The sequence below is a fragment of the Phaenicophaeus curvirostris genome, chromosome 6, assembly GCF_032191515.1.
Source record: "Phaenicophaeus curvirostris isolate KB17595 chromosome 6, BPBGC_Pcur_1.0, whole genome shotgun sequence".
NCBI classification, from domain to species: domain Eukaryota; kingdom Metazoa; phylum Chordata; class Aves; order Cuculiformes; family Cuculidae; genus Phaenicophaeus; species Phaenicophaeus curvirostris.
In genome coordinates this window covers 41903025-41960249 of record NC_091397.1, presented here as the reverse complement: position 1 = coordinate 41960249, position 57225 = coordinate 41903025, and the positions used below count along the sequence as shown (strand labels likewise).

The 57225-nt window shown below is 39.5% G+C and overlaps 1 protein-coding gene across 1 annotated transcript; it reads right to left on the bottom strand.

Moving 5' to 3' along the window:
• Nucleotides 1–7313: 7313 nt before the first annotated feature.
• Nucleotides 7314–50032, bottom strand: SUSD5 (sushi domain containing 5). The gene is made up of 5 exons (XM_069859945.1): nucleotides 49755–50032; nucleotides 41428–41605; nucleotides 28576–28694; nucleotides 19602–19790; nucleotides 7314–9313 (listed from the first exon to the last, which is right to left on the bottom strand). Exons 1-5 carry the CDS (start codon nucleotides 49846–49848, stop codon nucleotides 8031–8033), a joined length of 1863 nt encoding a protein of 620 aa, XP_069716046.1. The 5' UTR covers nucleotides 49849–50032; the 3' UTR covers nucleotides 7314–8030.
• Between the last annotated feature and the right edge of the window lie 7193 nt (nucleotides 50033–57225).

Here is a 57225-nt window from a genome sequence, read left to right as displayed (position 1 = left end):
ACAAGACTAGTGAAGAGCAGAAATCACATTGACTTCAGAGGAAGAGGTAAGATTTCAGTCATTGCTTCCTTCTTTCATTTTTAAGGATCAAGTCCTGCAAGTGGTTTAATGTCTCTTACGTAAAAGAGAGACAAAAGTGCCTTTATGACTCAACCCTAATTCAGCTGAATGGAAGTGAATTGCAAAGCCAAACTCTGCTTTAGGTTTTCAAAAAGCCAAAACACAATCTACACTCTCTTGCCAAGTTGTTGCTCCTATAACCTAGGTGTGCTGTAGAAGTAGCGTTTACAGCACTGAGTGTTTGCAGGGAACAAGAAGGGGAGTACACAGGATCAGGTTTAAGTGTCTTCTGACCAGTGACAGCAGTGGGCAGATCACTATTCTCAAAGTGAAAATTTTATCAAGTGGCTTTTAACTTTAGGAGAATTACCCAGGTCCACTTTTGGTAACAAGACCAGAATCTGGCTTGCTTTATACCTTGAACATACAGAAAGTATATCAGGTTTCATTGTGCTTTTTGCTCTGCACAGTATTAGCACTTCACTTTTTGTAAATTTATGAAAGAAATCAGCTTGGCTTTTAAAACTTAGAAATAATTGATTGTAAACTATCACTTACTTTCCTGCGAAACACATGCATTATAATACCCGGCTGGGCTAGCTTCTCCAGTTTGTCCATAGCTTTCTTTTGCTGGAGGGCGTGTATGCTCTAGGGAGAGGTTACTGCTCTGGAGGACTCTTGTCCTTCTGCTTTCCAACCTGTACGGGACAACTGCGGATGTTCTCCGGAACTGCACTATGGATGTTAAGATCAAATGCCTAAATAATTTCATCTAGCTTTTGAATACAGAAGTGCTGCGGTTATAATTCAAGGTGGATGTGTTGCTGTCATTTTATGACATTTTCAATTAACTTTTTTCTTATCGCTGTTTAACAAACTGACTTAGGAGCTCTGCCAAGCACTGACTGTTATCTGACTGTTTGTTTCTGTGGTGCTCAAGCTCTTGGGTGCTGCATGTAGGTGCTGCAATGCAAAACCTTAGAAGACTTCTAAGAGGGCTGCCTATAATTCAGATTCCTGGGCCTGAGGTTTTCCTTAACTATACTTCTTGTGTGGAAGTAACGAGATGTGTGCCACCTCCCCTGGGAAGCAGCGGTGGCACCAAGCCTAACAATATTCAAGCAGCATTTGGACTAGGCCCCCAGATGCATGGTGTGAGTGTTGGGGTTGTTCTCTGCAGGGAGAGGAGTCGGACTCAATGATCCTTACGGGTCCCTTCCAACTCAGGACATTCTATTATTCTATAGCTTCTAGTCAGATTTTGCCTGTTGGTGAAGCAAGTATGTAGGTATGAAATGATAGAAAATCAGTCCCAGGGTTTCTCTGGTTTGCTGTCTAGAATTAGTTCTTTCCAGTTAAGGAAGTCCTGTCCCCTCTTCAGTGCTGAGTGATGGAGATTGCAATGATCTTTCTTTAAAGAACAAAATGTGTGGTAAAATGTTGTAATATTTTCATTCCACCAGTGAAACCCTGAGCACTGGAGTTAACCTCTTTTCATGATTCATTTGACTTCAATGAGTTACACTGGGGATACATTTAGCACCTACAAACCCTAATTTTTCCCCTTCATCAGACAGTTATTCAACCATTGCAAGTCTCTCGGGTATTATCAATTTTCTGGTAAGCTTGTGATTCTGCCTTTAAAGCTTCCTTAGCTGATCTCTTTTCAAGTTCAGTCATTTCCTCAGCTAAAATCTCCTGCCATTGTGCCTCCTCAGATGGAGTTTTCATGATTTACTAAGGCATCCATTAGCCAGTGATTTATTTCTCTTAAGCCCACATTAAGTAAGTCTGATGTTCTTTACCATTCCATTTAACTTGAGGAGGCAACCGATACTTTTGTGGCCTCCTGAAATGGCACTGTGATCCCTTTTTCATTTTGTTCAAGTGTCTGTGGATTTTTTCTGGCTTTCTTAATTTCCACTACATATGGTTCCAAGCCAGTTCAATCTTAAGTACAAGTACTTCTCAAACCCTTGTTCTTTTCTAGTGAGGAATAGCTCCTTTTCCAGTTCTTCAGTATTTATTGTGGCTTTTTTCAGCATTCTCAGGTTCTTTTAAGTGATTTTTCTTTTGCTGCTGCTGTTGTTAAATGCCAGCGTTTACATGTGACTGCAATAAATTAGTGTCTTTTCTTCCACTGTTCTGATCCTGCCAGCTCTTCTTGAGAGGCTGCAGGAATATGGTTCTTACCTACCTTCTCACACCCTAAATTCTTGCAGTTGTGAGTTACCTGCCTCAAATGTTAGCAGCTTCTGCCTAACTGGATGGGATATTCGGGTTTCATCTAAATTTCATTTTTTGACAAGGCTTACAGTATGATGCTGATACTCACGAAAACATTGTTTTGTTGAAGGCACCATGTTCATGTTCCTTACTTGAACGCAGCATCAGTACTATGTGTCTGCTGAGATGAAATTCATACCAGCATCAGTGGTAATATTGCTTGTTGCAGAGCCATACAATGACATTTCTTAATAATCACTCACGTTTCTAGTAGCAAAGCAGGCGATTTGGGTAGCTGTTGTTGGCCACTCATCCTCCGTCACTGTCTACAAGCAAGTCTGCGATAATTCTGAGCATGTTGTTTAGTCACCACTTACAGGTAAATGGCAGGTGAAGTCCATCTTCTGGCAGATGGCTGTGATGGGGATCTACAAGCAATACAAGTCCTGTGCTTGATTGCTTGTTGGGTGGGGTTCTGCATGATGAGGAACTGCTTGAAAGCTGAAGATTAAACTGAGTCACAAATGTGGGTACACTGAAGTGGAAATTTGGTTATGGGAAAAACACATCTGCTGGCTGTCAGGTCAGTCTTTCTTATGTAAGAACCAAAGCTTGGGCAAGGGAAGAGTTTCACAGGTTGAAAATCAGTGTATCTGACAGGCTGTGTTAAGTATGTAGTCTTTTTCAAATTAATACCTGCTCTTTCTGATAGTAATTCTTCATGCTTCTTGCTAATTTATCCTCACAGATATCAACATTCATTTAAAAAAAAAAAGTAAGAAAGGCAATAGTTATTTATCTCCTCAACGTTTGATTCGATTCCTATAAAACAGCACCACAGGCTCCATATTTCTGGGTCTCAGCGATTCCAACAGCCAGTAAAGTCAACTATGAAAAACAAATACTTCTAGAATGATCAGTTCTGGCAAGTTCAACAGGAATTCAAATGTCCTGCTGGGCCCTTTGATTCACCATAGCAATTCTGCAAGCAGACTTTCATTACTTCTGTTGACAAGGTATGAGCCAAAAGCAAATTCAAATTGCTCCATTTTTCAGAGCTTTCCTGCTTTGGAATGCTAAAGTGTAAACCCAAAAGTTAGTCAGATGCTGTTCTCAATTCACCTGGAAAGCCTGTCCAACCAAGGAGGTGCCATTTCTTCCTACTTGCCAGAGTAAGTCTGAGGCAGAATTAAAGGTGGTTGTGTCCTGCTTTACAAAGCTTTTCTCAATACGCCACTGCAACTGATGCCTGCTATGTATCTCGACATCCTTTACAGTGAATTGTTGGTCTATATTGATAATGAAGGCAGACATAGAAGATCTTTCAATTTCTAGAGAGCCGTCATGAAAAGTGGTTTAAGTTGCATGCAAATTTTACAGCTTTGAAAACGAAGTTGTGATTAGACAAAGATTAGTTGGATTATAAAAGTACAAGTGTTTATTATGGCTGGTACTGAGAATAAACAGTTGCCTGCATATGCCATCTACTATGGAAATATGTTTTTAAGTTCTAATGTGAGCTGTAAACCAAAGCTACTTCAGTTAAAAAAAAAATCAATACTTAAACTGTGGGGTGAAGTAGTCAGTGCCAGAGAAAACATTCCCATTTAATAATGTTTGAACATAGAGCTGTGATGCAGTTTGTAGCAAGGCAGTGAGAAAAACCCACAACTAATCCTTCATTGCAGCTGTCTGAACTTTTGGTTGTCTGCCATACTTTAAACAGCGACTTCTTTTTTCTGGTGGCTCAGGTTTTGAATGACCTAGTGTGGAGAGTTTAAGCTATATACAAAAAAGAAGTTAAGTAAGAAATAGCCAAAGTAAGTTGGGTTGCACGCCCCCGGCAAATCAGGGTTTTGTATCTTAAGTCCTCTTCAGTGCCTAGGAAAAAATATTAAAATAAATAGATACCTACTGATTTATTTATTTTTGGTGAGGAAATATTCAGTGGTTTAGACGCCCATCTCTCCTCCCTCCCCTCTTCTCTCTTCTTAGAGTACCAATGATATATGAAAACTAAATTCTGTAGAGGGTTTTAAGTTTATAATGATTTTTTTAAGTTTATAAATGCTATCCTTTTCTGTAGAAAAAGCTTTCTAAGTTTTCTATGATTATTTTTAACTTTCTCTTCCCTTTGGTCTATCCCATGAGTAGGCTTTTTAAGCTGCATGAAGTAACAAATGTGGGGGTTTTGTGATTAATTCTTGTGCGAGGTAATGCAACTTGTTTGCTTTCAAGTGGAAATATGGAGGTTAGAGGCACAACTTTATGTGACTACTAACTTTAAAGAAAAAAAATGTGTCTTTGTGCCTTTTCCCCATTCTCACTGTCACTTATCCAAAAAAGGATAAAACATTTATGTGTTATGCTGAACTGGTGGTAACCCTGTAGCTTCAGAAGTCTTGCAACTATCACTTGTTATGACTGCTTCTTAAAATGGTCGTTCACAGATACATATTCTGGTCTTTCTCAGCTGCATATTACATTTTATCTTTGCATTAGAAATTACTGGATTTAAATGAAAAAGCCATAAATTCTTTCCGCTGAAGGAAATTAAATAATCAATCTATGCTGGCTGCAGTGCCCATGGCAGCAAATCCCCAGCACAACACCTCTTGGGGTACAGTATGCAATAAGGCAGTACAATGCAATAAACCACGTATGTCATCTGGCTGGCAAATGAAGGGACAAGCACAGAAAATGAAGTGATTTGAGACTGAGAATTTACTGAATACCTTAAATCCATGATCCCAGTATACAGGGGAGTGAACACCTCTTGGTTGTAAGGACTTGAACTCCCAAGCACTGCCAGTAGCTTCAATGTTACATCTCACTGTGTCACTTCTCAGCCTGCCTGACAGCAAATCTGTAAGAGGATTCTGGCCAGCCTGTTGTAATACATGGCTTCCCTAGAAGCCATGGTGTGTGCATGACTTCTATCACAGAGCAGCAGATCAGTCTTATAATGGCTGAATATCACCGTCATAAAATCACTCCTGATATTTACCCTTTAATTTTTCCTTTCCTAATTTCAACCCAGAGCTCACACTTTCAGCTCTTAATTCCTGTAGTAACTAACTCATCCTCTAATGTATTTTGGTCTTACAATCTTCAGATTTTGTATTTACTATACTACATTTATTGTTTGCTATCCCTACTGTCTTTGATTAGCCAAGTTCCACACACAAAAGAAAGTCTGCCAAGCGTATCATTCATGGGTGGTTTATTCCATCTATGAGTTTTCCCAAACTTCCTGAATCATATGAAGATCAGGAGTACAAACTCATGAGTTTGTAATGTGAAGATCATGAGTACAAACAGATGCTGCTTCAAAAGCAGGTAGATGGTCTTCCAAAGCAGAAAGGGCAGCAGCCTAAGGTGAGGCTAGCAGCCTAAGATGAACACTTTTCAGCAATTTTTTTTAATATTAAAATGTTTTCCACAAGAATTTTCCAAGTGACAGACATATATTTTCTCCATAAATTTGTGGGCAAACTGGATGATTTGCACAAGAACACACACAAGTGATTCCTTTCCCTTTATTTTTTTTTTGTAACTTGATTTTTATTTAAATACCTCCAAAGCATCATGTTAATGTACATTTCCTCCTCGTTCATGGATAACAAGTATTTCTAAGTCTCAAACAAGATCACTGTACAATTTGTGTTTGTAATCACATTTTGGGTCTTCTTTTCATATGTTCAGTTCCTGAGCCAAATAGTATTGACTTTTCATTTTGAATGATGCTACACAGAACTGTAACACATACTTGCACCTTTCAGTTAAACAATATTTTTAATGGATGTTCCTGTGTTTATTTTTCAGCATATTTCCATGAGATTACAGATGGTATGTTTTAGTTGAGTTAACAGTCTCCATAAAGTTGCTTAGTGCGAAATCCATTGTTTTTTTTAAAAACATTACTGCATAAAAAAATAGTTTACAACAGAAATTCTAGGTTATTTCATAGTCTAGAATGCATTAAAAACATAAACTCATGCATATGTCGGAGAAGACAGTATTTACAGATCTGTACAGTTTCTGTCCTTCTTTATTTGCTGTGGCTCTTGCCAGGCAATTAGTTTCAACTCTTACCACTCTGAGGTCAAATTCTCCAAGATAATCTATAGCCCTTGTCTTTGTTTTCCTTACTGGCACTGAGATTGATGACTGTATGTATGATGGGACCAATTCTGCACTCCATTTCATAAAGTCTAACTTCCATGGAGTTAGAGATGGTTGCCACTGTGACTCAAGGCAGAACATGAAAACAGGTCAAGTCCACCCAAAAACCTTTTCTTACTCCAATATTTCGATGTTGAATTACAAGCCTATTTTGGCTAAGGCTGTACAATAGAGTGGCAGATTAATTCATTTCTGACCTGCATATTATTCACAGTTGCCAGTCTTTCTCCTGTTCATTCAGAAAGTTAAGGAAGAATATTTCATACTAAATCCACCCAAACTATGTTAAGGGACTCTAGAAAACATCCTTTCCTCTCTCCCCGTTTCTTTTCAGAACCATTGGAAATGGAACATGCTTTTGGAAAAGCCTCTGTTTTGACACCAATACTCAGTCTAAAAGCCAGGTGTTTGTGTTTTATCAACTGGACACAATTTCTCTCTTTCCCAGGTTTGCTTCATCTTTAAAACCACAAGAAGCATCCAAAATGGATACCCATCTTCCATAGCAAATGTCCACCTCAGATACCCCTCCAGCTTATGAGAGAGCAGAATGGTGAAAACCAGTCCTTCCACAGAGTTCATATGGCATGAGTATTATGCATGGCTTCAGTTCCCAGAGGTACTACTGGCTGTGAATTAAAATTCAGTATCTTGGTCAGTCAGTATCGTGTTCAGAAAAGCAGCCAACTTTATATAGGCTTCCACTGGAAAGTGCTTCATCACTGCTTGGCTGTGTAATAGGAGGCTGTTCATCATAACACCTGGAATCAAAGGTGCTCTGACTCCTCTCCTGCTGATACTCAAGGAAGACTGGCGCTTACAGTATCCTTTGAATTCCAGGGAGACATCATGATTTCTATAAAAAGATTAGTATAAGAATGGCACTTCTTCACTAAGGCTAAAAGAACACCTTCCAGAAAAATAGCATAATGATCCAACATTCACGGATTGTTAAATTCACAATATTGAAGAAAAGTACCTTAGTAATCATTGCAATACTATCCATTAATGTATGGTAGCAAATAGTTTTTCTTTTTAAGACACATCAGGTAATAATTTGTTATGGTGGTTTATCCTGACCAACTTGGGCAAGTTCTAAAAAAGGAACAAACACCAGATGTGTGGTTGCTCCAAAAACATTCTTCTCCCCTCCTTCCCTCCTTCTTCCCCTTCTCCACTGAGAATAGACCAAGAAGACCTGACCAGCCCTGTCGTCACATTATAACCAGATAACACAGAAATTAATCAATTAATTTATTATTAATAGGAGCAAAATGTAAAAGCGGAACAAATTGTAGATGTACTACCAAGCACACTGTGTCCTGCTGATGTCTCCAAAAGACCCTTGTGATAAAAACAAACAGATTCTTTAGCTCGGAAAGGTCGACTATGCTAAACAGCAATTTCAAAAGGATGAAATCTTCTTTGTTGTCTATGTTCTTTTAGCATTCCTTTTTTCTTCTGCTTTCTGCACTGCTGGATTTTAGCATCCATGAGTCATGTGATCCTTTAGCATGTTTTTCTTCTGATTTCTAGCATCTCTGCCAAAAGACCCCCGGTTAGACTTTCTGCATTTCAATGTGCTGATGGTGGTAGTGGTGGTAGCAATGATGTCTAGGTTGACACCTTCCATTTAGTTTATAGACAGAATTTTTCTGCTGCCGTTTTTTAAAAAACCACACAGCCAACACAGCTGCAGCCAGTATCAAGCAGAGAAGAATCACAATTACTGCTATGATAGCACCTTTATTGGATTTGGGACAATCTTCTCCCTCACATGGCTCAGAAGTGGGGATGGGCTTTTCTCCAAGGCCCTGGGTGAGATTTTCTTGCTCAGCTAATTCCTGGGATGATGTGACAGTTACAATATCTGGAGCTGTTGCAGTGGTTGCTACTTGTGCTGGGTAGGCTGTTGTTTCTTCTGGTTCTGCATACGGAGCGTGATCGGACGGGCTGACCATCACAGAGTTTTCTGACGTGGACATTTTTAAGCTGGTTATGTCAAACAGAATCGTTGTACCAAGCTCCTGAGTCACAGTTTCCAGAGGTGTAGTTGGGTGATCCCACACGGCATCATTATAACTTCTGCTCACGTCTAAGGTCTCCAGACCACTCACTGCAGTAAGCGGTACCGGTGTCTCTTTGGCCCCTTCGTCATCTATTCTTATTGTTGCTGCCACAATCTGTTTTAAACCTTCCTCTGGAGCTGGGCTACCATTGCCTGATTTTCTTACTTCAATGTGATTTGGTTGGTCAGTTGTGAGGACAACATCGTCTTCTGTTCCCATTGAGCCATCAATTTTATCCCCCTCCTCTTCATCATCCTCTACCACTTCTTGTGTAACTGGATAGCCATCTAACCACGACTCATCAGTAATGGCAACTACACCTATCTCTGCCTTTGTATCATTAGTTGTGAGAATTGGTCCAATGGGAAAATCCTCGCTGTCATAGAACATTTTGGCACCAGGTCCATCATAGGCTGTCTTCACTCCAATGTGGTTATCACCTTCAGAAAACTGTGCTTTAGTGGAATCATGTGTCTGTCCCTCTGATTCAGGCTCACTGAAAGCCTCTGATGGAAACCAAAACAAGTTTTTTTGGCTTAGGAGTGACACTGGGGACTCAGTTGGTGCTGGGCTTCCTTTTTCAGAAGTGCCTGTATCCTGAGTAACACCTTTGGTACTTCCAGTTCTTCCTTCCTCTAAACTTTTACTGAAGGAAAGCTGTTCTTGCTCCTGCTCAACTTCCTCTTTGCCATTGGCATGCTCGTTCTCAACAATAGGTATTGACCTGTCATCAGGAAAGTTATCCTCATAGTCAATGTGTGCCTCAGTTTCATCTAGAAAATTAAAAAAAAAAAACAAAACCAAAAAAACACAAAAGCCAACATTTAAGTTCTCCAGAAAAGCACTGGGGTCATTTGTTACAAGAAATGAAGAAGAAAGGTTCAAAAAGAGTGACTTTCAGACAGTATTTTTCATTCAGTGCTATTGTTTATTTGAAAAGGGGATGGTCCAGCATAAGCTGGTTGTCAATATAAAGGTTTTTGGAAAAAATCAGGATAGGTGTCAATGCTAACCACTAATATATTTTTTTCAGATTTAAAAATTTATATAAACAACTTACTGTCCACAGTGAGAGGGCTTCCTTCAATTGCTTAATGTTTTCCCAAACCTTTGCTCTCCCTAACTCCTTTTGCCAGACTTGAGGAAAAATTTTCAACAAGCAGGAAATGGATGTGGAGAGCAATGTATAGCAAAAAGTAATCAATTACTAATTGGACTTAAAATATCCTAAGCCTTTAAGTTTTATAGTAACTTCAACCCTTTTGAGCCAGCTGATTTGAAAAGTTTCTATTCAATACCTTATGTTCAATTTTTTACCTTTGTACCACTTTTCTTCAGTGACATTGGTGTTATAGTGATATGACACCTGGGGCCAAGTGAGCTGAATGGTATTTCTCTACCCATGAGAGCTCTTCAGAGCTACCTGAGGAAGACACTCCCACCAAAACTGCTGAATCTGCCCATCTTCATCTGAAGAAAGCAAGATGTACACATGGCTACAAGGATAGAATATTTTGTCTCCAGAACTTTAAGCTTAACATGTAGGTACCACATACCATCTGTAACCAGCTCTCAGGCTTCCAATTTTAAGAAACTAAATGTTGCCAAAAAGAGAAAAAAAAATCCCAAAACCAAACTGGGAAAAATAACCTGAGTGCAAGAGGGGCAAATTCATCACAAAGTTTGAGTTTGATTTAGAAATACTCCCTATGCCTCAGCAGACCCACCACTCATTGCAAAATAGACGACTCAGAGCATGAAAATAAGTGTTTGCATTCAAATGAAATAATGCATTGTAATTTATATTTCTTCCACTCTTCTAAAACCTTAGCTCAATGAAAAATTTTCCAAACTAGGCAGGGTGGTTGATTTTCAGCTCACACAAGTTTTACTGCATAGAAAGCTGATGTAATTACTGAGATTTATGCGGGCATTAAAAGTCCTAGAAAATAGTGCCTTGGGATACGGAAAATAAAACAAACTGAATCATTGTGAGAATTTTTCTTTTTAAGAGAGTGCTTAGTCTTTCATGAAGACAGTAAAGCAATAGACCTGGCATGACACGGGAAACAAGAAATTAATAGGAAAAGCTGTATTACAAATCAGTGCTTTCATAAAATCTTATCTTTTTTCCCTTTTTTTACAGTCAACCAACTTTGAATCACGTTTTCTTCTGTGGCCCACCTCAATTTCCAAATGAGTCACATTCTCCTTGGAGAGTGCTTTCCAGACTACTGTCAGAGCCGTATTTGGTCTTCTTTTAAGAAAGATTAGAAATATTGTCAAACCAGTCTGACCAAAAACACTTAGCAGTGATACAGCTCACACCAGCTTACTTTTTGCCAGAACAGCTTAAGCCAGGTGCCAGAACAGAATGAGTATTAGCAAAAGGTATTTTTCTTGGAATAGTGTATGGTCCTACCAGAAACCAAAGAAGTTATGCTGAGGAAACCAAAATGCGCGACATAGCCCGTGGAGAGTTAATACCTCTGTGAAAGCTATCAGACTGGAGAACTGGATGTTCTCAGCAGGTCCTCTCATCTCACAGCAAGGGCGAAACCCGCACACAACACCACAGTGCCAACTAATGGCTTCTCTTCCCTACCATTCTCAGTGTCCTCATCTACTTGTGTAATCCTCTAAATCGTCTTCGTCCAAAAACTTCCAGCTCTCAGAGTAGAAAGCTTCCTGATAGGGCTCTCACTTTTCTAATTAATCCTAAAATCTTTTCCTACTGTATTTCAGGCATTTGTTAATGACCGGAGGGTACCTCTGGATACTGAAGCATTTTAGAAACATATTTATGAAGCACTGTGTGGCACTTTCCATTGCTATATGGTACTCAATAGCCATCAAATGCTAGCTTCACTTTGTCCTTAGTATTGCTTTCACTTAAGAATTTTTCCCAGCTGGCATGCTTTTTGTGTGGAAATGGTGCCTCAGGCTGTTTTGTCCTTTTACCATGAAACTCCTGCTACAAGCTGGTATCTGGCATGCCTACTTCACTGAAATTCAGCGCCTCTCTGGACAACTTACAGGTGTCTATTGAGTTTTAATGAACTGGAATATAATAATGTGAGAACTCAACATTTAACAATTGTGGTTACTGTTTTCTTTTTTGAGATGAATCATCTCAATCTGTTGGAACGGGTCCAGAAGAGGGCTGAAAAAAGATGATCAGAGGGCTAGAGCACCTCCCATATGAGGACAGGCTGAGGGAGTTGGGCGTGTTCAGCCTGGAGAAGAGAAGGTTCCAAGGAGACCTCATAGCGACCTTCCAGTACCTGAAGGGGCTACATGAAAGCTGGGGAGGGACTGTTCACAAAGGATTGTAGTGATAAGACTAGGGGCAAGGGTATAAACTGGAGAGGGGCAGATTAGGCTAGGCATAAGGAGGCATTTCTTCACTATGACAGTGGTGAGGCACTGGCACAGATTGCCCAGGGAAGCTGTGGATCCCCCATCCTGGAGGTGTTCAAGATCAGGCTGGATGGAGCCTTGGGCAGCCTGGCCTGGTGGGAGGTGTCCCTGTCCATGGCAGGGGAGTTGGAACTGGATGATCCTTAAGGTCCCTTCCAACCCAAAATATTCTATGATTCTATGATCACACTGACCTATCTTCACCTGTGTATTTCCTGTACCTCTGTTTTTTGCACTCATTTACTTTTAAGACTACAGTAATCCAGCTGAAGATGAAGCATTGATTTTTACGCTATGGTGTTCTAGTGCATGTGCTCACATCCATGATTGAAAATGACATTCATTTGCTCATGTTATTTCCTCCAGGCTTATTCTTTAGTTAGCAATATGAATGGGCAACTAACATTCTCTGATTGACCAGTATGGATAATGGGTGAATGGTTAACAACTGTAGTAATGTGGTTTTTATAGAATTTGAAGTTCTTCACCTTTAGTGCCTCTCCTGCCATATACTTTCAGCCCTTTAGAAGAAAGTCTCATGGGGGTGCATCAGGAAAGAGCATGTGCTAATACAAATCCTCAGTCTATCAGAACATATTAGGGGTTTGTTCAACCATCAATCAAGCCTCCATCAAATCTGCTGTCTTTAGGCCTGATCCTGTATATATAGAAAAGAATCCATTCTTTCTTGATGTTCAGCTGAGGAAACAAAAAGCCCATTGTAGTCTAAAGAAAGCCTGAGAATGGAGTTCATTATGTACTGCTCGTCATCTCATAAGGGAGTCTTGTTCCTCCTGACAATCAGATAGTGTCCCAAGTTGTAAAGTTGCTATAATGTATTTTCATACACAATCTCCTGTATTTGTATAGTTTATAGCAAAGACTATCAACATGACTAATGTTAGCTTATGGGATGCCAGAATGAAAGCAACTATTGAGCTCTCTAACCATCAAAGGAAATACAGATCACTTTATGCTGAAGCTTGGATTTATATGATCCTGGATGGACTTACAAAGTAATAATACTCTGTTCTTTCTTCTGGGCCTCAGATCTTCAAGTGGGGCTTGGAGTTGGTATTTAGTGAGTTTGCATTACCACAATGATTTTCTAAGTCAGCTGCGGGCTTGATTTTCTAGGAACAGATTGTACAACTTTTGCACTTCTTTTTGCTCACCTCATCAGTGTTTTCTTGAGCTTTCCAGCTCCCTGAACTGTAGTCTCAGTACTGAAGAGGAATAACTAAAGCTCTCCCCCTTATCCAAATAGCTGTAACCTTTATTTATAAATATTTTTAAAAAAGATAGTGACTGATTGTGACTGATAGTGATGGTTGGACTCAATGATCCGGTGGGTCTCTTCCAACCTGGTTATTCTATGATTCTATGATTCTATGATTTAAAAGTGGTTGCATCTTCCTTTCTATCCAGGCAAGTCTGGTTTTAAGAAGAACCAGCATTGAAATTAATTAGTCCAAGACCAAAATCTTCCTATATTTGGTCATTGTTACATCTTAATCCTACCCTCCTCTGTCAGCCTCAAGGATCAGTAAGCTCTTGATTTGCTGTCTGAGGGATTACTGAGACCAAAATGAACATTTTACAGTAACAGATGCTGAAATGGCATACTACCAAAGATATGAGGCTCAATTAAAGGTAAAATCCTCTTAATTTAGCCTTGTCCTTTCTGAGAAGCATCCAGTCTTAGGGAGCTTTCATCTCCTTCAACTTTTGATCCTAGTGTGAAAACACTGGCCAAGCAAAGAGCCTGGTTTTCTACACTCTAGGATCAGTTTAATTTTTCTTCTAGATAGCATATTGGCATCCGAGCTCTATTTTGAGTGTTGCTATTTCGGACAACCATAAAGTGCACTGCATATTTTGTGGATGTATTTTTGGAGTACAGGAAACTGAAACTTGATTCTATGTAGACCATCATCATAAACATTTCTACCGTATAAAAACATCTTTATTCTAAGAATCTCAAAGTAGTTACAGCAAATATTAACAAACTGGCATCTGTCTTAAAGGGTGGGAAGGAAAAGAGCATGTATACCAATTTGCCAAAGATCAGACAGATTTGTGAACTACAGCATCTTGAAGAAATATCCATTTTAATTTGATCAGGCACACAAACACTCTTTGCTCAAATCAACTAGAAGGTGCTAGACTGAATTTGTACTGCCTTTTGTCTTTTACAACAGCTACAAGAAGGAGAATGATTTTTATTCTAGCAGAAAGCATGCTAATATAAATAAATAACTCATCATAATTTTTAAAACTAATTTGAATTGTCAGAATGGATCCATACCAGATCAATACTTTACTTTAATGTAATACAATTGCTTAGTGACAGACCTGAAAAGAGAACCAAAGTTTGTCATAGCAATTGTTTTGACAAGCCATGGACATATTTTGTTGCTGATTTTATCTGTCTGTCACAACCCTCCCTTTGTACTCTCAGATGAAAAGAAAAAAACATTCTCAACCATGATTAAATGCCAGAAACATTTTGTTTTACTCTCCCTATTAAAAAAAAAAAAACAAAAGCAGAATGATGCTGGCTAGTCATGCTTACAGACCACATGAATGTGAATCACTACTATTCTTGAAAGCAAAGTTTGAAGTAATGAGAATAGTTCAGTCTGATAAAAAGACAATGAGCTGCCGATGAGGCTTTCAGAGGTGGTCAAAGCCAGCAGAATCCTCCCTACGCTGAACTCAAAAGTATAGTACTCAGGCTGGAAAAGTTAGACCAGCTCTGAACACACTAGACTTGTATCCAAGTGTTGACGCTGGAGAGAGTCCTTAGATGTGCAAAAGATATGACCTCTCCTGCCACAGGCTTATAGTTGGAAAAACCCAAAGCAGCCAAGGGAAAAAGATAAATATGTGACATTCTTCTTAGCCAGTTTTAGGGCAGAGATGTGAGATGATTTCCCAGCCATCTAATCTGTCTTCTCTTCAAGGAAACAGCCTTTTGAGGACTCAGCCTAATGCAATGCAGCCCTGAACCCCACACTGAAATGTTCATATTAATGCTTCTGATATTGAATCTATGGTACATTTTGGAAGAAAAACAAATGTAATTTACCAACGCTTACTTTAGTCTCTGTGCCTGCAGGGTAGCCACAGCATGGCACATATACGTCTGATTTGAGGCCTTACTGCAATGTTAATCTTAAGGAGATATTCTGTGAAACAAGTGTGTTCTCTCCACAAAAATAGAAAAAATAATAAACTGCAAAAAATGATATTTCCCAGTTCTCTGCTTAAGGTTTTTTTGTTGGTTGAATATCCCCATGTCTTCAGCTAGAACACAGCATCTTTTCATGATGAAAAATTGCAGGAAACACCAACTATACAAGCCACTTTTTTGTTTAAAAAGCATCTTGATTAAAAATTTTAGTCCATTACCTGGTATACATAATGTACATTAAAGCCACTTGTAATGTACTGTTTTCTTAATTTCCAATATGCTTTATTGTACCCAGAATGCACTTAATATAACCCAAAAATTATTTTATTCAGTTATGCCCATAGCCAAGTTTTGCCACGTATTTTGAATTATATGTGTATTGATACATAATGTTTTTTTTTCATTTAATTTACAAATATGCCAGCTGTCATATGCTTACATCCTAGGTGCCAGAATGGACCGTATCTCTTCTAACTGAATCGAAACAGAGAGGAAAGATGATCATAAAGCTACTTCAAAGAACATTTAACTGCTAGATTTAGACGCTGCTACAATGATGGTTCTTCAGCTCTGTATTTACTCTGGGTGAGCAACTTGGGAATGTAAAGTGGGCCCAATGCTATTACACCAACTGGAGAAAAAAGCAATAATTGCTGTTTAATCTGATATTCTGATGGACAGTAATACACATCCACAGGTAACAGTAACATCCACAGATCTCACAAAGCTTTATGAAGCTGGTTAAACTTTATTGCTCTGTATGGCCTCTTCTCCCAAGTGACAGGGGACAGGACAAGAGCCTCAAGCTCCACCAGGGGAGGTTCAGGCTTGACATCAGGAAAAAAATTTTTCACGGAAAGGGTCACTGGGCACTGGAACAGGCTGCCCAGGGAGGGGGTTGAGTCACCTTCCCTGAAGGTGTTTAAAAGACAGGTGGATGAGGTGCTGAGGGACATGGTTTAGTGATTGATAGGAATAGTTGGACTCGATGATCCTGGGGGGTGTTTTCCAACCTTGTGATTCTGTGATGAGGTAGGTGGACTAAGCAGCAGAGACTAGTATGGTGAGTTGCCCCTGGCTTCAGAGTCAGTGCAAGATGTAGGAAGAGGCCTCATATCTTTTTATCCTCTGACTGGAGTTTTCTACCAGTTGTATTTGTGTAAAAGTATGGGGACCACTTCACACTTCCAGTTGCTCACCCAGCACAGATAAAGAAAAAGGGAACTGTATCATCTTACCAGCCTCTAAACATAGCCCTTAAATATTCGTTGAAGTGGCTTCACAACAATCTTTCCTCTGATATCATCCAGTTAGGAGAGAAATGACCCACTGTGCCAACAGGGATATAAATTCTCTGTCAAGCCCCATCATTAACCTTCATATGAGGGAAGTCTTGCATCAAAGTACTTAAAAAGCAGTGTGTGCACTGACTTCTGGAATAATTAATTGATAATTATTTTCCTCTCTCCTATGAACCCCAAGAATCTGCCAACTGTAAATCAGTTTTCTTTTAACTAAATTCAATTTTTTTATTGCTCTTTTTCACTGAATTCTTACTCTTTTGAAAATAATGAATGCTAGTATCACACATTCATCTTCCTGTAAAGCCTCCTTTCTTAAAGAATTGTGATCAGGGGGATTGAACATATAATTGAACACATGCTGTATTTTCTATCCCAGGTGTTTAAAGTCTTTTAAAAACATTAATTAAAGGAAGCCCCTCAGCATGAAGTCTACATTTAAATTATTTTAAAAATCATAATCCACATTATTACATCTGCTCCCAAGTTCCAGTGTTGATGTTTGTGATTTTATGGCCACACTTCCCTATTTCTTTTAAAAATATTTTTCTCTCCCCTGCAGCTGTTTGAAAAGCTCAGGCAAAACAGGGGAAATAGACTATTTATCCAGGGAAAACAGTGAAACACACACAACTTAAATGGCCTGATTCTTTCCTTTCTTTACTTTGGTGTAATACGGTTTTATTTCTGTGTGTAATGAAGTTAACATTTTCACTAATCTCAGAGAAGGAAAAAGAAATATGAATTTGCTGCTGATTAGAGGAGATTCAGACCCACTGGGCTACCAGAGGTTTTCCTTCTCTCCCTCCGTGCTCCTCCTCCATGTGCACAGGCATGAACTGTTTCCTGTACTATTTCACTTAATCATCTGAACTGCTGTTTGTGAGAACAATAGTTCAGAAAGGTGTTAGGATATCTTTTTTTTTTAACCTCTATACCATTTGGATGGGTTTGAATATCTGTTCCCTGGTATACAGACATGAACTGTTTCCACCAAGAACAAGTTTGACATTATCTCATGATTATCTACTGCCTGGTGATATATATTTACGAGTAAAAATAACACCCTACAGGCCCCTGGGCATTAAGGAATATGCAGGTTCTGAAATGGATATGCTAACTCCAGCCTATATAGATAGCTCAGTTACCCAACAGCTGCCCATTCCTTTGCTTAAAATTTATCTGGTTTTGCCAAAAATATCATGCTAAAGGTGGGATATCTGTCTGGGAAAAAAAAATAAAAAGTAAGATACTCTGATGATTGATATTGAATGCATTGAGCAGGGTAACATGAGAGAGAATGAGAAAACAGAATTCAGATTGAATCTACATCTGAATTCATGGTATTATTTAGCTTATGTTTAAATAAGGGGAAGATTAAAGGTTTGTTGCAGAATGTAACTAACATGTAAAGGTGGATTTTCTTGGAGGTTTGAATTAAGGAAACATCTTTATTATAATTTCCCAGAACTTTGTCTGTTTAATAAGAACCTGTTTGCTTGAGTCAAGTTCTTCAGTGAAAAAATCCACTTTCATTCCTTTTAATGGAGTCAATGTCTGGGTAACTGTTGTTATGTTTGTAGGCAAAATTCCTGAATGTATGGTGCAAGATAAAAGCTGCATGCCTTTTTCTTGGGGCAAATTAAAATATAATACACTTTTTTTAACTTTTCCATCTATCTCATTGCCTAGCTCTAACCCAAACTGTATTTCTGCCACTCTTTCACAGCCTTTTTCTGTGACACTGGCAGCTCTCTTAACTTGCTTAGATCTTTAATTTTCCTAACATAGCAAAAGGAAGTGCTATTTATCATGCATGTAAGGCCAGAAGTTCAAAAGTGCTAAAGTAACTAGTAGGAAAGGGCTAGTAAAACTCAGGTCAGCCAAACTAGATTCTTACAAGCCAGTGGAAAAAGACCAGGGCTTAAAGGATGAGCAGCTATTGTATTACCCATTTTGCATCCCAAATAGATGTCCAAGAACGCTTCAAGGATGGTCATCTTAATTCAAGCTAGAAATATAAGGAAGCAGGAGGAGTCGCATATGGGTCTGCTGTGCCCTTAAGGGGTATTGACCCTTGTCTCCATGGGGCCGCAGCACCACCACGGCATCCTGACTTTTCTGTGAGGTGGATGCTAACTCCAGGGGCCTCAGCATGTAGCACTGCATGAAGGTGCGGGGCTGGTGACCAGGGATAAAGCCACGGACAGCCTCAGCCTGTCTATGGTAAGGAACGAGGTTATTTTGATACAAGCCATGCTTAGTGTATGCCTACAAAAAGACACTGGCTTTTTCTCTGTGCTTGCTCTAGGTTTGCAAAAGTGAGAACAAACACCAACTTTTCATTTCAGTAGCCCTCTCTGTAGCAACTCTGTGGCTTCATGTGAAAATAAACACAGCAGAAGACATACAAAACCTGCATTGTACACTCTATCTGGTAAACAAAGTCTTTGGCTTCCTAAAGCTGCCTGGGCATGGCTTTTGAACCACTCTGAAAAAAATATCTCTGATATTCCTTGTAACATCTGTAATAATCCCTTTCCTGGAGTAAACAAAGTAAGTACATTGAAAAGCTACAAACCTTACACAGTGACAGAATGAGCATATATAAGAATAGAAATGGCCAATTTCCAGAAAGTGGTTGATTCTGATATTAAATATGCAGGTGAAGGGCCTTCCCAAAGGTTACTTTCCACTAAATAAAAACTATGTTCAGTACTAAAGAAAAATGGTATTGTGGGAAAAAGAAGGAAGATGATGGGCTGGAGGGCAGAAGCTGAATGATAACCCTGGGATAAGACTCAGTGAATCCCAGGAATGGGGTTAGTGGATCTAGAAAAAAATAAATCTGACATTAAAAAATTCGTTTTTTTATTTTCAATGGCTGCTATTACCCAGAAGGAAATTTATGCTCATCTAAATATGAATAAAATATCCTCTCCTGCAGTTTACTTGGAGTTGTTTACCAACGGGGTTGCAAGAGCCCTGATGGGCCAGCTAACGTATTGATGCTCTAGTCACCAAGACCTTCACCAGAACTTCACACGGCCAGGAGACACCCCTGCAAGCCTGAAACTGCCTGAGTTGGGCTGATGGGAGGCTGTGACCTCCCAGAGGGATGGTGAGTGTGCTGGTTGAACTTACCTTTGACACAGGCCTGAACCTGCCCGTACCACTCCCCGCAGGTGTCACAGAGCAGCGTGAACGCCGTCTCCTTGTTGCCCATGACGTACCCCTGGGCACAAACATACAGCAGCTCGTCCCCCATTTCAAAGCCAGTGTGGCCGTGCAGGATGGTGTAAGGGAACGATGGTGGGTCCCCACAGGGCTTGTCTGAAAAAAAAAAAGAGAAATGAGATTGTAGAGATCTTGCAACAGGCTTTAAATGTAGTGCTAACAGTGGTGCTAAGAGTTACCTGAGGACAAACTTGCACACATCCAGAGACCTCATGCACCTCATCCCATTCATGCCCTTATCCTCCTTCATAGCTATTTTCAGCTGTAATTGGGAAAGTATATATTGGGCTATAACTATGATGTTACCAATGTGTAACAGTGGTGGATCTAGAGGGACTTCGTTTCCAACAAGTCATCCCAGGATGTAAAGCTACGGTTGTCTGCCTGCTTCCACAAAGACTTGGGTACATTGGAACTGGAAAGCAAAAGCTTGTACACAGCCATTTTTCTTAATTGCAGAAAAGCTTATAAAATTGTTTGACACTTTATTGTCTGCTACGTGGTAGCGAGCAGTCAGGGGCTGAGCAATGACCTAGTCTATGGTCATGGAAAGGAAAAGCCCAGATTGACACCAGTCTTTTTACAGACTATGTCTAAGCGTCTAGTCTTCCTGAAAATCAAAATTTTCTTCCCAGATACTCAAATTTCCCCTATTTTATATTAGAGACACCCTAAAATAAATGCTCTTCCACTTAACAAAAATCAGGGGTTACATAGCTCTGCTTTCTGTGAGACCCTAAAGAGCTAAATTTATTGAGTTAATAAATTCATTGGCACTTCATTTTCTCTTCTCTCAAAGGTCTTCCTCTCTCAAAACTGGTCTTGAAAGGGGGTTTTCCATGCCTCCATGTTCTCTACATTTTCTACAGTCGCATTTGGAATAGACATCTCACAGTTACAGAAAGACTAAACAACACAACCTGGAATACAAGAACATGATCTTACTAAGAAACACAGTGGACAAAACATGCAGTGTTGATACAAAAAAACGCTTCTATATTCTTTTTCAAATCTGGTATTTTTTCCAGTGGTTGTAGAGCCCTTATTGACTGTGGAAGAAAAATCAACTGCTCCATTTACCAAACTAGCTAAAGATTCAAAACCTGCTTTTGTCCTGACAAAGAACAATTGAAAATTAAAAGGCTAATAGGTAATAACTCAGGTAATTACATGGGATAAGGGAAACGTAGGGCCAGGTCTGTGTTCTAGTATTGATCTCCCCTGTTGAAACAGTTTACCTTAGCAGAAAATCCTAATTACTTATTTGGCTAAGCAAAGATTATGTTCCTTGGAAGGCCTTTCTTTGGAAGCTGAAAAAGTGACCTCCAAGGCTATGCTCCTAATCATAGAGGAGAATCATCTTCAGAGAGCACCTATGCTGCTTTGCTAGAGTCCATTTTTATGACAGCATCATCACAAGATCTTACAAACATTTCCATTGACACCAATTCACATTCTCAATCTACTTTCTGCAAAAAAATCAGGTTTTCCTGCTTTTGCCCCAGGGAAATTCTGCAAAATCCTTGAGTCCCATCTGCAGCTTTTCCCATCATCCACACACTTCTGACCCAGGCATATGTAAATACGTGTTTATTTAGAAATACCACGTATTTCAGTTGCCAGTCGTTAAACTCACAGTGAAATGAACATCCCATGATAAATAGCCATACTCTGCAAGAGTTCTTTTGGATCAGGATTTTAGAAACTGTCTGATAGACCTGGGTAACCACTTCTCAAATGAGTATGCTGAAAAACATCTGCCACTAATTTAAGGCACATGCTACTGAATTCAAAGCTTTGAAGTCTATTCTCCGTTCTGTACACATACATATATGCTGTCTAACACCTTCAGAAGTTAGTAGGAGTTACACACACACATACTGACAGAAAAAACAAGCTCTTGAGGCTACACAAAGCTCAGTTTATGTACAGTCTTATGGAGACTTGGCATCTGAGGAAGTGAGGAGCAGTTAGCAGCTAATGCTTTCCTGTGAACTGGTCGGATGAATAGATTGATGTGAATGAAAGGAATAAAAAACCCAATTTATTGCCTCATAGAAAGCCTACAGACCCCTGCATTCCATGTGCTTTATTTATGTAGCTACTTCCATAAGTACAAGAGTGAGCTGTGTATCTGCTCTGGGGGAAGTATTGATCCCAAGGCTGTGTGGGACAATTATATGTCAGAGAGTATTCTTATCTATCAAGCCTTGCTTCTTAATCCTGTGGCCACAGGAAGCAGAAAAGTAATACTTACATTAGTTAAATACATTTACCTCATGGCAAACACATTCAAAAAGCACTTTATAACCTTCCAGGAAAGAAGGAAGTTAAAGGGAGCTTTACCGTAAAATTTGGCAACATGTGATAACTGGGACTAATGAGATGCTGCGAGACCCGGTCGATACGTGAAGAGAAAGAAAAGAGTGATTTAAAAGATCTTCATGGGTAAACTATGTACATTGAACTTATGAATCTCTCGTATGAGACTTCCTAAGTCTTTGCTGCAGAGTATATTGAGTGACAGCATGGACAGGACAACATGAAAACTGATACCCTGCAAAGACATACTGGAGTTCCTACATCTATTTTGATGACATTGTCCCCCATGCAAGATGTACAGGAGTTTTCAGGGTTGCAGCATCTTACAGCTCCTTGTCCTGCTGCAGTCCCTGTTGCTATGACAATTTCTTCTCAGCCTTTAGCCAAACATGTTCTTTCCGGTACACGTGCACAAGTGACACTGGCCCAGCAGCTCATAGCACTGAGCCACTTCTGGGGAAGCCTTCAGGTTTTTGTCTGCAGCCTTTTACCAGGAGAAATAGCGTGGGCTTGTTTGGAACAACAGCCTGTGCTCAGTGCTGGCAGTCAGACCATTTTCTTGCTTGAAAAGAAGAGGCAGATCTGGGTCATGCAGCATGACAGAGGGCATGTTGGCAGCAGTTTGTCAGTTGGAGGAACAGCGGTGCTCTTTGTTAAGATGTCTACAGAGATTGCCTGGAGTGATGACACTGGTAGATGAGGACCAGGTTCCTCCAGTGCTGAGTGGGTGCTGAACTCTCCTCCTGGAGCACTGCTTTTCCCCTCATATATCCTTCTACAAAGCATCATATTTTCTTGGTGCTTACTAAAAGATGAGCCCAGTGCTTTCTTCCCAGCAGAAATGCCCAATGTGCTGAATTATTTTGCCTTGGTACTCGGGCCCCATCCATCCCATGCTCTGCCTGCTTGTGTGTAACATCATATCCTCAAACCTGGACACTTGGGATCTGGTTCTGGACATCATGACCCTTCCTGAGTTTGCCACAGAGAGCTCTGGTGTCCTAACATCAGCTGCAACCAGGTGACCTTCTGGATACCATTTTATGAAGATGTTGTGAATCTGAGCCACATACTGACCTTGAGGTCGAACATCTAACAAGGCTCCATGCGTTGGCAGCTGACCTGCAGTAAGCAAGGATGGATTAGGTTACGCAGCAAGAGAGCACGACATAGATGGCAATACGGATGTATCCAGAAGGATTTCATGTCAGCAGCAATTTGGCACAGGCTGTCTCCTGGGGTCAAAATCACCACCACACTCAATAAAGAACTCAGTACACATGAATAGAAATCAGGACAGAGTTAACATCTGACAACTGGAAGTAAGCGGCACAGCAAAGATATAAGCATTGAGCATCACTGTGTTAGAGTTGGTGGTGGTTCTGGTTACAGACCTCTTAGAGACTCAGAAACTATTTTTTCAAGGGACTGAAGGCACATCTTGTTAACCAAGTTAGCACATTCAGCCATGATTGGCTTTTAGGACTTACGGCTGTTCTGAAGAGTAACCAACTCCAGACTATGTGTGGAAAGGAGTTTGTGGCAGGTGATTTCTTGCAGACTCAACACAAGTCATTTTAAGAACAGAGCACCCCTCCTCCCCAATCCAGAATCTTCCAGAGACATCTTCTTAATTTAAACTACAAATATCTCGTCAGTTTGCAAAGGTTTTTTTTTGAGATGTCTTGATAAAATACCGTCTACAGAAAAGACAGCCTAAGATCAATGCAAAAAAAAAAATCAACATGAAATAGATGCAGACTTCAGCTTCCACATCACCTGACAGAACTGGAAATCTACTGAAATCTGATTGTCTACTACTGCTACTTTAACTGTGTACCATGCTCTGAAAGTTGACGCAAAACATCCTCTTTGAAATAAAGCATCCTCTGTTACAATCACCCAATTCAGCAGAGTTTTTTCAGAGAGACCACTGGAATTTATAGGATGTCATCTCACCATTAAGAAATTGGAAAATCTAACCCTTAACACTGAGCTCTGTGAAAGATGAGTATGGGTGTTTGTTTTTCTTCTTGACTGCAGAGACACTAAAGCATATGGATTTTTTCTTTTTGGATAAAAATTCTGAGTACAAATAGAGCACAAAGAACCGTTAACTCAGTTATAGTAATAAAGTGGTGCTCATAAGCTGCCAATGTTAGGATGCCCATACCTTTTTTATCGGATAGGGCTTTCAAGAATAACTTCATTTATTAGTTTAAATTACATCATCAAGTAGCTGGAAATTCACTGTCAGCTCTATGCAGAGCTCTGGAAAAGAAAGCTGTAGCAACAAAAAAAATGAAAACTTAATACCCATAGCAAAGCATAACAAACATGAAGAAATGTTTCAAATATCACATGAAGCAAATCATAGTTTGATTGCTCTTTTAAAGTACACTTAATACGTTTTCCATGAAGATCACACTAATTTCTTTTTTGTTACTGCTGAAAAGGGCAAACCGAAATATGTAGATAAGCCTTGTAGACAAGCTTTGATGGTCATCTGGAGGCAGCAGTCACATTTAACAAAGTTTTATTTGCATTTATGCTGTCTGCTAACACAAATTGCTGCCTGTTTATCTTTTCTATGGTGGCAGCAAATCAAAGCCTTACAGAATAGAGATCTTACTTGTTTCCTGTAAATATCAGTGGGTCACTGAAAGAAAGAACCAGTAAGGCTTGGGAGCTATTAACAAAGAGTCCTTTCCTTTCTTGTGTTTTAAAAAGGTACAAGAAAGGGAACCAAGCTTATTGTATACATATGGAATTGGATTGCATGTTGTCCTACTGGTAGGAAAAACTCCATCTTTCTGGTTTTCTTGCTATATCTCTTTTATGCTTTAAGGTTTGTTTTTTTTTTTTAAATGAGCTTTGTTAGAGAATAAATATACACTCTGTGGGCCAGATCTGACTTATGTGTGACAGTCCATTTTCAGAATAGGTAGAATGTAATATATTTCTACGTAATTTTTGTGCTCTCAGGGCGAAGAGAGAAACTTACTGATCTCAGCAGAACCTGAGCTGGTAGACAGTTGTCTTCCTGACTCTAAAGGCTACATAAAACATTTGTTTCTGAGAAACTGAGAAGACACATTTCTCTGTGCTGTGAAAACAGCAGCAATACTCACAGCACGCATAAAACATTACAGCTACAGCTTTCCCTGTCAAGCATAACTCTAAGCACCAAATCCATGTAAAACATAACTCTGAATATCGAAGGCTGCTATGATTCTTCACTGTGTATAGAAAATAATTCATTTCAGAAGAACAAAAATGGGGATCACCTTCTTCAGTACTTTCATTCATAAAATCTGATCCTGTAAGAACATCCAGAACTCTTGCTCTCATTTGACTGCCACGACTGTTTGAGCTACGCTGAAGTGTGAACTGAAGCTATTCAACCAAAGTAATCTATGTGCTTGTATGTTGAATGAGTAAAGATTAATTGTAAATCAAGGCCCAAGAAGGGCATTTTGTTATGGTTTGTACCAGAAGTAAGTGGTTCAAGATGGTTTTTGCACAACCCAAAGAACGGAAAATAGAGTTCTGAAAAGTTACTGTCATCAAATGAGTTTCTAAAGAAGAGATGGTTGATGTCACTGTTCCCTTTGCCCATTCTCAGCCTGAGCCTTTGGCTGATTTCAGCCAAGTCTGACAGAGGGAGAACTCCTGAGCATCTGCTCATTCTGATAAGATGAGTTTAAAAGAGGAAAGATGCAAAGCCAGGCATCTTTGCCATTGGAATGCGCTCAGGTGGGATTCAGCTCTTACCCATTCCCGTAAGTGCTGCTGGCCAGCCGATCAATATTGCATATGGGTGGATAAACCAGCACATTCATACCTCTAAAGGCAGTCACAGCACTTGCTGCCCCTTGCCCAGCCACCCGTGCCGGGACCCAGCGCAGAGCCAAGAGTGCCCTGAAGGCAGGGAGATGAGGAGGAGAGGGTGAGGTTAAGATACGCTGGAGAAAGGACCTGGCAAATTTCATACAGGACTGCAGATCATTGGTTTGATGGATGTGGAAGAAATGAGAGGGCTTGTGGTTATTGTGTATGCAGAGATAGGTCCCAACATAAGAAACCTGGGATTTATCACTTTTGGCAGGGCAAAACAACTAGCTTTTTGCACCTGATATCAATACACAGGTATTAATACTAATGCATTATTGCAATAAAATCAACATTGTATCAATTGAAACCAATGTTTGCTTTTCTGAAAGAAAAATAATACTTGGGATGTTTCAAATAAGAAACAACTCATTAACTGTGACTTAGATGTGCACTTATTAGCCACATGTACAAAACAGCAGAACATATATGCTATGCCTGAGGCTGTGGTGAGGGGATTGCTCATTGCTGTTGCTGATTCTTGCTGGATATTTACTTCCCAAAACCTGACAGTGACATCCCTGAGGTGTAGGACATTCTTTCCTCAGACAACTGCTACTGCATTGCTGTGTGTTGCACTTGAATGTTAAGACTATTTTATAGAACTATAGTATCATTTAGATTGGAATAGACCTTTAAGATCATTGAGTCCAACCCTTAACCTAACACTGCCAACTCCACTACTAAACCATATTGCTAAGCACCACATCTACAGGTCTTTTAAATACCTCCAGGCATGGTGACTCAACCACTTCCCAGGGCAGCCTGTTCCAATGTTTGACAACCTTTCTGGGAAGAAATTTTTCCAAATATACAGTCTTAATGGTGCAACTTGAGGGTATTTCCTATTGTCCTATCTCTTGACTCTTGGGAGAAGAGACAAACACCCTCACCTCTACACCGTCTTTTTAGGTAGCTGTAGAAATTGATTGGGTCTCTCCTCAGCCTTCTTTTCTCCAGGCTAAATGTCAGTTGCCTCAGCCTTTCCTTTCTGGACTTTGCTCTTTTCATGCCAACGACAGACTAGGCTCTGCCACATAATTTTGTTCAAACCTTTCTATTCAAATCTTTCTATTCACACATTGTCTCTGCATCCAATTTTTTTAATATGTATTCAAAGAAGAGGGGACCTCATTGTCGCCCAGAAATATTTCTATGTATAAGGACTATTTGGAGAGTGTTTTGGCATGATTGCCCCATTCTGTCATCAGGGAACTCCCTGCCTTGTCAAAAAAAAAAACTTTAATAAATTGTCTCTTCTTTGCAAATGATCCAAGTTTGCAAAACTCAGTCCCCTGAGTTTTAACTACACAGCCTCTGAGACCTATACACTACTCCTTCCCAACAAGCATCGTCAAACTATGTTCTTATCTTCACCCTTACTGGCCCTTTACCACATGTATTAATCAAATGCAAAAGGCAAACCCCCAAGACCCAACATCTACGTGTAAGTTCAGACGCAGCAGGTGGAAACAGACAGGGGAGCACAAGGGCACAATGGAACAATAGTGGCCAAGAGCAATGATTTCAGCATCCCACAGCTGTCCCACCCTCTGCAAGGTTTTTCTCGTTGTGGGGGGAGGATGACAAAAGAGAGATTTGAAGGAAGACAATGAGAGACTTTTGCAGATGTTTACAGGGAGCTGCTCCTATGTGTGAGGAGCAGCATGGAAGAAAGCACAAAGGTGCTTCTGTGACAACATTAGCAACTGGGTGATGGAGCTGGCATCGCCCATAGCAGCACGGAGCTTGGAGTTGATATCACAAGGGCTGTTTTGAGAGGACGGTCAGTCAAACTCTGCGATTTTTTAATGACACTGTGCACATCAAATATGCATCACCTCTGCCACATCTCAGCTCAACTATATTGACATTCCCACTGCTGCCTCTGATTATTCATCAAAATTCCCCCTGTGTTGCAGCCTCATTGTTTCTCAGTTAGTGCCATCTGCTTGTCCCTGCTTTTCTTGGAAACGAGACGCAAAACTTCACTGCAGACATCAGCAATCTGTTTCTGGGGTTCTCAAACTTCTTTGCACAATCCTGCCTATAAGTAACAATTTAACTTTTGCCTTCAGACTCCATCTTTGTTTGTAAGTTCTTGCATTCGAATATCAAAAAGTTTAAGCATCAGCTTAAATTGTAAGTACTGTGGTCTTCAGAATCATCCATGATATCTCCGAGTTCCCAGCAGGCTGGTTTACATGCATTAAAAAAGCCAAACCAAAACCAAAATCGAGGCAATGGAGTTATCTGCATACAAATATTCTATACTGATTGATGTACAGCAGTGTGGTTTTTTTGTGGTTGGAAGCCAACTTTCTGAGTTACATTTAGTTACAGTGCTGAGTATGGGAGATGCTTCAGACATCTCAGTTGTATTGGTGTCAGATATATTTTTTCCCACTAAGTATGTTCTATGAACACCAAAATGGGTTCTCCAAGGCCAGAAGTGCTGTTTGAACTTGCTAAACTGCAGCAAAGACAATGCATTTCCTGCAATCAATGCCTTTGCAGCAGTTGACTCATTTAGCAGGCATTTACTATGAAGATTTATTCCTTAATATTCCCTCTTTGCTTCTCAGCAGTACAAAAACAGAAGGGAAAACTTTTAATGTTGCAAGGCAGCAATGACTGTGCATAATTTCAATTCTATATCTGTGCTGACCTTCATCCTTTACACAAAAAGCATCATACTGGTCATTCACAAAGGTATCGGTTTCGATTCTAACATCAATGGCTTTCACGCTCTGCTGTTTGCTGCCCGTCGTTCTGCATGTAATTGTCCTAAAATAAAGAAGAAAAAAAAGAAAATCAGAAATCTTCTGGAATGGTACATACAGGTGAAATTTGGAGTGTAGGAAAATACATGCAAAAATCCTTGGGAGAATTAGAATTAATCAAAAAATGTTTGCTATAAATGAGTTCAAGGCATAGGAAGCAATAAAGATTGTTTATCTTATTACATTCTGCAATAATTCTAAACATCAGATCAAGTCCCAGAGTATTTAAGGCCACATTCTGCTCTCTCATTCCAGCAGTGCAGGTTCCCATCAATGGCACCTCGATAAAAATGAAAACTCATGATTGGGTCTGAAAGATTAGAAAGTAACAGAATTTAACATTAAAAAACATTAAAGTCGCATATTTTGCTGCTCAAAGGCTAAGCAGTAAAAGGCAAGCTTAGAAAATTAATCTTGATTTCTTGGAAGAAAAGATTCTAATTTTTTTCAATAGCAATTCTATATCTTTGTGTAAACCCCATTTCTTCTAGTTTGCTACTCAGAGGTACCTAATCCATCCTGTTGCTTGAATGAAGGTAATAAATCTGTATTTGGTTTTAAAACTCTGTAGATGCTGAACATGAAGGAAGAGATTACTAATTACCTCTTCTCTCAGCCATACTGGCTGCTTAAATCTAATAAATAGAAGACAGTTTGTTGAAGAAAACACTGGGTTTACTGTTACACTGAAGGTTACAAAGGCTGGGAAAGTGAATTCAGCCCAAATTTTTGCAGCTGGATATTAATGGTGTGGGGTTTATTTTTTGTGGACAGCAGATTAGTAGAACTATTGCACAGTCAGCTACTCTAGTGAAAGCAAGACAAAAATGCTTTCCACAGAGGAATCCTTCCAGGGCAAGAAAATTTATCATTTCGTGTTGTGCAGTGGTTGAACTAATTTTATTGCCTGTCCTGCACTCAATTTGGGGTAAAAATAAAAGTTGATTAACAGCCCATTCATTGAGCATGGAAAAGATACAGTGGGAATCCAGTATTTGATCATGTACTTAAATACTGTATAACAATTGATTTATACAAGTGGCCTGAATGACGATTGTACAGGCCATCTTTACTGTGGCATGTGTTAACTTCTGAGCAGTTGAATATCCAACTTCAATGGCCTTTTAATGTAAACAAACAAAAGCAACATGAAACAAGCTGTATGATAGTGGTCACGCAGGAACACCAGAATTGTTCCTACCACAGCTCTGCTCTGGTAAATGACAAGATATCATATCCTACTGAATGCCCCTCTACAATTTCAAGTCAAATCTGTTTCTTTTGCAAAGCAAACACCCTTTATTTTTGGGATCACTTGAACGACAATACTGTTCATACAAGTTTAAAATAAAATTCTTTTAGAATTTAATGCATTTAAGGTCTAAGTCTTCTAAGTCAGTGATCAGGCACCTCGACAAAAGTGACTTGGTCTGCCAAAGACAGTTCAGACGACAGGGAGAATGAGGCCATCAATTAGAAAATGTTTGCATGTATTCATATATTGTTCCATCAAGTCTTACAAGGCTTAAGTGAACGAAACAGTTATATTTCCCTTCAAAAAGTAACTTACCAGCCTCAACCTTTCCAATAACTACTCAGTCACTGAGGTATTTGGATCAGTCGCGCCTTGAAACTCTGATCAGACAGATACTGACATGTCTTTAAAAATTTGCATGTTTTGCCTATGATTGTGTGCTTCAGATTCTCTTAAAAAAAAACCTGTTTTGATGATTGTTACCATCATAAAATTCTGATCTCCGAAAATCTGGTCACATACCTTTCTATGCTCAATGAAGGAACATAATTCCTGATACTTGGAAGCTAATTTTGAAAATTTTATCTTGAATTTCTAATTCCAGTTCCTAGCCAATACATTTTGCTTCTGCCTAAAGTGCTGTAATCTCTTTATCATTTCTCCAGTTGGCTGAAAAGTTACCTGTGGGTGACACATCCTTGGTATATTCAGGTCATCTCCAAAACACGATACCTGTGTCACGTGTAAGGTTGTGTATTTGAAGAACACGTTTTCCTTCCTTACATTTTTTTCAAGTATTGTACAATGGCTTACAAGTTTGTAGTTAGTATAATATATTGATTAATTAATTTTAAGAGAATTTCTAAACTGCTATCCAATGAGACCAAACTTACAAAGGTGTATTTTGCATGCAGTTTTAACACTATACATAAAGAAAGGCTTTGAACGACATTGAGATCTTTTAAATGTATTTCCCACTAAACTTTTTTTTCCTCACATGAAGTTTAAAATTTGGCCTTCACATCTATTTCTTTTTTTTTCCTACAGCAGAGTAAACCCTGGTTAAACTTCTACTTAGGACTTAAATTTGGATTTTCATTGTATTAAAATTGATCTGATTAAACCTGCAAATACTCTAGTGTAATTTTTCTGAGATGAAAGAAATCATGTCTTGTACAAATACAAAAAAAAAAAGAAGGAAAAATAATCTATTTCATCTCTCCCATTTCTCCTTCTCTGTCAGTAGTTTTCCACCATGAATTCAATCCTGCAAGTTTTAAACATCTTCAGTAAGCTGCTATTAACACTGCTGAAAGGAGCGTCAAGAGTGCTCAGTAATGGGTCTAATGATCAGACCTGCAACCCTTTTCACGTAGAAATAACATCTTTGCAGTCAGTAGGACTTGAGGTATGACTGAAAATATGCAATAATAGGTTCTTTTCTCTGAGTTCTTGAGGGTGGGTATATATATATACCTAATCCTAAAATGCTAGGTTTTCATCTATAATTATGGATTAAATATATAAGTAGTTTTCTCTCAGTTCTAAAAGGTAGGTTTTGATGCTTTTAACTTTGTTATATTTTTCATTTGAGGACTGAAAAATGGTCATCCATTCAGAATTCCATGTATTTTAACATTTCAGCAGCAGCAGCACAGCCATGCTGAAATAAGAAACAAATAATTGTATATTTTCCTTACTCTTTCCAGCACCCTGCTGAGAGCTTGTGGAAATGCATTGCCTAGTTCATTTCTTACTATATTGAACTGCATAGGGGCTTGGATCATGGTTGAGAGAATGCCACAAACCTTTTACTTTTTTTGAGGATACATCCCCATACTCAGCCATTTAGAAGAATGTAGTTGTGCAGGAAACTTTAATTCTATTTATTACTACTTTCATGTAATAATTGAACATAGACTTGCTCATTACTCATTGAAATCTGTTGCTTAGAGTAGTGTAATGCATGATTTTGTACCTTGAATTTAAGAAATAGATGCAATTTTATTTTTCCTTTTACGAAGATCTCTTAAGAAAGTAGACATGCTCAGAAGAAATATACTGAGTTTAGATCGCAGATCATCCATAATAATCATCTACATTAAATACACACCTGTTTGAAACATCCAGACGCCTGTGAAATTTAGTCTCACATGGCCATGAACTCACAATCCCAGCACAAAAGTCAATCCCACACGCTATTGCTATAGACCGTGTGAATACTATATGCTATCAGTAATGTAAAAAAATAGTTGGGAAAGCAGAGGGGTTTGAGTTGCTGAAAACAGCCTCTGCTCTCTGATGGAAAGTGTCTCTTTCAGATCCTCTAGAAGCCACGCCAAAAGCTACAGATAATCTTCTCAGTCCTCTACTTCCCCACTTAGAAGGACAACCTGCTTCCTGATGCCTCTTCTCTTTTCAAAACAGAAAGCCGGAGATCACAAAGACTCTGCTCTATGCTGACGTTCAGCTTAATTTCTGCTGTATGATCTGAGTCCTCCAACTACAAACAGTTAACAGTCCTTCCTCTGCACCTACCCTGAAAGAAAGATCAGAGATTGGCTACGCTGATCAGTGTCTTCCTGGGCCATGACTCAGATACTGCATTCATCATGCGCACACACCAGGAGAAAATTTCTAGAAGCAGTTTCTAGAATTTCTAGAAGCCTTCCACTTACTCTTGCACTGGGTAAATTTATTCTGATCTGTTCTGTAACCAATGAGTAATCAGCGTATTTCACACTTCTCCTAATTCCTCCATTCAAGAAGGAAATAGCAGAAAAGCTGTCATGTATAGTATTTATTTCACAATATGCCATTATATGCCATTATGTAATATATATTATTAAATACATCATAATGGTATACTCAATCCATGTTAATGATACTTAATTTTATATATGTTGTATATATGCATGTATAATAAAGATATATACCTACATATAAAATATACATAAAAAACACATAATATTTATATATGAATTATCTATTTTTTTAACAGTAGCATCCACTGGTATCCATGTCTGCTTTCTAAGATAATTGCATAGTGATTTTGTAATACTTGAAAATTATTCAGTAAACGTAATTTAAAACATATGGAATTAACAGCTGAGTTTATATGACATAGCATGATCCATCAGCACAGAAACCAGTATGTGGGACTGGGATATTTTGTGTTCTCTATTTTATCTGCCAATTGATTGCAATTTTCATAGTCTTAGTCAATAAATTCACTGAACTGAGTCAGAATGGTCTTATGACATTTATTCATAGCAGTATGAACTTGCATATGAATATATTAAACTCAGAAGAACATCATCAACAATGTGCTAGCTGAGGCACTGTGAAAGCCTGGTTCATAACATAACATAACTATAACGAATCTTCCCCTAATTAGAAAGTTAAAAACTTCATCACTTTTCTCAGTCAAGATAAATCTTTAACATCCTGTGCTAATTGTTTTCATGGGTTGGCTTTACCACTTCTGTTTCAGTAACTAGGTGAGAGACAAAAAATCAGTAGTTTGGAAGCCAAACTAGAAGATTTTTATTCTTAGTTTTTCCCTTCTGTAGTTTGGGAAACTGCAAATTGTAAAGCTGGCTCTGCTGAGGAATAAAATATAAATGACATGTTCAGAATTACCAAAGGGAAGAAAAATTCCCTGAAAAGTCATGAAGGGGAGCACAGGTGGGCTTTGGAAAGTCAATTGACTGGTAACTATAGAGGCTAATTTTGGCTGGATGTGACCCAAAGAAAGCAGCTGCTAAGTGTGACATGAAGACATTCCAACAGCAATAGTGCCACTGGAAATGTCAAAAGGAGGTCTTACCAAGGCAGAACCAATATCCTTTAGATTCTTAAAAATACACACGAAAATGCAGCCTTTTGTGCTTAAAATTGTACTGAAATAGTAAGGCCTCTGTTCATTAAATAAATATGGTCCGTTCATGCAGACTTTCATACTGTAGCCTAGTATGAAAGTTTTTATATAGCCGTTTTACTATAATATTGCTATGCACATATAATGTGAACATTCTTAGCGCATTTAGAGAATCATGTTGCTTCCTGACTAGGTGGCTGCTCAAAGAAACGGCAGGTGTCACTTGGAAGTTGGTTTTATGCAATTTCATTTTACAGGCTCCAATTTAGTCCATTGCTTTCATAACAGATATTATTGATTAGTTACCAAACAGTTTAAAAAAACACAAAAATATTTGCAGAGTGCTTTAATTTACAAAGAAGCCCAATTCTCAGACAAAAGGCTTTCAGATAGGACTGAATATTACAGACATTGTAAAAAAGGAGAAAATAAATGACATTCTTTAAAAGAGTTACAAAGTCAGCCCATAAAAACTAACTGGCAAGTTAAAATCCTGGTATTAGTCACTTTTGTTCTTTTGCTAAAAGTAGGCAGATCACTCCTCCGCCTTCATTTTGGTGGGCTAAACAAACTGATCACCTTCAATCATTTCTGATAAGAGAGGTGCTTTCTTAGACCGATCACAGTCTGAGTTTATCCCTTCTGAGTTTGGACATTGAGAATTACAGGTGGTGCCTTTTCAGTGCCTTGTTCAAGCCCTTTAGTGCTGCCCTCTCGCTCCTGGAAGAACTGCTGGATATCTTGGAGGAGGACTACATTTCCTTTTTCACAAATTTCATGTGAGTTATTTCACTTTACAGCAGGCTTACTGCTGTCCTGTGTTCTGTACACTCTGCTCTTTCTCATTCTCTTCCTTTTCCAGCTGAACTGCTAGCTTAATGCAGAAATTAGTCTTAGTCTTCATGTGATACTGTTATATTTAATTACATTTCTATTACTCCATATCTGAAATCAGGCTAACGGTCCCGTTCAGTATTTTTATTTTCCCTGGTCTCAACAATGAGTTCTACTCTTTGGCTATTGACTAAATGCACTAACATAACTCTACCTTTTGTGCCAAAGTTTGCTGAAGTTTTGCTAAAGCCCTCAAAGTTCATTAAAAAATCCCTCCTGGTAGAAACACAGTTTAAAAATGCGCATCCCAGCTAAGTAAATGGCTCATCTGAAGACTCTGTCTACATTTAGCAGATGGTGTTTTGGGTACTTGTCCTAGAAAATACATTGAAGATTTATTTTCTTCTGTAGGATGCTTTTACTGAAAAAGTACATTTTCTAAAAAAATCTTCAATTATTGGGCTGTCTGTTTTACAAGAACCCTAGCTGTCACATTTTGCCCATGCTGTCTTCCCAGGATGTGCCAAGAAAAGATTCATATCCCCCTCAAAGCTGATGCAAAGTGGCTCATGTCCACGTTTCTCAGTGATATCATTCCTTGGAGTAAACCGGCCTTAAATTAAATTCAAGTCTCTCGACTGAGCTTCACGTAGAAATGCCTATTCCTGAAACACAACTGCTTTGTTTTTTTCTGAGACCTTCTCAGATGATTGGCAAGAAACAATAAGACAACGTCATCTTCTAGCAGAGCATGACACCAGCTGCAGGCTGTGAGACTATAACTTGTGACATGAAGGCATTTCAGAGTGCAAGACCTCCCCAGACAGTTTCATAACCAATTTTAGCATTTTGAATCGGACCACGTTGTGTCAACTATGTCTGGATTTTTCTCTTGAAGGGAGTTAATTGACCTACCTCATACACATGTCTGGGAACAAATTCATATGGGTTATCATCAGGCAGCAGAGCACAGCCTTGAAATAAAACAGAGAGCTTGCCAAACTGATATGCCGTTAGGACTGCTTCCCTGTAAATAAGCAATGATCCTGTTAGAGCCAGTGCACCTGGATAGTTTTCATGGGGCCCACAGTCCAAGGTTTTACACACGCACATGAGAGGACTGACAAGGGTTAGCGACTGACCCTTCTCTGATTCCTTAGATACTGCTTTTTTCTTTCCCCAAAAATATGCTGTTATTACCCTGCTGCCAGGTGCTGGGCAAGTTCCATGCAGTAGGCAGAAAAAGAAGTAGGTAGTCTTGTGAAATATCATTTCTGAGTCTTATTATTACATTTCCCACTGGTGTCATCTGCAGTGAGGGCCCTGTTGTGTTTGACACTGTAGAAGCATTCAACAGGAGTTACTGCAAAACCAGAAGAGCTAACAAAAGGAAGGAAAAATAGACATGAAGTAATTTTCCTAGCAGCAAACATCTGGTCTGTGGTCAGCCAAGAAAAGAACCCCAGTCTTCTGACTCCTATAGCAAGGCTGATTCTAGCTTGCTCATTCCAGTTATCCCCCTGAAATAAACCCTCCAGGGACTGGGCAGGAACCAGCCCAGGGCAATTTCATGCAAAGGAACAGGTTGACTGCCCTGCAGGACGCCTGTCATAGAACAGAAGGTCTATGCAGAGCTTCAAAGCCCTTGCAGAAGGGATACAGGGCTTCATTCTTTTATAGACAAATGAGGAATGGGATAGGGAATAGGACAGTTTCAGCTTTTCAGTCCTAAAAAAGTGATAGAAATGAGTAAATCCACTATGAATATCTTAATACAAGCTGTTGAGGATGTTTACAATTTCAAAAATAAACAGACTCTTTTTAACATTCTGTGTACATGGCTGATCATAAGAAAATTTGTGTCATGTTCACTTTCCAAATTTAAAAATACCTTTGGGACGTGCTGCTTGGTGCTGGAGGACTTGACATAAGGCTTGTCAGTACAACATCTGAATTCAAAAGATAGCTGTGAGAGCCCTTCCGAGAACTCTGCCACCTTTTTTCATTTAGATTCTGGCAAATCACTTACTGGTTTCTCTGACTCACTTGTCTGACATGCAAATAAGTCGTAAGAGTGTCATTTTTAGTATGAATAGTTATTAGAGATCGTCTGACAAATGAGACCTGCCTAACAAAATTTCATTTCCTGGAATGTAACAATGTGCAGTGCTTTATAAGTTACATATGTCAGGATTGACTTGTAAATGGTTTACTTCTGGGCTGCTAAAATAAGCTACCCCTTATCCTCTTACCCCTATCTACTCATCAGTGGCTCTTCTCTAAACGTTCCCAAGCCCTTGGACCTGCCATTGACTTGCCTGTGCAAACAGCCCTGAACTCTGAAAGACTGAAAGTGGAAGACAAAAACATTTTCTTATGAAAATGTGAAAGAGGTTCTGTCCCCAGCTGCTCAAACCACAAAACCACCCAGTTTATTGTCTCTTTGGATACGCTGGCAGGGATCTATTTGTTTCAGCAATTTCCTTCCTACATTGGTTGAAGTGAATCACATGTGTCGAGACCTGCTTCTTGGACTAGCCCACTTTTCAAGGACTAAAATGAGTTAGAGAGAGCAACATGAGCATCTCTATCAGCAGACTGGTGTCTTCTTCCTGCCCACCCTGTTCACTTCTGACTTAAAGATAGACAAAAGACAACTACCTCTACCAGCACAGCTGAGAAGGAAACAGTCACTGAAGTGGGTCAGTAAGAAGAAGGTTGGAGTGAGCTGGGAAGCCACAACCTCAGTGAATCCAACAGAAGATGTCCCAATACAATCTCAAAATCTTTGCGTACTTAAATATGGATCCATATTTACATATAAGTCATCAGAAATTTGACAGTCATCCAAACTGGGCTAATTCTTCAGAACAACTTCTCCTTTTTCCACACAGAAGAGGGATATCCCAGAGAGCAGGCGGTGTAAACACGCTCACACGGAGTCAGTGATGTGCCTCAGTCATAACAGGAGAAACCCCCCCTAGGTTTTCAGGACCTGATTTGGCTGTAAAACTAATAAGGATGCAACAGCCAACAGTGATAGGTATATTTACTAGGAGTGGGATTGTAATTAGTCACCAAGATCATAAAATAACCATTAGAAGAGAACAAATCACTGACGTGTGCAAAACCTGGAAACTTGATCTAGAGGTGAAAAAGTCTTAACATCTCCGCTAGAGCTCCTGTTCAGTTTTAAGTCTGTGTGGTGGAAGGAGGATTAAAGCATATCAGAAGCTCTGCAATACTTTAATGTCTTCACTCACATCAATTTTTTGTGATTACTTCTACTGCCAATGTCTAATCCATTTTTCCTCAGGGGAAAGGCTAGGATAAATAAACTAAACTGCATTCTTTCTGAAACGGGGAACTTCTTCTGTCATGTTCCCTCCTATTCATCTCCTTTCTGATGCATACAGTCCAAGAGGATACTGGAGAACATTAGACCAAAGACCTGTGATCTGCGCTGGACTCCAGTCAGCTGCTGGGAGGAATCCAAGGCTTTAGATCCAACCTGTAAAAGCCAGAACAGTTTTGGACCTGCCAAACATGGGGAGGTGATGACTCTCCATGGGCCATGCCACCACATTCAGAGATGTGGGGGTCCATCAAGATAAATAGTGAGTTGTGCCCTGTGAAGAATCCTTTCTTTTGTAAATAATTGTGCCTGCTTCTGTAACCTTCTGGGCATGCTGTGAAGCCTGCTTTCCCCTTTCCATTTTAAATCAGTTGAGCAAGGATTGAGGTTTTTCTATTTACTGGCTATCCTTTATCCTTGCTGTGATGTTGTCATTTATCAAGTGAATGCCCAAAGCATTGAATAGGCAAGTGGAGATACATTTTTTAAGTTACATAACTAATTTTGTAAAATATTTTTATTCCTTTCTTGATAGATTTTACATTCCTTTAATCATTCTTGATCCCTTTCTTGAGCCTCTTTTAGTATATTTCTTAAGATATGGTAACAGTATTACATAAAGCATTTCGAATGAGGCTGTTACATCGGTCTGTATGTGTGAATATATATGTATGCATTTTTCATATTCTCCTTCCCATTCCTCAAGCATTTCAGTGACTTGATTCCTTGTTTGTTTATTTGTTTTTACTACAGCTGCAGTTTGACAGAGGTTTTATTTGTGCTGTCCATAGCAATGTCCTCATATCTTTCCTGGGCTGACAGAAGTAAATCAAAACCCGGAAAGATATTTTTAAGTAGATTGCGTACTCCTCCTGCATGTGTTATCACTGAACTTTACTCATCAACATTTTGTCCATTCATCTAAATCCCTCTAAAAATCTTTTTATCCTACTCGAGTTTGTCCAGCTTGAGTAACCTTGTCTCATTTGCATGCTTTGCCCTCGACTGCTCATTTCCATCTCCAGAGCTGCATTAACTAACAGAGAAACCACTATAGACTTTTTAGCCATTATACTTTTCCTATATTTTGCCATGGAGTCAAAAATATCTGGTTCAGCAAACCAAGTAACGTACATTCTGATGCTTACCCAGCCATGGGTAAAATTGTCCCACAGAAAAGAGTATGAAGTTCCAGCTCTGAAGAACTATTCTATGTGATGAATCTCTCCAGTGAAGTTCAGTTGTGGTGACAGCACAGCAACAGCAGGCTGATGTATCCCCACAATATCCTTTCTGGCAAACAGTTTAGAGACTTCCATATCATGGACAGGTTTACTGGAGGAACGGAGTACAGAAAGTTGGAAGGGATTAAATACCTTCCTTTCCTTCAGACTGGTATGATGATGTGTACATTATCACAGTGTAATGTGTATAATATTGTTATTGTATTCAATTTTGATATTGAAGATATTTCGGGAGAGGTTCACAGCTTGTCTATTAATAGTTTTTGCTACAGTGCTGCAGTAATTAATTGAGGAACTCTCAGGACTAACTAGTGGTATTACTTAGATAAAATAAGGATGGTTTATTCTCCTACCCATCATCATTCCTTACTTCCATAATATAGGGGCTGTATAAAAGAACCTGTACAACAACTTTGCCATGCATTTCTTAGAGATGGATAGTTTTCCTGGTTCTTCAGCCTCCATGACATCTCAGCAACTGGCTTAGGGAAAAGAAGTGTTAGGTTTTAGATCACTTTTTTATATCCTGAGAGATTCCTGGATTTTTTTTTTAATGATCAGAGTTCACAAGAATTAATGTTCAAATAATTTTTCATCTGGAAAAAAAAGGATCACTGGGATTTGTTGCTTTTTCTTGAAGTTGTTTAAATATCACCTGTCATTCATAGTAGCAATTTTCTGTCCTTCGAGAACCTTATCACTAAAAATACACGATCACTAATGCTTGCTTAAATAACTGATAACTGTCACAAAATCCAATAATACATTTAAGTTTGGGAACTTCGAAACAGTATCTTGATGAAACGAAAATTTATCACCCTTGAACATTGACAGCATATTATATATTACCCTCTAACTCATGAGAACTTTGTACAGATCTTCAAGGGAATGAATATATGTATTATGCTAAGGTTGTAGCTGGTAAGCCTGCTGAAAGAAAGCATCAAGAGGGAAGGGGCTTTGAATCTACTGATGCTCTTTCTGGGCAATTCCTGTACGGTACCAGCTTCAGTGACATGAGACATTCATGCCAAACATTAGATGCTCCATCTTTGTGGTTTTTTAACTGAATTTCCCATGATTTGGTCTCTTTGTCAAAGATAAAGCCTGTCTGCCCGGTCCTAGGGCATGCTCTGAAGCCTTCCATTTTGGAAGAGACCGAGCAGTGGGGATGTAGGTGCTTGGCCCAGTGCAGTGCCACACAGCTGGATCTCTGCAAGACTGGAATAAGCCTGAATTAGCTTGATTTTGGGAAGCGTTCGTCAGCCACAGCAGAGTGGCGCAGTGGCACGGCCATGCTGCTCCTGGCACACAACTAGCGCCTATGTGGACATGTGTTCTCAAAATCTGAAATGACCGAAAGCCTTTGGGACTTCTGAAGTACTCACGAAGGCTGACTTTAGCCTCCTGAAACTATGATCAACAGAGGGAAGTAGCTTCCATCACAGGCTATGTTTCTGTTCCTGCTTTGAACTGGACTCTGTGGAGGCAACGATGCTTCCTGGAGAAGCTGTGGAAGGCCGCTACATCTCACAACACTATCTATAACGTGAGGCAAAGCTCAGCCTAGTGCCATGTTGACTCACCTGAGCTACCTCAAATAATAAAATTCAGCACATCCAGTGACAGTATCAGCCCCATGGCTTTTCCAACAAACGCTCTACCACTTTTACACTACCAAATGTGAGCACATCTAAAGTCATACCTATTTGAACATTCTTGTTGTGAATTTAGACACCCTTAAATACCTGAGACACATACATGGTTTCCATAAGAAGCTCAGTTTGCTGAGCTTCTTGCGGAATAGAGACAAACAGAGTCAGTGGGAGCACTGATATTCCAGCACTATGTCCTCAGTTGGTAACCTCCTTTAGGGCTCAGCACTGCAGACCAGGTGGAAAGGAACCACAGTGACATAATTCAGAAGGAAAGAGGAAGAGGAAATTACTTCAGATCCATGAAATTTGTGACCTGAGACTGATAAATATTTGTGTCCCTGCAATATTAGCCATACAAAATTGAGTCTGTGGAAGGAGTGGTGTACTTAGCTACATGTCACAGTGCCTGAATCGTGGCCAGTGTTTTCTAGTAGTATTCTTAGTCAAGGTGGAAAATTCACATGGCAGATATCATTATAATTCTCAAGAAGCGTTGTGTCATTGTCCTTACCCAGCAGAGCCACCGGCGAGCCATCCTGTGGTGCAGCCAGTGAAAGAACAGTCCAGAACAGCTCTTTTCAGTTCTTCTGCAGTTGCTAAGCGAGCACTCAGGTCAACACAAGCTTTCTCAGCCTCAGCTAAATCCAGACCCTGAGAGTTGTTCTTGGACTCAAGTGCAAACACTTTCCCTGTAGCACCAAGAAACAACACGTCACTCCTCTTAGTATTGTACTCAACACATATTCAATAAAAACATTGCAAGTTATCAACAAATAGTCTTCTTGCTTTTACTAAGTTCTTTTTAAGAAGCAACCTATTTCTTGGAATGAGTAATATTATCAACACTGTAAGTATCTTTGTCTTAGCTTTTCATTTAGTTGTGTTCATCAACAGAAAAGCAATATGGCTTAAGCCCCTATTCATTCCCAACACATGTGAAAAGCCTGTCTTGCCTCCATTGGTCTGTGCTTCAGATCTGGAGAGAGAAAGCAGAATACTCACTCATAAACACATACAGTCAGAGTCAGAACATCTCCTGTGTGCTGTAACACTGGAATTCATTACTAAGCACCTTTCAGTTACATTTATAAGAACTACATCTACAAAGTAAGTAAGCAAAATCTAAAATCCAGTATTGCAACCCACTCTTCCACATCAGGAATAGAATTAGACTTATTTGCTAAAATAAATATAGCATAACTCTATGGCAATTTCTGCTAAATGCTGCCACTTTGTTTTCTTATCTTTCTGGAAAGACAGATGGAATTTTTTTCTTAGCGGAAGGCTTTTTTGAATGAGCATGAGAACATATTTAGCAGGACAATTTCTTATGTTATTTTTATTTTCAGTTCAGTTTATTTTACTTTAATTTATCTAACCCTGTGAAAGCTGTAAGGGTGCAGGTCAGAGGTTTTGGCAACTGGGAACAAGGCAGTGGGGGTTTTGGCAATAAAGCTTGAGAAGTTACTGGGTTATGGAATAAACATGTTAGTTGGATGTCTCCAGAAAAAGAAACGATGCAACATTTTATGGCGCTGACATGTAAATTGCCAAAAGGATCTTCTTTCTGAAGATAACATCCATCAGAATATCTTCTAGATTTCAAAGGTACAGGTTTAGTTGGCTTCCAGGAGCAGGAAGACAGCTTTTGAGCACTGTTCATGCAGTAAATGCCTGGAAACTATTATTACGTCTTATTTAAAAAGTAGATTAGTGGTAACAGTTAGATCAATGCATAGCTTCCAGCACATACCAAGTTCTCAGTATGTAGCTAGCTTCATACTCATACGATATGTTGACCAGTGACAGGAGCCCTTCAGATTGATTCTGTACCTAGTGGTGCCCCTACCATGTATTATTTCAACAAATTGATAAATATTAACTTAATCCTAAATGCACGGAACTGATACAGGGTAGGTCTATCCCTGACAGCTTTCTGTTCTCATTTGTGCACAGTTTAATCCATCACAAGGATTGCAGCCCTTGCAGCAAAAAATGCTGAGTTTCTTTCAAGCCAATATGTCATTTGTGCTTACATTAGCTGACAAGGACAGGTGAGTCCTGATGAAGATTCCTACTTTGGTGGGAGTTCTACCTGTGCAGAGTCCCAAGTCATTCTGACTTGGGCAGATAAGCAAATAAAGTAAGAGTGACAAACAGTGACAAGAAGGAACAGAAATTCAGATTGCCCAGAGTGACCTTCTCACACAGTTAACAGTGGTTGACCAAGGAACGCAACCCAGAAGCACAGATCAGTGTTCTAACCACTAGACTACATTGTGTCTTGCTTCTCAACTATAGTCAATACCATGAATTGTAATTAGAATAGGGGAGTTTACAGAGAGAGGTGAAAAAAGCAAGCCTGTCATCACCAAACCCTCGGGGTTCTTTGCAAAATGTGCCAAAGAGTGCACGTGACTAACAGAGGCTATTATTTCCAAAGCCATGAATAGACATAGCAAAGTATGCCTGAGGTAGAGAAAGAGATAACAAAAGCAGAAGGACATTTTTAAAGAATGATTCCTAAATTGCAGAATAACGTTCTCTAATAAAGGTAAAGAGGGGTTAAATGTAATGTTTTACTGAGGTTTTGTCCCCACTGAAGACTTGTCCACATTCTACATTTCACAATTTGGCTGTCAGGTTTGAAATTAATAATCAAAGGCATATAGGACAAGTTTGTGTAGCATCTGACTTAAATCATACATGTTAGTTTGATGTGGCAGTAAGCCTTATTTTCCAGCCATTAATATTTTATTTAGAAGACTCAAAGAAAGGAAAACCATTGAGTTCCATCAACATATAATTAGAAGAAATTAAGTTCATCATTTAAACTTTTTACCAGTAATTGCCAATTACATTTTTAAAGGAGTAAAAGACTGAGCTGAGATAGCTTTCCATTAGTGCTGTTAGATGTTTTCAAGTACTTCAGATAAACTAACTTTTTAATAGAAACTATGAAGATGATCTTTGAAAATAGAGTCTTATCCTTCAAAAAGGTATCTCAGATGTCCAAATTGTGTAGACAAATAGCTTTTAAGGTAATCTAGGAAGGAACTACTGGTTGAGAAAATTACAGTGAACTGCTTTATAGGAAATTCTAGTTAGCCAGAAGTGGATAAAGAAGGCTGACCTACTAACCAGACCAAGGTCCACAAAGCTTTATAAGCCCTATGGCTATCTGCTTGGTTTTTAAGATGTACTCTCTGTTTTGCCCAATTTCTTACTTAGAAAATATAAAGGCAAATAAGGTTCACTTATCTGACACTTGACCAAAGGAACAGCTAGATCCCCAGTTTCCTGAGCTGTGTCACACAACTGAGAGGCAGGCACAGGAAAAAAATATAGGATGCATGTTAGCATGAAAAAATACATAAGCACATCAGAGCAGGAAATCCTCTTAAATAAATAAGGCCACAACACCAAAATTTAATTCTATACCTTATAGTGGTATGATTAATATGCTTGAGATATTAATGTATTTAATTTTTCTTACTTTTAATCTCAAAAGTGGTATAATTTTAAAGTTTGGGATTGAAAGGACCTGGTGAAGTATTTGTAAATATTTGTAAATTTGTAAAAGCACTCTTAGTTGAAATGTAAAGGTTTTTTTTAAAAAAGGTTTATGTCATATACTTCATACCACTGTCAGTTTTGGTACTGGGGTTGTGAAAAATTCCAGTGGTATCCTCTTTCTCTAGTACATTGTAACAATGTGAAGTAGATGAAATCAGTTTTCTCTCTGAAATAGAATGAAGAGAGGTATTGTAATTCTGTTTCAAATGCATGGTTTTAAGTATGAGACTGTACTATATTTCCATAAGGTGCAGGACTGAAATATCATGTCTTTGTGTTCATTTATGTGCAGAATGTAGCACGCCTTTGCTTGTGGCACCTCTGAACATCCACCATGTTTGAGCTCCTCAACCTTCTCCCTTCATTTCTGCCCCATAACACTTGCTTCCCATAATACAATGATGAGACAGGCAATGTGGAAACTTGTTTCAAAAACTCTACATATTTTTCTGAAGCCTTTTCAAACAAGGCCAGTTCCTTTGGCTTCAAGAGTAAGCTGGAAAACCATGGAAAGCAGCCTTTGTCAAGAAGCATAATGCTCATCTTGAAATTATCAGGTTCATAATTAAAATGTCTTTGTTGCAGTAGGTTTCTTCAGGTTCTCCTTTGGAGCCAGTGACAAAGATTTAATTTCATTGGCAAGACATAAATGATAGGACATAATTCTTCCTACAGTGAATTAACAGCTGGTCCCACATCTCCCAAGAAAAATTCACAGGTGAAACCAAAACCATTCTCTCTTCTATAACTAGCCTATATTTTATCAGTAGCCTCTACCATCATCTGATCACTATTATTACAGAATGATTGTTATATTTTGATATACTAAAAAAAGAACAACTTCTGTAATTGTTGGCCCTAAATCTTTGTCAACAAGCAATAGCTGAATATAGTTTTTGAGTTACCCATTACAGTCTGATTGAAAACATACTCACAGAAGCATAGACCTCAAGGCCGCTAGGGTTCATTTTTATCACCTTGTTTAATTCCTGCATAACCAGACTGCAGAATTCCCCCAGTAATTCCACCATCGAGTCCAAAAATTCATGGCTGAACTGGAGCATGTCTTTTCAGAAGGCATCCAGTCATGATTCAATGACTCCAAGTAATGGAGAATTTACAGCACACTTTAGAGTAAACTGTTCCAATGGTTCATTACTTTCACTCTGCCTTATTTCCAGACTCAAATTTTGCTAAACTCAGCTTCTAACAACTGGACTTTATTACGCTTACAAGACTGAAGAGCTGTCTACAATCAGTAAGTGCAAAAAAGGGACTCTTGAAACAAAACCAGTCCAAAACCTGTTTCTTAATTTTTTAAGGAATCCCAGTGGAATTAGCAGAGTTTTCTTGATTACGAAGAAGACAGAGTTTGGCTAATTCATTCTAATACAGTAATAGATACAACAGCAAGTTCTGAGGCATATAGGCATGGTTCAAAGCCCACTAAAATGAGTTCAAGGTTCCTCATGTCTTCAGCAGGATTTGCATCATGATTGAAGAAGAAACATTAAACTGCATAGCCAAATGTATTTTGAAATAAAAAATTGTCTCTGAAATAATATAAACTGAAAGCACTTCAAAAGGCATGCCCAGTGTGCTGATGTCATGACATGATACTTACTAGTTCAAAGGATAAAACCTAATCAGTTTCAACAAAATATAAGAGGTGAAAGACATGAAAATTTGCAGCCTGATTTATTTTTACTTATATGTGAAAAACGTCAAACTGAGGTGAAAGAGAGTGGAGGGAGGGAAGGTCACTTCTATACTTCAAGAGCAATGAAACCTCTAGTTCTGTAGCTATGTGTAACAATGGTCATGATTGTAATAGTAAGGGTGGAGGATTTAGTAAAACTGTAAAATTACAGACAGAGATTTGGGTAATTACCAGTTCTGCTTAGTGTTCATGAATGTTGAGTTTATTTCTTTGAGAAACTAAGTTGAATGATGTCTTATTTGATTCAAATTGCTTGAAATATTACATCATCAGAAAAATAGCAAGACTGGGAGGTCACCTTTGAGTTCCTTCTCAGCTAAATTCAATTTGAGCTTAAATTTTAATTTTACTACAGGCCTTAGGATAAAATAGTTGGAACTGCTTATTTATTTTTGCAACATGCAAACATATCTGCTGTTTTTGCAAGTGAGAGCCTGAAATGCTTAATACACCTGCTACTCAAATGCAAGTGTCAGGACAGAGCAGAAGAGCTAAAGCATACTTTTTTCTTTTTCTTTACAAAAAGGGTGCAAAGCAAGTCCAAGGAAAGATTATAGTAGTTTTTTTTCCCTACCTTTGACATCAGAGATGTCTGGCTCTAGGTCAGAAGCATGCAGCTCAGATGCTCACTTAATTGTTCCTAGCATTCTGGACTCACGATCCTTCCATCTGCAAACTCTGCAATCACTATGGGTGTTCACTACCAGACAACTGGTTTGACCAGTAGGTCTTCCACGTAACCCAAATTTAGTCAACAGGATAACTTCACTCTGGAACAACTAGTTAAGTTTTGCAGTTAGTGCTTTTTTTTTCAGCTTAGGGGTATCTTAGCAAGGCATACGAATCGCTGACATGCTCTGTCTCAGAGCAAGTACTCTGCAGAAAACTATGGCTCATACACGTGGATATTTTAGCTGCCTTGAAAAGACAAGAGAGGGAGTCAGAAAAAAAGAGCAGAGGTGACTCCTGAGCAGCATGCATGAAGCTGCATCCTTGTTCTCCTGCTCTGGCACAAATGCTAAGAAATTCCCCCGAGCCTGCATTCGCACTGGTATAATTGAGACCCGTCATGACAGCCTGTATTATTTCCCAGTAACTGCACAAACAGAAGTGGCAAACCACGGTAAGCCAGAGCAGGAGTAAGCTCTTGAGGAGCCTTCTGTCTGTCTGACCCTGACCTCAACAGCTATGAGCAAGCACATTTCAATCATTAAAAAAAAATGCAAAGCAAAACAAAGCTACCTTTTACTTCAGCATTTACCTTTGTCTTTCTGGAGTCTATCTGAAATACAGCAATATGTGCTGTGGTAAATACTACTCAAAAGAGATCAATTGAGCTTCAAGGCTTTACACGTCCACCAGACTTCGATGGTTTCCAGTTTTATTGCCTGCTTTCTGTCATTATTTGTGTATGAGATGATAAAATCTTCCTTAGGGAAAAATATCGTAACCGGTTTCAGAGGTTTGCCTGTAACAGGGGCCAGTCTGAATTTCACAGGGCTTTTACAAGGTAAGTTCAAAATCCCTTCAGTAGTTTGCAAAGCAGTCAGTTACTTTTAGTTAAATATAATAAATACACACATCCATATGTGTCATTCAGAATGGTCCTTTGGCACTTAAATGACACTGGCGTGATTAGAAAAGCACAATTGTATTTTCACCTACAAGTTGCATAAATGGGGAGGGGGCTTCCTGCTTGGATCAAGCCAGTATCGAAAAGAAAGTCTTAATCATGTTTCATACTCTCAGATCTTCTGAAATACATAAGCCAATGTGTAGTGATAAATCTTGAAGTTCACATAAAGTGTTTTCTTCTCCATCAACGTATAATAAGCCAGATGGTTTACAGGACAGTGTTGCTGTTGTTTGCTTGGATATTAGTATTAGGAGAACATACTGAATAATGCAATAATAAAGGACTTGCATATTTTTTGCAGTGATAATTAGAAGTTAAATAAAAATGGAAACTACAGTATTACAGGAATGCTCTATGACTGTAACGTACTTCAGACGTTCTACCCTTTAATCCTTATAATCGATTTAACATGTGTGAAGTAAATTTGACAAACTGTTGAATGACAATTAAAATTGGTCATGAACTCTGCTTTAAAATGATCTCAAATATTTTTTTCTTTTTCTCTTTAAGAGGATGTCTGTTTAGGAACCAAGAAGATGCCATTAATTCTACAGAAATAATACAAATTGGCCGATGCTTTTGAAAAGATAAGGCAATTTTTCAGATGAAGTATTCATATGAAGGGAAATTACATACTCCTATCCCGTCCCCTTTTCTTAAGTTCTGTTGACAACTCTATTTCATAAGTCTGCATTTTTTTTCATCATTTGAGAGGCATTTTGCTAAGGAAGGAGTATTTCTGAAAATCAGAATTGCGGATTTGCCTGCTACAACACAGTGCAGCTCCCTGACACGTTTCTTTTCCTTTATTAATAATGAAAAATAATTTTCCTCACATTTACAAGACAGAGTTCTGTTGTATAAAGGGTATTTTACACAAAACAGTAGAAACATACAGTCAAGATTAATTTGCTCCTTTTCCTTCACGACACCTTGCCATTAGCTGAAATAAATTTAGGTTAAAGAGGAAAAATACTTTGAGAAGAACAAAATAAGAGGGTTTTTATTGCCCTATCATGTTTAAGATCTGTTCTCTGGAATAATGCAGCAAACATTGATGGCAAAGGATTAATGTACTGGAAAAAAAAAAATCCTGAGATCAGGCATAAATCTATCACAGCTGTAAAAGTGAAAAAATGTAGCCATTCAGCATTGCTCTCCCAGTTGTTTCAAAAATAAATCCTGGTTTTGCTAAGGCAAGTTGGTACTCTTTACTACAGGCTTAATCATTACCAGGGCAATAGGCTACTAGAAACTTTCAAGAGATGCAGCTATTCAGGATAATCATCAGTGAGTAAAAAGTCACATTTCAGAGTAATCAGTAGCTGGTGCTTCAGCCAAATTCATGTCCTGATCAAATCCCTCAGCAGTGAATTGCAGATGAAACTCAGGTGTAGAAAGGTGAGCAGTCATCTTCAGCGTGGGCAGTACTGAACAAAAAAGGCTCTTAGGAAAAGATTTTGACTTCTTGTCTTCCCTTTCTTGAGTACCTGCCCATATAAATTGACACTGGGGGGCATCTGAAGTGGGTAGAGAAGAAGGTTCTTTGGGGAAAAGATACTTTAAATTACAATGAGAGCTCTGCTAAAATATAGCTGAGTCTTCTTATTCACATCCTTATTTCCTCTGGAAAAGTTCACTATCCTGTCATTTTCTTGTAATAAAATAATCTTAGCCTTCTGGGATCTTATTTCCTTTCTCTGCTTAACCCCAGGTTATTTGTAGAGTCCCAAAAACCTCTGAATCAGACATTTCCTAACCCAAACTGGGGCGTGTATTTAAGTTTCTTATTAAAAAAAATAAAAGTGGATTTTTTTCTGTTTTTTCTTTTTTGCAATAACACATTTCAACATACAGCTCTCATTCCAGCCATAGCAACCCAGCCCAAACTGAATGGGGGACTCACCATCAGCCTGAACAGAGATGATCTGAAGGATGAAGAAGACAGATCCTACACCCTGGAGAAAGGTGAGAGAGAATCTCTGAGAGCCTGAAGCCATTGCCCTGCTTGCAAAGCTCTCAGCCACAGGAGGTTGGCTGCCGAAGATTTTTTTTCTCTCCTCCTCTGCACTTTCACAACGGGGTCTGCAGTGATGATTTCAAGGAGTGCTTTCTCTCGGCAGGATCCTGCGTCTTGGGTTTACCCTGAAGGCAGGAGGGGTGGAAAAAGAAAGAGGGAGGGAGAGAGGAATCCTTGGCTTGGGTAGTGTAAAGGGGAGGGGAGGGTTGGGGGGGGGGAGATGTCCAGCCAGCTGGGGTTGGGGAGAGGCTTTATCCAGCCCAGTCTGCAGGGCAGTGTGTGCAGAGAGCCGGTGTGAAAAGTCACATTACCCTGTCAGTAAATACTTAATGGATCACAGTGGAAGAAATGTAAAAGCCGGGAGGGAGAGAAAAGGGGGGGAAAAGGACAAGCGCCCAGCAGAAGAAATCCCTGGCTGAGAGGAGAAGGGCAGCTAGATAGCTGACATTGGTACACGGTGAGTTTTCGGGTTTATCTATGCATCTCTGGAGGGATGGGATCAAATGTGGGGAGTGTTTTCTCTCTGCAACGTGAAATCAGCCAGACGAAAGCTGCTGAGGGTTGCAGGTCAAGGGCTGCCGCAGCAAGAGTGGTGATCTTCAGTTAAAGAGTAAGGAAAGGTGACAAATGGCACAGGACCCTGGTGGCCAAGCCTCTGTGAAGATTGGGATTGGGATGCTTAATCCTGCTATTTCAGACCCTGGGTTTGGGATGGGTCTGAGGAACTGAAAGTCAAAACAGGAGTCTGTCAGCTGATCTGCATCAGTGTTCCTGGTCTAGATTAACGGGTTGGTGCTGGTCAGGTTTGAACACTCTGAAGATGAGGGGCGTTTTCATGTCCCACTAGCATTTACAGCACTAACACCTGTCCCTTATTCTCATTCCTCTTATATTTGTCCCAACACAACTCAAAAAACAGAACCCCACAATAAGAGGAAACATGCTGGCAGTGATGCCAGAATTTATTTCACTAAATGTATAAATGGAATAGTTTTGTGTTGCTGTTGGAACTGATCAGAGCTCAGAAATGTTGTTTTCATATTCCCATCCTATTTTGCTTTTATTTCAGCTTCTTAAATTTTTTTCCCTTAGAAATTCAAAGCTGGACAAAAAAACTGCTCACCCTGCTAGAAACTCCAAGCCACCAGGAACAGAATTAAGGACCTGACGCACCCCACTGTCAGAGGCCCTAGTGTGCTATGAGGCAAGGTGCTGGTAGGCAGTTGCAGGTATCTTCGGATAATGATGAACCTGCCCAGTGGTTTTTTCCATCTGACTGAAATGACTCAAGATCAGAAACTTCTGCATACGATACTCAAGTAAGCAAGTAACACCATAACGCTGGAAGCTTTAAAAATACCTGCTTTTGATGAATTAAGGCAGATAATACTCTGATCTTGTTGACTTTTAAATAAAGACCTTCTTGGCCTTCTTTATCTCCATGCACGACGTGCAAATGGACATGCTGAAAGCTATCAGACAGGTATCCTTGAATTTTCTGTTTATCCAGAGAACAGAGATGGCAGCACATTTCTTTACATTGCCTTGCCAAACTAACTTGTATGGAACACCTCCAGAATTAGAAAGAAGGGTAGTTTCTTGCTCACTCCATCATTAACATGGGATGGTCGGTGTAATGTAACTGCATTTCACTTTGATGGAAACTGCATGCTCTGCACAACAGAAATTAACATATAACAAAAACGAAAATAGAAAGGTCTAGTGTTCATTTAATTTATTAGTGTTTCTTTAACCAGTGACCTAGCTAATGGCAAAAAATTCAGCTTGAACCCTCCAGTCAGTACACCGGTAGATTTAGCCCATTTAAAAAAAAAAACAGTAGACATGAAAAGATGAGAGAATATGGTGATTCTACACATTTTTAGTGAGGTAGCAAAGAGATTTCAGGAAACTGAGTAAGTAGTTACAGTAAGCCACACAGCCATTAATATAGCCTTGGCATGACCACAGCAATAGCTCCGGGTTTCCTTGACAATTGTCATAGGGCTGATAACTTCGTTGGCCTTTTGCTGTCTTCATGAGCTTGGCCAAAGCAGCTGGGGGAAAGGACATGTTTTTCCAGATTTCCATCTAAAATTCCAAAGATCTTTTGGATTAGTTCTGCTGAAATTGATTCATTTCCTCGTGTTGATATATGTAAAGGCATGTTGCCACTCTGGCTCCTATCTTGGAAAATCTCAGCTTGTATTCTTGAGTAGAACATCTCACTGATTTTAAAGAATTACTATAGACCACAGGTTCTGTTCATTTCTGAAGACATGAGCTGTTCACGTAATGACCTGGCTTCTTCTTGTCATCTCATCTAAACAGTAAAGTAAGTCTGTAAATGTAGAAAGGTAAGGGCACTTAACAGTTATTAACTCCTGAAAGGTAAGTACCTCAATGCCAAACAGTTGTCCTTCCAGTCTAGTATTTCTGTCAATGCAAGTCCCTGCTCCTAGTATTTTTTGGAAAATTTACCTAAAGATGAGCAGATATGATTTATATTGAAATGATTACACACATTGTTTTGCATTGAAATCAACATTAATCAGGCAAAAATCAGGGCTTTAGATTCTGGGCTTCTTGGAACCAAAATCTCAAAATGAGATCTGGAAGTTAATATGGTTAAAGCTTCATATGAGTAGGCAGCGTGCACTCGCAGCCTAGAAGGCCAACTCTATCCTGGGTGCACCAAAAGAAGCATGGCCAGCAGGGTGAGGGAGGTGATTCTGACCCTTTATTCCTCTCTTGTGAGATCCCACCTGGAGTATTGTGTCCAGTTCTGGACTCCTCAATGTAAGAAGGATATGAAACTGTTGGAATGGGTTCAGAGGAGGGCTACAAAGATGATCAGAGGGCTGGAGCACCTCCCATACGAGGACAGGCTGAGAGAGTTGGGCTTGTTCAGCCTGGAGAAGGCTCCGAGGAGGCCTTATAGCGACCTTCCAGGACCTGAAGATGTCCTACAAGAAAGCTGAGGAGGGACTGTTCACAAAGGATTGTAGTGATAAGATTAAGAACAATGGGTATAAACTGGAGAGGGGCAGATTTAGATTAGACATAAGGAGGAATTTATTCACTACAAGAGTGGTGAGACACCGGCACAGGTTGCCCAGGGAAGCTGTGGATGCTCCATCCTGGAGATGTTCAAGGCCAGGCTGGATGGGGCCTTAAGCAGCCTGATCTAGTGGGACGTGTCCCTGCCCATGGCAGTGGGGTTGGAACTGGATGATCTTCAAGATCCCTTCCAATCCAAAATATTCTATGATTCTATGATATAACTGTTTGCTCGGAACCTCTGGCATTAATAGCACCACAATAGCGCATTGGTCAAAGTATACAGTGTGTGATGGACAATGTATTATGTCACATTACAAAAGATTAATTGTACATGCAGCTTTACACAACTCATAGACTGTCCCTTTCTTGGGAGCAATGAATGTGCCAACGGTGATATTTTATAAAACAGTGCTTCACTATATGCAAACTTTTACACAGGGAGTGAGATGTGTGAAGGCAATGGGCCATAATTACGTACATACACATATGAATATATGCACACAAGACACTCATGTGCTGTGAAGCACATAGTAATGGTTTAGGCATCTAATAACTGAAGAGCATCTGTGTACATTTACATCTGGAATATGTCATTCAAGTTAGAGTGGATTTTTAATACTAAATAAAATACCTCAAAGAAATATAAGTGAACAAAGACGCAGTTGAAAACAGGAACATGTGTATTTACAATAGAGATTATTGTATTTGGTCTCTTCATATCTACTGCTAGGAATATTTACTTTCTGCTATTAAAGTTATATATTATAAATATTATAGATGTAAAGGCTCCAATTCTGCAAATTCTAACAGATGATCTTAAGCCTTAGCAAGATAGGGACCCAGGGTCCTAAGGCCCTGAGCAAACAGACACTCTCAGGAACATTTGCTGTCTCAAGCCAAGCTGGGCAGATGGTGGCAGATTTGTTAAAGTGACACAGCAGGCAAAGAATCTACTCTTTGAAGAATGCTGGAAAGTCAGAGGAAAGGTCACTTTTCATATCAGAATAAAGCACAATAGAAATAAAGTTTCAGTTCAGAAAAAAAGATACCTCTCTGCCACTAAAGCACATGATTCTGTTCAACTTGTTTCTCTGCATAATGCAATAGCTTCAGACGTTGACAGTCTGCATAATTTAGCTTGAAGGACTGAATTTAACTGGAATATAGGCTTTAGATTTACTTATCATCCTAAATTTTATTTCTTTTTTTATTTAAAGAAAGAGATCTACCATAATATGTAAGCAAGGTGGTAACTAAATTGCTCTAACCAGCATGATTATTAACATTTATCATACAGTCTGGAACTTCTGAAGTACTGTCTCCAGAAGAAGTTGAAAAGAGAAAGCAGCAGAAATAACCATGGCACACAGCCTGCAGAGCCTGCATAAAATGATGGCACAACTGGATAACTCCATGAGCACTTGTAGCGATCTATGACCCAATATGAGTTATCATACCCAAACTTTCAGATGCCAGTTGATATATGTAAATGTGATTAAACTGTTTATTTCCTACAGGCCAGACACTTTGTCAGTGGCTTTCCCTAGATACAGTGGTGAAAATTGTGGAAATCAAGATTGTTTGGGTTCTGCTACTTACTAAAACATCAACTTGTAAGTCTGGACAACCTCTTCGGACCCTCTCTCTTCACATATAAAAGGAGATAACCAATGTTACACACCGTTCTGATATACTCTTAGTGAATCAACATGTTTCTTTATAGATACCATTGTGGTAACATATCATTATCACGGGAAATGTCTGCTTTCCTGAAGTCTATGACTTGAGCTGCAGCTAGGAACAGGACATAGAATCATAGACTCATAGAATATTTTGGGTTGGAAGGGACCTTGAAGATCACCCAGTTCCACCCCCCTTGCCTTGGACAGTGACACCTCCCACCAGACCAGGCTGCCCAAGGCCCCATCCAACCTGGCCTTGAACACCTCCAGGGATGCGGCATCCACAGCTTCCCTGGGCAACCTGTGCCAGTGCCTCACAACTGTCATAGTGAAGAAATTCCTCCTTATGTCTAGTCCAAACCTGACCCTCTCCAGTTTATACCCATTGTGCCTAGTCCTATCACTACAAGCCTTTGTGAACAGTCCCTCCCCAGCTTTCTTGTAGGACCCCTTCAGGTTCTGAAAGGTCGCTATAAGGTCTCCTCGGAGCCTTCTCTCCTCCAGGCTGAATAAGCCCAACTCTCAGCCTGTCCTTGTATGGGAGGTGCTCCAGCCCTCTGATCACCTTCGTAGCCCTCCTCTGGACCTGTTCCAATAGTTCCATATCCTTCTTATGTTGAAGATTCCAGAACTGGACACAATACTCCAGGTGGGGTCTCACAAGAGAGGCAGAATCACCTCCCTCACACTGCTGGCCACGCTTCTTTTGATGCACCCAGGATAGAGTTGGCCTTCTGGGCTGCCAGCACACATTGCCAGCTCAATATCAGCAGTTAGATCTTGGCTTGGCTTGTCAGGCACCATGTAAAGGTATCTGAAATACCAACTAGACAATACAGTATTTACATAAAAGCATTGCAATGATTGACATCTCTTAAATGATACGGAGTCTGTGTGACTGAAAGGCAGGCGGGAAAACTTGGTAGGACTGTACACCTATTGTATTCACAGATAGAACACCTACTGTATACTGGGATCCAAACTTATTCTGCAGCTGTATCCAAGCTTCTAACCCTCAAAATCCAACTGGAAAAGGGAAAGAAAAGAGAGGGAAAGAAAGATTTCTTTGTTTATAAAATGTGAATTATTGAGCAACAGTAACAGAGACAAACATTTTTCAGTGTCTGGCAGTCTGCAACGGTCTACGAACTGCAGGGAACTTTTTATTTTATTTATACAGAATGTTTGCACCTAATTAAATGAAAAAGTAGAAATGTGCAGAACTACCTGAAAGTAATTCAGGCAGGTGACAAAAAAAAAAAAAAGTTAAAAAAAAGGGAGAAGGCATATGCCCCACGTTGTGGGTGGCGTGTCGAACACAGGGACCTGTGTCATGGTGCTGCTGACCCTGAGAAAGAGTGTGATTCTTACATTTACATCATGTTACATTGGGTCCGACATTGTCATGTGATCGGCCATGACCCTCATATAAATCATTGACATGTAAACTGTAAAAATAACACTTCATTTCTTGAAGACTGTGCAGTCTCAAGAAAAGAATGAAGATATCTGGTCATAAAAAGGCAGCCACACTATTAGCAATATACAAGATTAACTTTTTTCCCTGACAAACAGAGGTAAGCCAAACATTTGGCTAGTTTTGGCTGTTGTTATTTGGCTTGGTGGGAGGGGTGTGATAATTTTTACTTTCTTCCTTTTCTAAGACTTTGCAGCAGTTTAATGGGCAAAAATCATGCAGCCGTGTAAAAAAGGACTCAAGTTTAGCTAAATGCTTTCTCTTTGGTCTCTGCAAAAGCCTGGGTAGAGACAGAATCTAATAATTTGCCTGGGCTTCTCTCTTCAGCATGCCAACAAACCACTCCCACACCCTCTAACCATGGTCTTCAGTTAGATGGGAGAAAGCAACTAAATTAAACTCAAGGCTACCTGCACCTACCTAGTCGATATCTGCTGACTGCCTTGCTCTGGGGACATGAAACAAGCATAGGATGTGGCTCATCTTCTCATAGTCCCTGGGTAACAACCAGAGAAGAGACAGTTCCTTTCCAGGGTGCCCACACCAGTACCCATACCTGCATCAGAAGGCTGCCACACTGCAGGCATTGCTCTGAGATATAATCCACCTGGATGTACAGGGGCAAGTGGACCAACAAGCAACAGCTGAACTTCAGCATTTATCACATATCCTCACACCTTCTCCATCCACTCCCATCTTGAGTCCCTCCAGCCATCTGTGAGCCCCATTTCATGAAGACTCCAGAATATTGCAGGGTCAGAGCACCTGTGGCAGGAAGAGTTTGGCCCCAGCAGATGTATAAGGCACCATCTCTCTGGCACGTGGCACTTAGCATGGAGTTTTCTTCCTGCAGCAGAATGGTGATCCAGCATCTCAGCCCTGGTTTTCAAAGGGACACATTTAGTCCTTCCATTTGCAAACAGACCCTTGCAAATACAGAAGGCATGCAGAAAGCTGGAAACAGTGTCTCTCAGAGCTGCAAATGCCCCCAACCAGGGCTGTGGGGAACACACGAGGCCATGGTTGTAGTGTTTGCCATTTTTCCAGCATAGCAATTTATTTGACATTTATTTTACCAGTCACCTAATATTTTGGCTTTTGTGTCTCAGCCTCCTTCTCCAGATATTTCCTGAAA

Excerpts from the sequence above, each read along its gene's own strand:
- SUSD5 (XM_069859945.1), bottom strand. The coding sequence starts at position 49,848 with ATGGCTTCAGGCTCTCAGAGATTCTCTCTCACCTTTCTCCAGGGTGTA. Across the intron at positions 41,606-49,754 it reads CATCTCTGTTCAGGCTGATG|GGAAAGTGTTTGCACTTGAG; the intron begins GTGAGTCCCCCA and ends TTGGTGCTACAG. Across the intron at positions 19,791-28,575 it reads TTTTTGTGTAAAGGATGAAG|ACAAGCCCTGTGGGGACCCA; the intron begins GTCAGCACAGAT and ends TTTTTTTTTCAG.